Genomic DNA, 71879 nt, shown 5'->3' with positions numbered 1-71879 from the left:
AAAAATTTCTAGCGGTTAAATTGTCGAGGGCTGATTTCTTGTCCTGTGATAAAAAGCCTTCTGTTTCAACCACCAAACCTTTCATGGGAGCATTTGCAACCGTTTGGCAGCATTTTTGAGTGAATTGCCAAAAGTCAGTTTTTTGATGAAATTGTGACCGCGCCCTAATATAAATTAGTCAACTACATTTTGTATAAATTCATTCGAAATACTGTCGTATTTATCCAAGCAGTCTATGTTTGTAAGCAGTCCGTTCACAGGTTGCAAGTGTTACCATATTATCAATCCACCGATTAAAGGAGATCATCTCTTTACTCTTCCAGTTTATCAATATCAGCCTCTCAGCTACCATTAGAGTGTGTACCATCCATTTCTGTTGTCCAGTTGTTAACTTCCATATAGTAGGCATATAGTTAAAAAAAAGTTTCATGTTTTATTTTAACCTGCAAGCTGCTGAGCGTGGCTGGCACGACCCAGTCAGATGGGTGGGGTATAAATAATAAAACTATTATTATTATTTATTTATTATTGAATAGGACACCCCTTTTTTCATCAGAGAAGTGTTGGAGGGTTTGAGAATGAAATATACTCTGAGTCGAGAGTGGATTTCATGCTCTTTATTCAACTCATAGTGGTGAGGAGGAATGGATGTTCCCTCAAAGTATCTGCTTTATATACATTATGTACACAATGGGCTGCATGTGATTGGCTAATTTACTCCTGTCTTACTCCTAGTTTACACCTAGTTTACTCCTCCTTTACACCTAGCTTACTCCTAGTTTACACCTACTTTACACCTAGTTTACTCATAGTTTACACCTACTTTACTCCAAGTTTACTCCTAGTTTACACCTAGTTTACTCCTAGTTTACACCTACTTTACTCCTAGTTTACTCCTAGTTTACACCTACTTTACTCCTAGTTTACACCTACTTTACTCCTAGTTTACTCATAGTTTACACCTACTTTACTCCTAGTTTACTCATAGTTTACACCTACTTTACTCCTACTTTACACCTAGTCTACTCCTACTTTACACCTAGTTTACTCCTAGTTTACACCTACTTTACACCTACTTTACTCCTAGTTTACGCCTACTTTACTCCTAGTTTACTCCTAGTTTACAACTACTTCTCTCCTAGTTTACTCCTAGTTTACACCTACTTTACTCCTCCTTTACACCTTGTCTACTCCTACTTTACTCCTAGTTTACTCCTAGTTTACACCTACTTTAATCCTACTTTACTCCTACTTTATGTGTGCATTTATTTAAAATGCATCTCTGGGGTACTCTGGGGCATAGGAATTTGTTCATTTTTTTCTTACACCACATGGTCTGAGGGACGGTGCACAGGCGGTGGACAACCTCTCAGGGGAGCATTAGCGATTTTTTCAAAAAAATCTTTTTCTCCCGGTTAAGTTGTCGAGGGCTGATTTCCTGTCCTGTGATAAAAAGCCTTCTGTTTCGACCGCCAAACCTCTCAGAGGACCATTTGCAACCGTTTGGCACCATTTTTTAGTGAATTGCCGAAAGTCAGATTTTTGATGAAATCTTTTTCTACGGATGAAGTTGTTGAGGGCTGATTTCCTGTCCTGCGATAAAAAGGCTTCTGTTTCCCCCGCCAAACCTCTCAGAGGACCATTTGCAACCGTTTGGCACAATTTTTGAGTGAATTGCCAAAAGTCAGATTTTTGATGATATTGTGACCCCGGGGCTTAGCGATTTTTTAAAAAAAAAAATTTCTAGCGGTTAAATTGTCGAGGGCTGATTTCTTGTCCTGTGATAAAAAGCCTTCTGTTTTGACTGAAAAACCTCTCAGGCAAACATTTGCAACAGCTGGGCACCATTTTTGAGTGAATTGCCAAAAGTCAGATTTTTGATGAAATTGTGACCGCGCCCTAATATAAATTAGTCAACTACATTTTGTATAAATTCATTCGAAATACTGTCGTATTTATCCAAGCAGTCTATGTTTGTAAGCAGTCCGTTCACAGGTTGCAAGTGTTACCATATTTTCAATCCACCGATTAAAGGAGATCATCTCTTTACTCTTCCAGTTTATCAATATCAGCCTCTCAGCTACCATTAGAGTGTGTACAATCCATTTCTGTTGTCCAGTTGTTAACTTCCATATAGTAGGCATATAGTTAAAAAAAGTTTCATGTTTTATTGTATATTATTTTATCCTGCAAGCTGCTGAGCGTGGCTGGCACGACCGAGTCAGATGGGTGGGGTATAAATAATAAAACTATTATTATTATTTATTTATTATTGAATAGGACATCCCTTTTTTCATCAGAGAAGTGTTGGAGGGTTTGAGAATGAAATATACTCTGAGTCGAGAGTGGATTTCATGCTCTTTATTCAGCTCATAGTGGTGAGGAGGAATGGATGTTCCCTCAAAGTATCTGCTTTATATACATTATGTACACAATGGGCTGCATGTGATTGGCTAATTTATTCCTGCCTTACTCCTAGTTTACACCTAGTTTACTCCTAGTTTACACCTACTTTACTCCTAGTTTACTCCTAGTTTACACCTACTTTACTCCTAGTTTACTCCTACTTCATGTGTGCATTTATTTAAAATGCATCTCTGGGTTACTTGTGGGGCATAGGAATTTGTTCATTTTTTTCTTACACCACATGGTCTGAGGGACGGTGCACAGGCGGTGGACAAGCTCTCAGGGGAGCATTAGCGATTTTTTCAAAAAAATCTTTTTCTCCTGGTTAAGTTGTCGAGGGCTGATTTCCTGTCCTGTGATAAAAAGCCTTCTGTTTCGACCGCCAAACCTCTCAGAGGACCATTTGCAACCGTTTGGCACCATTTTTTAGTGAATTGCCAAAAGTCAGATTTTTGATGAAATCTTTTTCTACGGATGAAGTTGTTGAGGGCTGAATTCCTGTCCTGCGATAAAAAGGCTTCTGTTTCCCCCGCCAAACCTCTCAGAGGACCATTTGCAACCGTTTGGCACTATTTTTGAGTGAATTGCCGAAAGTCAGATTTTTGATGAAATTGTGACCCCGGGGCTTAGCGATTTTTTTAAAAAAAAATTCTAGTGGTTAACTTGTCGAGGGCTGATTTCTTGTCCTGTTATAAAAAGCCTTCTGTTTTGACTGAAAAACCTCTCAGGCAAACATTTGCAACAGCTGGGCACCATTTTTGAGTGAATTGCCAAAAGTCAGATTTTTGCTGAAATTGGGACCGTGCCCTAATATAAATTAGTCAACTGCATTTTGTATAAATTCATTCGAAATACTGTCGTATTTATCCAAGCAGTCTATGTTTGTAAGCAGTCCGTTCACAGGTTGCAAGTGTTACCATATTATCAATCCACCGATTAAAGGAGATCATCTCTTTACTCTTCCAGTTTATCAATATCAGCCTCTCAGCTACCATTAGAGTGTGTACAATCCATTTCTGTTGTCCAGTTGTTAACTTCCATATAGTAGGCATATAGTTAAAAAAAAGTTTCATGTTTTATTGTATATTATTTTATCCTGCAAGCTGGTGAGCGTGGCTGGCACGACCCAGTCAGATGGGTGGGGTATAAATAATAAAACTATTATTATTATTTATTTATTATTGAATAGGACATCCCTTTTTTCATCAGAGAAGTGTTGGAGGGTTTGAGAATGAAATATACTCTGAGTCGAGATTGGATTTCATGCTCCTTATTCAGCTCATAGTGGTGAGGAGGAATGGATGTTCCCTCAAAGTATCTGCTTTATATACATTCTGTACACAATGGGCTGCATGTGATTGGCTAATTAATTCCTGCCTTACTCCTAGTTTACACCTAGTTTACTCCTCCTTTACACCTAGCTTACTCCTACTTTACACCTACTTTACACCTAGTTTACTCCTAGTTTACACCTACTTTACTCCTAGTTTACTCCTACTTCATGTGTGCATTTATTTAAAATGCATCTCTGGGGTACTCTGGGGCATAGGAATTTGTTCATTTTTTTCTTACACCACATGGTCTGAGGGACGGTGCACAGGCGGTGGACAACCTCTCAGGGGAGCATTAGCGAATTTTTCGAAAAAAATCTTTTTCCCCCGGTTAAGTTGTCGAGGGCTGATTTCCTGTCCTGTGATAAAAAGCCTTCTGTTTCGACCACCAAACCTCTCAGAGGACCATTTGCAACCGTTTGGCACCATTTTTGAGTGAATTGCCAAAAGTCAGATTTTTGATGAAATCTTTTTCTACGGATGAAGTTGTCGAGGGCTGATTTCCTGTCCTGCGATAAAAAGGCTTCTGTTTCCCCCGCCAAACCTCTCAGAGGACCATTTGCAACCGTTTGGCACTATTTTTGAGTGAATTGCCGAAAGTCAGATTTTTGATGAAATTGTGACCCCGGGGCTTAGCGATTTGTCAAAAACAAAAAAAAATTATCCCAGTTCAGTTGTCGAGGGCTGATTTCTTTTTCTGTGATAAAAAGCCTTCTGTTTCAACCACCAAACCTTTCATGGGAGCATTTGCAACCGTTTGGCACCATTTTTGAGTGAATTGCCAAAAGTCAGATTTTTGATGAAATTGTGACCCCGGGGCTTAGCAATTTTTTTAAAAAAAAAATTCTAGTGGTTAACTTGTCGAGGGCTGATTTCTTGTCCTGTGATAAAAAGCCTTCTGTTTTGACTGAAAAACCTCTCAGGCAAACATTTGCAACAGCTGGGCACCATTTTTGAGTGAATTGCCAAAAGTCAGATTTTTGCTGAAATTGGGACCGCGCCCTAATATAAATTAGTCAACTGCATTTTGTATAAATTCATTCGAAATACTGTCGTATTTATCCAAGCAGTCTATGTTTGTAAGCAGTCCGTTCACAGGTTGCAAGTGTTACCATATTATCAATCCACCGATTAAAGGAGATCATCTCTTTACTCTTCCAGTTTATCAATATCAGCCTCTCAGCTACCATTAGAGTGTGTACAATCCATTTCTGTTGTCCAGTTGTTAACTTCCATATAGTAGGCATATAGTTAAAAAAAAGTTTCATGTTTTATTGTATATTATTTTATCCTGCAAGCTGCTGAGCGTGGCTGGCACGACCCAGTCAGATGGGTGGGGTATAAATAATAAAACTATTATTATTATTTATTTATTATTGAATAGGACATCCCTTTTTTCATCAGAGAAGTGTTGGAGGGTTTGAGAATGAAATATACTCTGAGTCGAGAGTGGATTTCATGCTCTTTATTCAGCTCATAGTGGTGAGGAGGAATGGATGTTCCCTCAAAGTATCTGCTTTATATACATTCTGTACACAATGGGCTGCATGTGATTGGCTAATTTATTCCTGCCTTACTCCTAGTTTACACCTAGTTTACTCCTCCTTTACACCTAGCTTACTCCTACTTTACACCTACTTTACACCTAGTTTACTCCTAGTTTACACCTACTTTACTCCTAGTTTACTCCTACTTCATGTGTGCATTTATTTAAAATGCATCTCTGGGGTACTCTGGGGCATAGGAATTTGTTCATTTTTTTCTTACACCACATGGTCTGAGGGACGGTGCACAGGCGGTGGACAACCTCTCAGGGGAGCATTAGCGATTTTTTCAAAAAAATCTTTTTCTCCCGGTTAAGTTGTCGAGGGCTGATTTCCTGTCCTGTGATAAAAAGCCTTCTGTTTTGACTGAAAAACCTCTCAGGCAAACATTTGCAACAGCTGGGCACCATTTTTGAGTGAATTGCCAAAAGTCAGATTTTTGCTGAAATTGTGACCGCGCCCTACTATAAATTAGTCAACTGCATTTTGTATAAATTCATTCGAAATACTGTCGTATTTATCCAAGCAGTCTATGTTTGTAAGCAGTCCGTTCACAGGTTGCAAGTGTTACCATATTATCAATCCACCGATTAAAGGAGATCATCTCTTTACTCTTCCAGTTTATCAATATCAGCCTCTCAGCTACCATCAGAGTGTGTACAATCCAATTCTGTTGTCTAGTTGTTAACTTCCATATAGTAGGCATATAGTTAAAAAAAAGTTTCATGTTTTATTGTATATTATTTTATCCTGCAAGCTGGTGAGCGTGGCTGGCACGACCCAGTCAGATGGGTGGGGTATAAATAATAAAACTATTATTATTATTTATTTATTATTGAATAGGACATCCCTTTTTTCATCAGAGAAGTGTTGGAGGGTTTGAGAATGAAATATACTCAGTCGAGAGTGGATTTCATGCTCTTTATTCAGGTCATAGTGGTGAGGAGGAATGGATGTTCCCTCAAAGTATCTGCTTTATATACATTATTTACACAATGGGCTGCATGTGATTGGCTAATTTACTCCTGCCTTACTCCTAGTTTACACCTAGTTTACTCCTCCTTTACACCTAGCTTACTCCTAGTTTACACCTACTTTACACCTAGTTTACCCATAGTTTACACCTAGTCTACTCCTTCTTTACACCTAGTTTACTCCTAGTTTACACCTACTTTACACCTTGTTTACTCCTAGTTGACTCCTAATTTACACCTACTTTACTCCTAGTTTACTCCTAGTTTACACCTACTTTACTCCTACTTTACTCCTACTTTATGTGTGCATTTATTTAAAATGCATCTCTGGGGTACTCTGGGGCATAGGAATTTGTTCATTTTTTTCTTACACCACATGGTCTGAGGGACGGTGCACAGGCGGTGGACAACCTCTCAGGGGAGCATTAGCGATTTTTTCAAAAAAACTTTTTCTCCCGGTTAAGTTGTCGAGGGCTGATAGCCTGTCCTGTGATAAAAAGCCTTCTGTTTCGACCGCCAAACCTCTCAGAGGTCCATTTGCAACCGTTTGGCACCATTTTTGAGTGAATTGCCAAAAGTCAGATTTTTAATGAAATCTTTTTCTACGGATGAAGTTGTTGAGGGCTGATTTCCTGTCCTGCGATAAAAAGGCTTCTGTTTTCCCCGCCAAACTCTCAGAGGACCATTTGCAACCGTCTGGCACCATTTTTGAGTGAATTGCCGAAAGTCAGATTTTTGATGAAATTGTGACCCCGGGGCTTAGCGATTTTTCAAAAACAAAAAAAATTTATCCCGGTTGAGTTGTCGAGGGCTGATTCCTTTTTCAGTGATAAAAAGCCTTCTGTTTCAACCGCCAAACCTTTCATGGGAGCATTTGCAACCGTTTGGCACCATTTTTGAGTGAATTGCCAAAAGTCAGATTTTTGATGATATTGTTACCCCGGGGCTTAGCGATTTTTTAAAAAAAAAAATTTCTAGCGGTTAAATTGTCGAGGGCTGATTTCTTGTCCTGTGATAAAAAGCCTTCTGTTTCAACCGCCAAACCTTTCTTGGGAGCATTTGCAACCGTTTGGCACCATTTTTGAGTGAATTGCCGAAAGTCAGATTTTTCATGAAATTGTGACCCCGGGGCTTAGCGATTTTTTTAAAAAAAAAATTCTAGCGGTTAACTTGTCGAGGGCTGATTTCTTGTCCTGTGATAAAAAGCCTTCTGTTTTGACTGAAAAACCTCTCAGGCAAACATTTGCAACAGCTGGGCACCATTTTTGAGTGAATTGCCAAAAGTCAGATTTTTGCTGAAATTGTGACCGCGCCCTAATATAAATTAGTCAACTGCATTTTGTATAAATTCATTCGAAATACTGTCGTATTTATCCAAGCAGTCTATGTTTGTAAGCAGTCCGTTCACAGGTTGCAAGTGTTACCATATTATCAATCCACCGATTAAAGGAGATCATCTCTTTACTCTTCCAGTTTATCAATATCAGCCTCTCAGCTACCATTAGAGTGTGTACAATCCATTTCTGTTGTCCAGTTGTTAACTTCCATATAGTAGGCATATAGTTAAAAAAAAGTTTCATGTTTTATTGTATATTATTTTATCCTGCAAGCTGCTGAGCGTGGCTGGCACGACCCAGTCAGATGGGTGGGGTATAAATAATAAAACTATTATTATTATTTATTTATTATTGAATAGGACACCCCTTTTTTCATCAGAGAAGTGTTGGAGGGTTTGAGAATGAAATATACTCTGAGTCGAGAGTGGATTTCATGCTCTTTATTCAGCTCATAGTGGTGAGGAGGAATGGATGTTCCCTCAAAGTATCTGCTTTATATACATTATGTACACAATGGGCTGCATGTGATTGGCTAATTTACTCCTGCCTTACTCCTAGTTTACACCTAGTTTACTCCTCCTTTACACCTAGCTTACTCCTAGTTTACACCTACTTTACACCTAGTTTACTCATAGTTTACACGTACTTTACTCCTACTTTACACCTAGTCTACTCCTACTTTACACCTAGTTTACTCCTAGTTTACTCCTAGTTTACACCTACTTCTCTCCTAGTTTACTCCTATTTTACACCTACTTTACTCCTACTTTACACCTACTTTACTCCTACTTTACTCCTACTTTATGTGTGCATTTATTCAAAATGCATCTCTGGGGTACACTGGGGCATAGGAATTTGTTCATTTTTTTCTTACACCACATGGTCTGAGGGACGGTGCACAGGCGGTGGACAACCTCTCAGGGGAGCATTAGCGATTTTTTCAAAAAAATCTTTTTCTCTCGGTTAAGTTGTCGGGGTCTGATTTCTTGTCCTGTGATAAAAAGGCTTCTGTTTCCCCCGCCAAACCTCTCAGGTGAGCATTTGCAACCGTTTGGCACAATTTTTGAGTGAATTGCCGAAAGTCAGATTTTTGATGAAATTGTGACCCCGGTGGTTAGCGATTTTTCAAAAACAAAAAAATAATAATCCCGGTTGAGTTGTCGAGGGCTGATTTCTTTTTCTGTGATAAAAAGCCTTCTGTTTCAACCGCCAAACCTTTCATGGGAGCATTTGCAACCGTTTGGCACCATTTTTGAGTGAATTGCCAAAAGTCAGATTTTTGATGAAATTGTGACCGCACCCTAATATAAATTAGTCAACTACATTTTGTATAAATTCATTCGAAATACTGTCGTATTTATCCAAGCAGTCTATGTTTGTAAGCAGTCCGTTCACAGGTTGCAAGTGATACCATATTATCAATCCACCGATTAAAGGAGATCATCTCTTTACTCAGCTCATAGTGGTGAGGAGGAATGGATGTTCCCTCAAAGTATCTGCTTTATATACATTATGTACACAATGGGCTGCATGTGATTGGCTAATTTATTCCTGCCTTACTCCTAGTTTACACCTAGTTTACTCATAGTTTACACCTACTTTACACCTAGTCTACTATTACTTTACACCTAGTTTACTCCTAGTTTACTCCTAGTTTACACCTACTTTACTCCTACTTTACTCCTAGTTTACACCTACTTTTGATGAAATTGTCACCGCGCCCTAATATAAATTAGAGTGTGTACAATCCATTTCTGTTGTCCAGTTGTTAACTGTCCATTAAACTTTAATTACTTTAATGTTAAGCAAACGTCCAGTGCGCTTCCAACGCCATAAATCTTATCTCAGCAGAGAATTTCGTGCAGCGGTTTAAGAAGGCAGGAGAGTCAGTACCTTTCAATGAAGAATCCTGGAGCAAGCACTTTGGAACTCAGGAAAAAACTTTATTTACAAAAGAAAACCCTGGCGATAAAGCACACATGCTCTTATCTCCGGCATAAAGAAAACTTTACTCTAAACCTAACTCATATCAACCCACACGCCCACAAACTGAGTGAACTGACTATTTATACAAACTAACTCACATTCTTGGATGCTTAATGACTTCCAGCTGCTCGGTGATTAGAGCGACTTGTTACCTCTTAACCCTTTAGTACCAACACCCCCTCTCGCTCGTAACACTGAGCTGTACCAACCTTAATTCAAATTTAAACCTGAACAGGAATATTTATGAGATTGCGGACTCAAAGCTTTTGTAAAACTGTCTGCGAGATTTTCTTTGCTTGGACAATACTTTAGTTCAATTAAACCTTGTTTTACACTTTGGCATACATTTTGATAACGGATATCCAAGTGTTTTGTGAGTGCCTTGAATTGACCTGATTTAGCTAGTTTAATACAAGGTTGATTGTCTTCCCACACTCTGATAGGTAGGGAACATTCTCCAAACAATTCTTGTACCAGTTGCTTATAAAATTCCAGTTCTCTACATACATCTGATAATGCATTGAACTCAGATTCAGTTGAACTTAAAGCTATAAGTGATTGCTTTCTTGATCTCCAAGCAATTAGTGCATTTCCAAATTTTATCGCCATTCCTGACACTGATTTTCTATCTGGTCCAGCATCTGCCCAACTGCTGTCGGCCCAACATTCAAGTTGTGTGCTGCCCTCTGCTGATAGTTTTAAGCGAAACCTTTTGGTAGTTTGGAGATACCTTAAAACTCTTTTTACTCCTTGCCAAGCATGCATTGATGGTTTTTCAGCTTGTCTACACAGCATGTTGACAGCATATGTTATATCGGGCCGAGTCCACTGTGCAATGTGCAGTAGACTGCCTATCGCTGACTGGTAAACCCCGGGATTACTGAACTCTGCCTGTTGCTCGGCTTGAGCATCCTTTGTGTAACTTAACTCCATTGGGGTTTTAACACCAGCACAGTTGTCCATTTTAAACCTTTCCAGCAACTGCTGGATCTTAGCTTCTTGGCTGAGCCAATAGTTCCCATTTTCATCTTGCTGAATTTTAACTCCTAGATAAACAGATACAGTGCCTAGTGATTTTATCTGAAACTTTTCTCCAAGCTTTGTGGTAAATTGTTGTGCAAGTTTATCGTCCTTTCCACTGAATAATAAATCGTCAACAAATATAAAAACTGCTTCTTGTTCACATCCAGAGCCTTTTAGATAAAGACACGCATCTGCTGCGCTCTTTCTGAACCCCATGCTCTCTAGAGCATCGTTTAAGCAGGAATTCCAATTACGGGCGGACTGTTTCAACCCATAAATGGATTTGTGTAGGCGCCAGACCTGGTTTGGCTTGTCTCCTTCAAAACCTGGTGGTGGTGTCATATAGACTTCCTCCTGTAAGTCTGCATTTAAATAAGCCACATTGACATCAAAATGAAACAGCTTATTTCCCTTCTTAGCTGAAGAGGCTAAAAGCATTCTTAATGACTCCGGTCTTGAAGTAGGGGCATAGATTTGAGAATAGTGAACACCTTTGCGCTGCGAAAAACCTTTTGCAACTAGTTGGGCTTTATATTGCAACTCCTCAGTAGTTGTGGGCTTTAAACGATATACCCATCGACAACCTACAGCTTGTTGCCCTTTCGGAAGCTCTGTACTTGTAAACACACCAAGAGACTTCATTGAAGCCATCTCCTTTTCCATTGCTTCCTGCCACTTTATGGCTTCTGAGCTTGGAAGCTGTTGTACCTCTATATAGCTATCTGGCTCACACTGTGCCATATTTACATATACACTTGTCACCTTAAACCGCTCTGGTGGTTTGCCCTTTGTGGCACGTTTTGATCTGCGCAATTGTTCCTCTTGTGCCCCCTCTGACCGTTGGCTGTCAGAATCTGTTTCAGACTTTATATCTGGGTGCGCCCCTAGGGATAAAGACCTCCGTTTAGATACCTCCCTTGGGCTTGGTGTTGCAGGCGATCTGCTTCGCTTTTGCTGTCTGCTAGGCCTACTGACTGGCGATGTTGGAACACTCCTAGATTCTGGCTTTTCTACCTTAGGAGAAGAACCTTGTGCCTGGTCAGAATCTGCATCTGAACCATGTGCACCATCCCCTTCTGGCTCACCACCCTCTGGACTTTCATTCTCAGCATAAATGCCTAAATCATCTCTCAAAATGTCAGGGTTAGCATGTAAGTGAGTCCATCCGGATTGCTCACAAAATTCAGCGCTCCTACTGATGACCACTCTTGTAGTATCCCCATCTGGGTTCACGAACCTCCAAGATTTGGCGTGTGGTTCGTACCCACAAAAGATGAGTTTCCTAGCCCTTGGACTTCCCTTTTTCCTTAACGCTTTTGGGATAAGTACATAGGCTTGAGATCCAAACACCCGAAAGTAATTAACTTTGGGCTTCTTCCCGTATAAAGCAAAATATGGTGTAGTATCAATTACTGAATTATATACTCGATTCAGAATATGAGTAGCCGTCTGCCAGGCTTCCGCCCAGTAACTTTGAGGGAGTTTAGAATCAAACAACATAGAGTTTGCCAACTCTTGCAGAACCCTGTTTTTACGTTCGGCCACGCCTCCTTCTTGGGGGGAATAAGGTGTAGACAGACGATGCTTAATTCCCTTTTTCTTAAAGAAATTCTGCAACACAGACCCGGTAAATTCTGACCCTCTGTCTGTCTGAAAAGCAAGTACTCTAGTACCGAATTCAAGTTCTACTGCATGAACCCAATTTTTAACTGTTTCTGCAGTATCTGCTTTTGTTTTGAGAGGAAAAAACCATGTGACTTTTGTTTTGTCATCCGAGAGACACAGTGCATACCTCGAACCTCCCATGCTAGCAACAGGCATTGGGCCACATAGGTCCATATGCACAATTTGGAATACTTTGTCAGATTTCCTATCTGAACTAGGATAGCTGCATCTATGAACCTTCGCCCTTTTGCATGCAGTACAATCCAAATACTTAGTACATTTGTTCATTTTGCACCCTTCTGATAATTCAGGTTGCCTTTTAACATACTGAAAATTAATATGTCCCAAACGGCGGTGCCATAAATGAACACAAGAATTATGGGTAGGCGAGTTCACACAACCAGCATGAACCTGTTCAACTTCATCTGGACTTGTCTCAAAATAATATAACCCATTTCTGCATTCCACCTGCAAAAGAGATACGTTATTCTTTGAAATAGTGCAAACCCCATTTTCAAACACAGTTTTAAACCCATCTCTATCAAGTTCTGACACAGACAAAATACACCCCTTCATTCCCTTTAGCACATAGGCATCAATTTCTGTATGCAAACAATTCAAGAACACTGTGCCTACGGTCTTTAAGGAACGTTTAGTTGAATCTGCCATTGTCACAACTTTAGGGGTTTGCAAATGTCTGCAATTCTGCAAACGGACACTAGATGGCGCCACCAGGTGGTGAGATGCACCACTGTCGATCAACCAGCGTAGATTGCTGCCTTGGCCACGCCCTTGCATCAACGCCATTGCTGAAGCCATGTGCTGTGTGCTGTGGGAGTAGCCACGACCACCTCCTCTTCTTCGACGTCCCCTGGAACTCCTTGTCTGGTAACTAGGGGTAACGGCCTTGGTGCTGTCTTGACCAGGTTCACGTATGCAGTTCCTGATTAAATGGGAAGAGGAACCACAGCGAAAACAGTGTCTAGCTGCAAAAGCATTTACTGTGTTCTCAAACTCAGCATCCCCACTCTTAGGCACAGCACAACTCTCCTTTGAAGACAAACCTCTTTCTCTTTGCCTTTTATCCTGTTCATCTGTAGACCGTCTCCCAGCTGCTGAGGTGGCTCCTTGAGGAATAAGACGTCTTCCAGCGAGTACAAACTGCGCGTGCCTGTTTAAAACTTTTTCTAGGCACGTTGCAGGACTCAAGCTGCTTTGAAGGCTTTCGTTGTCGGCAACCGCTTCTGTCTTCGCTCCAGTCCTTTCATAAATCACTCTGAACTGCACTCCTTATCTCCTTCTTGACGTACAAACAACCATAACCTGTCCATTAAACTTTAATTAGTTTAATGTTAAGCAAACGTCCAGTGCGCTTCCAACGCCATAAATCTTATCTCAGCAGAGAATTTCGTGCAGCGGTTTAAGAAGGGAGGAGAGTCAGTACCTTTCAATGAAGAATCCTGGAGCAAGCACTTTGGAACTCAGGAAAAAACTTTATTTACAAAAGAAAACCCTGGCGATAAAGCACACATGCTCTTATCTCCGGCATAAAGAAAACTTTACTCTAAATCTAACTCATATCAACCCACACGCCCACAAACTGAGTGAACTGACTATTTATACAAACTAACTCACATTATTGGATGCTTAATGACTTCCAGCTGCTCGGTGATTAGAGCGACTTGTTACCTCTTAACCCTTTAGTACCAACATTAACTTCCATATAGTAGGCATATAGTTAAAAAAAAGTTTCATGTTTTATTGTATATTATTTTATCCTGCAAGCTGGTGAGCGTGGCTGGCACGACCCAGTCAGATGGGTGGGGTATAAATAATAAAACTATTATTATTATTTATTTATTATTGAATAGGACATCCCTTTTTTCATCAGAGAAGTGTTGGAGGGTTTGAGAATGAAATATACTCTGAGTCGAGAGTGGATTTCATGCTCTTTATTCAGCTCATAGTGGTGAGGAGGCATGGATGTTCCCTCAAAGTATCTGCTTTATATACATTATGTACACAATGGGCTGCATGTGATTGGCTAATTTACTCCTGCCTTACTCCTAGTTTACACCTAGTTTACTCCTCCTTTACACCTAGCTTACTCCTAGCTTACACCTACTTTACACCTAGTTTACTCATAGTTTACTCCTGGTTTACACCTACTTTACTCCTACTTTACTCCTAGTTTACACCTACTTTACTCCTAGTTTACTCCTACTTTATGTGTGCATTTATTTAAAAAGCATCTCTGGGGTACTCTGGGGCATAGGAATTTGTTCATTTTTTTCTTACACCACATGGTCTGAGGGACGGTACACAGGCGGTGGACAACCTATCAGGGGAGCATTAGCGATTTTTTCAAAAAAAATCTTTTTCTCCCGGTTCAGTTGTCGAGGGCTGATTTCCTGTCCTGATTTTCTGTTTCGACCGCCAAACCTCTCAGAGGACCATTTGCAACCGTTTGGCACCATTTTTGAGTGAATTGCCAAAAGTCAGATTTTTGATGAAATCTTTTTCTACGGATGAAGTTGTCGAGGGCTGATTTCCTGTCCTGCGATAAAAAGGCTTCTGTTTCCCCCGCCAAACCTCTAAGGTGAGCATTTGCAACCGTTTGGCACAATTTTTGAGTGAATTGCCAAAAGTCAGATTTTTGATGAAATTGTGACCCCGGGGCTTAGCAATTTTTTTAAAAAAAAAATTCTAGCGGTTAACTTGTCGAGGGCTGATTTCTTGTCCTGTGATAAAAAGCCTTCTGTTTTGACTGAAAAACCTCTCAGGCAAACATTTGCAACAGCTGGGCACCATTTTTGAGTGAATTGCCAAAAGTCAGATTTTTGCTGAAATTGTGACCGCACCCTAATATAAATTAGTCAACTGCATTTTGTATAAATTCATTCGAAATACTGTCGTATTTATCCAAGCAGTCTATGTTTGTAAGCAGTCCGTTCACAGGTTGCAAGTGTTACCATATTTTCAATCCACCGATTAAAGGAGATCATCTCTTTACTCTTCCAGTTTATCAATATCAGCCTCTCAGCTACCATTAGAGTGTGTACAATCCATTTCTGTTGTCCAGTTGTTAACTTCCATATAGTAGGCATATAGTTAAAAAAAAGTTTCATGTTTTATTGTATATTATTTTATCCTGCAAGCTGGTGAGCGTGGCTGGCACGACCCAGTCAGATGGGTGGGGTATAAATAATAAAACTATTATTATTATTTATTTATTATTGAATAGGACATCCCTTTTTTCATCAGAGAAGTGTTGGAGGGTTTGAGAATGAAATATACTCAGTCGAGAGTGGATTTCATGCTCTTTATTCAGCTCATAGTGGTGAGGAGGAAGGGATGTTCCCTCAAAGTATCTGCTTTATATACATTATTTACACAATGGGCTGCATGTGATTGGCTAATTTACTCCTGCCTTACTCCTAGTTTACACCTAGTTTACTCCTCCTTTACACCTAGCTTACTCCTAGTTTACACCTACTTTACACCTAGTTTACCCATAGTTTACACCTAGTCTACTCCTACTTTACACCTAGTTTACTCCTAGTTTACACCTACTTTACACCTTGTTTACTCCTAGTTGACTCCTAATTTACACCTACTTTACTCCTAGTTTACTCCTAGTTTACACCTACTTTACTCCTACTTTACTCCTACTTTATGTGTGCATTTATTTAAAATGCATCTCTGGGGTACTCTGGGGCATAGGAATTTGTTCATTTTTTTCTTACACCACATGGTCTGAGGGACGGTGCACAGGCGGTGGACAACCTCTCAGGGGAGCATTAGCGATTTTTTCAAAAAAATCTTTTTCTCCCGGTTAAGTTGTCGAGGGCTGATTTCCTGTCCTGTGATAAAAAGGCTTCTGTTTCCCCCGCCAAACCTCTCAGGTGAGCATTTGCAACCGTTTGGCACTATTTTTGAGTGAATTGCCGAAAGTCAGATTTTTGATGAAATTGTGACCCTGGGGCTTAGCGATTTTTCAAAAACAAAAAAAAATTATCCCGGTTTAGTTGTCGAGGGCTGATTTCTTTTTCTGTGATAAAAAGCCTTCTGTTTCAACCGCCAAACCTTTCATGGGAGCATTTGCAACCGTTTGGCACCATTTTTGAATGAATTGCCAAAAGTCAGATTTTTGATGAAATTGTGACCGCACCCTAATATAAATTAGTCAACTACATTTTGTATAAATTCATTCGCAATACTGTCGTATTTATCCAAGCAGTCTATGTTTGCAAGCAGTCCGTTCACAGGTTGCAAGTGATACCATATTATCAATCCACCGATTAAAGGAGATCATCTCTTTACTCTTCCAGTTTATCAATATCAGCCTCTCAGCTACCATTAGAGTGTGTACAATCCATTTCTGTTGTCCAGTTGTTAACTTCCATATCGTAGGCATATAGTTAAAAAAAAGTTTCATGTTTTATTGTATATTATTTTATCCTGCAAGCTGCTGAGCGTGGCTGGCATGACCCAGTCAGATGGGTGGGGTATAAATAATAAAACTATTATTATTATTTATTTATTATTGAATAGGACATCCCTTTTTTCATCAGAGAAGTGTTGGAGGGTTTGAGAATGAAATATACTCAGTCGAGAGTGGATTTCATGCTCTTTATTCAGCTCATAGTGGTGAGGAGGAATGGATGTTCCCTCAAAGTATCTGCTTTATATACATTATGTACACAATGGGCTGCATGTGATTGGCTAATTTATTCCTGCCTTACTCCTAGTTTACACCTAGTTTACTCATAGTTTACACCTACTTTACACCTAGTCTACTATTACTTTACACCTGGTTTACATCTACTTTACACCTAGTTTACTCCTAGTTTACACCTACTTTACTCCTAGTTTACTCCTAGTTTACACCTACTTTACTCCTAGTTTACTCCTACTTTATGTGTGCATTTATTTAAAATGCATCTCTGGGGTACTCTGGGGCATAGGAATTTGTTCATTTTTTTCTTACACCACATGGTCTGAGGGACGGTGCACAGGCGGTGGACAACCTCTCAGGGGAGCATTAGCGATTTTTTCAAAAAAAATCTTTTTCTCCCGGTTAAGTTGTCGAGGGCTGATTTCCTCTCCTGTGATAAAAAGCCTTCTGTTTCGACCGCCAAACCTTTCAGGGGAGCATTTGCAAACGTTGGGCACCATTTATGAGTGAATTGCAAAAAGTCAGATTTTTTTCTGAAATTGTGACCCCGGGCTTAGGGATTTTTTAAAAAAAATCTTCTTCCGCAGGTTAAGTTGTCGAGGTCTGATTTCTTGTCCTGTGATAAAAATCTTTCTGTTTCGACCGCCAAACCTTTCAGGGGTGCATTTGCAACCGTTGGGCACCATTTTTGAGTGAATTGCCGAAAGTCAGATTTTTTCTGAAATTGTGACCCTGGGGCTTAGGGATTTCTTGAAAAAAATCTTCTTGCGCCGGTTAAGTTGTCGAGGTGTGATTTTTTGTCCTGTGATAAAAAGCCTTTTGTTTCACCGCCAAACCTTTCAGGGGAGCATTTGCAACCGTTGGGCACCATTTTTGAGTGAATTGCCAAAAGTCACATTTTTTCTGAAATTGTGACCCCAGGGCTTAGGAATTTTTTCAAAAAAATCTTCTTCCACCGGTTAGGTGTCGAGGTCTGATTTCTTGTCCCGTGATAAAAAGCCTTCTGTTTCGACCCCCAAACCTTTCAGGGGAGCATTTGCAACCGTTGGGCACCATTTTTGAGTGAATTGCCGAAAGTCACATTTTTTCTGAAATTGTGACCCCGGGTCTTAGGGATTTCTTGAAAAAAATCTTCTTCCGCCGGTTAGGTGTCGAGGTCTGGTTTCTTGTCGTGTGATAAAAAGCCTTCTGTTTCGACGGCCAAACCTTTCAGGGGAGCATTGTCAACCGTTGGGTACCATTTTTGAGTGAATTGCCGAAAGTCACATTTTTTCTGAAATTGTGATCCCGGGGCTTAGGGATTTTTTCAAAAAAATCTTTTTGCACCGGTTAAGTTGTCGAGGTCTGATTTCTTGTCCTGTGATAAAAAGCCTTCTGTTTCGACCGCCAAACCTTTCAGGGGAGCATTTGCAACCGTTGGGTACCATTTTTGAGTGAATTTCCGAAAATCACATTTTTTCTGAAATTGTGACCCCGGGGCTTAGGGATTTTTTAAAAAAGAAATGTTCCACCTGTTAAGTTGTCGAGGTCTGATTTCTTGTCCTGTGATAAAAAGCCTTCTGTTTCGACCGCAAAACCTTTCAGGGCTGCATTTCCCACCGTTGGGCACCATTTTTGAGTGAATTGCCGATAGTCACATTTTTTGTGAAATCGTGATCCCGGGGCTTAGGTATTTTTTCAAAAAACTATTTTTCTGCCGGTTAAGTTGTTCAGGTCTGATTTCTTGTGCTGTGATAAAAAGCCTTCTGTTTCACCGCCAAACCTTTCAGGGGAGCATTTGCAACCGTTGGGCACCATTTATGAGTGAATTGCCGAAAGTCACATTTTTTCTGAAATTGTGCCCCCGGGGCTTAGGGATTTTTTCAAAAAAATCTTCTTCCGCCGGTTAATTTGTCGAGGTCTGATTTCTTGTCCTGTGATAAAAAGCCTTCTGTTTCGACCGCCAAACCTTTCAGGGGAGCATTGTCAACCGTTGGGTACCATTTTTGAGTGAATTGCCGAAAGTCACATTTTTTCTGAAATTGTGATCCCAGGGCTTAGGGATTTTTTCAAAAAAATCTTTTTGCACCGGTTAAGTTGTCGAGGTCTGATTTCTTGTCCTGTGATAAAAAGCCTTCTGTTTCGACCGCCAAACCTTTCAGGGGAGCATTTGCAACCGTTGGGTACCATTTTTGAGTGAATTTCCGAAAATCACATTTTTTCTGAAATTGTGACCCCGGGGCTTAGGGATTTTTTAAAAAAGAAATGTTCCACCTGTTAAGTTTTCGAGGTCTGATTTCTTGTCCTGTGATAAAAAGCCTTCTGTTTCGACCGCAAAACCTTTCAGGGCTGCATTTCCCACCGTTGGGCACCATTTTTGAGTGAATTGCCGATAGTCACATTTTTTGTGAAATCGTGATCCCGGGGCTTAGGTATTTTTTCAAAAAACTATTTTTCTGCCGGTTAAGTTGTCAAGGTCTGATTTCTTGTCCTGTGATAAAAAGCTTTCTGTTTCAACCGCCAAACCTTTCAGGGGAGCATTTGCAACCGTTGGGTACCATTTTTGAGTGAATTGCAAAAAGTCAGATTTTTTTCTGAAATTGTGACCCCGGGGCTTAGGGATTTTTTAAAAAAAATCTTCTTCCGCAGGTTAAGTTGTCGAGGTCTGATTTCTTGTCCTGTGATAAAAATCTTTCTGTTTCGACCGCCAAACCTTTCAGGGGTGCATTTGCAACCGTTGGGCACCATTTTTCAGTGAATTGCAAAAAGTCAGATTTTTTTCTGAAATTGTGACCCCGGGTCTTAGGGATTTCTTGAAAAAAATCTTCCGCTGGTTAGGTGTCGAGGGCGGATTTCCAGTCCTGTGATAAAAAGCCTTCTGTTTCGACCACCAAACCTTTCAGGGGAGCATTTGCAACCGTTGGGCACCATTTTTGAATGAATTGCCGAAAGTCACAATTTTTCTGAAATTGTGACCCCAGGGCTTAGGAATTTTTTCAAAAAACTCTTCTTCTGCCGGTTAAGTTGTCGAGGTCTGATTTCTTGTCCTGTGATAAAAAGCCTTCTGTTTCGACCGCCAAACCTTTCAGGGGAGCATTTGCAACCGTTGGGCACCATTTTTGAGTGAATTGCCGAAAGTCACATTTTTTCTGAAATTGTGACCCCGGGCCCGGCTTAGGGATTTTTTCAAAAAACTATTTTTCTGCCGGTTAAGTTGTTCAGGTCTGATTTCTTGTGCTGTGATAAAAAGCCTCCTGTTTCACCGCCAAACCTTTCAGGGGAGCATTTGCAACCGTTGGGCACCATTTTTGAGTGAATTGCAAAAAGTCAGATTTTTTTCTGAAATTGTGATCCCGGGTCTTAGGGATTTCTTGAAAAAAATCTTCTTCCGCCGGTTAGGTGTCGAGGTCTGGTTTCTTGTCGTGTGATAAAAAGCCTTCTGTTTCGACCGCCAAACCTTTCAGGGGAGCATTTGCAACCGTTGGGCACCATTTTTGAGTGAATTGCCGAAAGTCACATTTTTTCTGAAATTGTGACCCCGGGTCTTAGGGATTTCTTGAAAAAAATCTTCTTCCGCTGGTTAGGTGTCGAGGGCGGATTTCTAGTCCTGTGATAAAAAGCCTTCTGTTTCGACCGCCAAACCTCTCAGGGGAGCTATTGCAACTTTTGGGTACCATTTTTGAGTGAATTGCTGAAAGTCAGATTTTTTCTGAAATTGTGACCCTGGGGCTTAGGGATTTCTTGAAAAAAATCTTCTTGCGCCGGTTAAGTTGTCGAGGTGTGATTTTTTGTCCTTTGATAAAAAGCCTTTTGTTTCACCGCCAAACCTTTCAGGGGAGCATTTGCAACCGTTGGGCACCATTTTTGAGTGAATTGCCGAAAGTCACATTTTTTCTGAAATTGTGACCCCAGGGCTTAGGAATTTTTTCAAAAAAATCTTCTTCCGCCGGTTAGGTGTCGAGGTCTGATTTCTTGTCCTGTGATAAAAAGCCTTCTGTTTCGACCCCCAAACCTTTCAGGGGAGCATTTGCAACCGTTGGGCACCATTTTTGAGTGAATTGCCGAAAGTCACATTTTTTCTGAAATTGTGACCCCAGGCCCGGCTTAGGGTTTTTTCAAAAAACTATTTTTCTGCCGGTTAAGTTGTTCAGGTCTGATTTCTTGTGCTGTGATAAAAAGCCTTCTGTTTCACCGCCAAACTTTTCAGGGGAGCATTTGCAACCGTTGGGCACCATTTATGAGTGAATTGCCGAAAGTCACATTTTTTCTGAAATTGTGACACCGGGGCTTAGGGATTTTTTCAAAAAAATCTTCTTCCGCCGGTTAATTTGTCAAGGTCTGATTTCTTGTCCTGTGATAAAAAGCCTTCTGTTTCGACCGCCAAACATTTCAGGGGAGCATTGTCTTTTTTTTTATAATATTTTTTATTACGTTTCTTTCCAAATTTTATACATTACAAACAAATAAGGAGTTTACAAGAAACCATTTTTTTTTTTTTTAACAAAAATCCCAACTTGGACTTCCCCACCCCTTCCGATTCTGCGTTCTTTATATTAACAATGTCAGCAATTTGTTACCTTATGTCATACCTTATTGTAACTTTTACATGTTATGTATCTATATTCAATGTATTATGTCACAATTTTTATACCTTTAAAATAAACGTAACATGTTCAATTTCATATTATCTCCTTTTCTCTTTTATCACTTAGTTTACTATTTACTTAATCATAATTGCTAAAGCGTATCATTTCCAAATCATGCACCGTCTTAAGATTCATACAGTTTGTAATACTTTTGCAAGTAGTCTTTAAACTTTTTCCAGTCCACCTCAATTGTTTCTACATCCAAATCTCGGATTCTGCCGGTCAGTTCAGCTATCTCCATGTAGTCCATCAACTGCATCTGCCATTCCTCCAGCGTGGGTAAATCTTGTGTCTTCCAGTTCTTTGCGATAAGTATTCTTGCTGCTGTACTAGCATACATAAACAAAGTTCTGTCCTTCTTTAACACTTTCTGGTCTACCATGCCCAACAGGAAGGCCTCTGGTTTCTTGGGAAAGGTATACCTAAATACCTTTTTCAACTCATTGTAAATCATTTCCCAGAAAGCCTTAACCTTTGGGCATGTCCACCAGAGGTGAAAGAAAGTCCCCTCTGCTTCCTTACACTTCCAACATTTATTGTCAGACAGGTGATGTATCTTAGCTAACTTGACTGGGGTCATGTACCACCGGTATATCATTTTCATAATGTTTTCCTTCAAGGCCGTACTGGCCGTGAATTTCATTCCGGTGTTCCATAACCTTTCCCAGTCTTCAAACATAATGTTGTGTCCAACATCCTGTGCCCATTTAATCATAGCAGATTTAACTGTCTCATCCTGTAAATTCCACATAAGCAGCAAGTTATACATTCTAGATAACAGCTTTGTCTTTGGTTCTAACAATTCTGTCTCTAGTTTCGACTTTTCCACCTGGAAACCAACTTTTTTGTCCATTTTGAAAACCTCTTGAATTTGAGCATAATGTAGCCAATCTCGCACCTTATTTTTTAGTTTGTCCTGGCTCTGCAACTTCCAATTGTCTCCAATTTTTTCAGTCAATTCCCAATATTTCGGCCAATAGGCCTCCATATTGGGTCTTTTTCGGGCCTTGGCCTCCACTGGTGATAGCCACCTCGGAGTTTTACTCTCTAGTAAGTCTTTATATTTCATCCAGACTGCAAAAATTGCTTTTCTGACAATGTGGCTTTTAAACAATTTATGTGCTTTAACCTTGTCGTACCATAGGTATGCGTGCCATCCAAAAGCATTATTAAAACCTTCCAGATCTAGGACATCGGTGTTTTCCAACAAAAACCAATCTTTCAGCCAGCAGAAGGCTGCAGCTTCATAATACAACCTCAAGTCCGGCAGGGCAAACCCCCCTCTTTCTTTCGAATCTGTTAATATTTTAAACTTTATTCGGGGCTTTTTGCCCTGCCAGATAAATCTAGATATATCCTTCTGCCATTTTCCAAAGCAATCCACTCTGTCCACGATCTGTAAGGTTTGAAACAAAAATAACATTTTCGGCAACACATTCATTTTTATAGCTGCAATTCTTCCCAACAAGGAAAGTTTCAATCTTGACCAAATTTCTAAATCCTTTTTAACTTCCAACCAACATTTCTCATAATTATCCTTAAATAAATTCAAATTCTTGGAGGACAAATAGATCCCAAGGTATTTCACTTTTTTAACCACATTCAGTTCTGTTTCTCTCTGAAACCCCTCTGTTTCTGTAATTGTTAAATTTTTGGTCAGAACCTTAGTTTTTTGTTTATTCAACCTAAATCCCGCCACCCGACCAAATTCAGATATAAGTTCGAGAACTCTTTTTGTACTGGATTCTGGCTCCTGCAGTGTCAAAACTAGGTCATCTGCAAAAGCTTTCAGTTTATATTGTTTCACTCCGACCTCTATCCCTTGTACCAACCGGTCCTCTCTGATCATATTCAATAGCACCTCCAGGACTGAAATAAATAACAGAGGGGATAGAGGGCACCCTTGTCGTGTCCCTTTTTCAATTTTAAATTCCTCCGTCACCACATTGTTCACTATTAATTTAGCTTTTTGTTCTGAATAGATTGCATGTAATCCATTCTCAAACCCCCGTCCCACTCCCATCCCTTCCAAGTTCTTCTTCATAAACATCCAAGATATGTTGTCAAATGCTTTCTCCGCATCAATAAAGATTAACACCGCCCTTGTGTTCCTGTTAGTCTGCAAAAGTTCTAAAATGTCAATGATGTTTCTAGTGTTCTCATATAAATGTCTACCAGGGAGAAAGCCAGCTTGGTCTTTATGAATTACTTCATTTAAGACTTTTTTAAGTCTATTTGCCAAAATGTCTGCAAATATTTTGTAATCCACATTTAGGAGTGAGATGGGACGGTAGTTTTTAAGCTGAGTCTTTTCAGATTCTGACTTAGGTATCAATGTGATGAAGGCTTCTTTCCACGTTTCTGGTGCCCTCTTCCCATCCATAATCTGGTTACATACCTCCAACAAAGGTTGTATCAAATAGTCCTTCAGAACCTTGTAATATTTGGAGGTAAGTCCATCCGGGCCTGGAGATTTGCCTAGTTGCATATTCTGAATGGCACCTTCAATTTCCTGTGAGGTTATTGTAGAGTTCAAGATTGATCTTTTATCTTGAGTTATTTTTGATAGTCCATTTATCTTTAAAAATTGATCTATCTCTGATTCTTTCTGGGGCCCCTGTGCATACAGTTCTTTGAAGTATCTGTGGAAGCACCTCCTAATTTCTTCTGGTTTCTGTACGATCCTTCCATCAATCTCTAGATTTGTTATCGTGTTTAGCTTTTGTCTTTTTTTCAGCTGCCAAGCTAGCAGCTTTCCACATTTATTTGCTGATTCAAAAGATCTTTGCTTCATCTGTTTTATTTTCCATTCAATCTCCTGATTAATCAATTTTGAGTATTCTGCTTGGTGGAATTTAATTTCTCTCAGCACCTCCTTGGACTTTGGTTTGGTTCTCAGTTTTTTTTCTCCTTGGTGTATTTTCTCCAATATTTTGTCCTTCTTTCCGTTCCAGAGTTTTTTCTTGATTGAATTCTGTTGTATCAGAAACCCTCTCATAAGAGCTTTGCTTGCGTCCCAGATCGTTCTTTTTTCAACTGTAGTATTCAGATTTATCTCAAAATAGTCCTTTAATGTTTTTTGGGCCTTTTTCACAATCTCTTGATCTCTTAGTAGTGTGTCATTCATTCTCCATCTGAAGGAACCGGGTTGAGTTAATCTAAGTTCTATTTTCAAGGCGTTGTGGTCGGAGCATGTTTTTGGGCAGATTTCCACCTTTTTAGTCTTGGGTGCCAGCCCCCTGGAGGTCCAGATTTGGTCGATCCTTGACCAAGACAGGTGGGCCTCAGAGAAAAAAGTTCCTTCTTTACCTAGGGGGTTCTTTGTCCTCCATATGTCGATCAAATCCAGATTGTCAGTCAGTTCGAAAAAAGTTTTGGGCAGTCTGCCGTCTGATGTTAAGTTTTGGTTGTAAGACTTATCCATATGTGTAGACACCACTCCATTCATATCTCCCATCATTATGATGTTAGCATAATCCAGATAGTCCAGCAACGTCTCATGCAGCTTCTTGAAAAATTCTGATTTCCCGTCATTTGGGGCATAAATTCCTAATATCAATATTTTTTCTCCTTGGGTTTGAATTTCAATTGCCAAAATTCTTCCTTGTTCATCCTTAAATAGAAATTTGGGTATCAGGCTCTCCTTAGCGTAGATCACCACTCCTCTTTTCTTTACTTTGTCAGACGAAATAAATTCTTGGCCTAATCTTTTATTTACCAAAACCTTCCTGTGGAGCCTGGTCACATGAGTTTCTTGTAGGCAAATAATGTCCAATTGTTCTTTCTTCAATATGTGAAATAACCTCCTTCTTTTCTCCGGGGAATTTCCGCCATTTATATTCCAACTGAGTAGCCGCAGAGACATCCTGAACTATTCTGCTACACCTAGAGCGGTGTATCTTCTTTCTCCTCTGGTTCCGAAGGTGCAGGTATTGCTCCACCTGGGTTGGGTATAGGCCAATTAGCTGCTGCTTCTTTTTGGAGGTCTTCTCCGTGATCGTGCTGGAACTTTTGTAAGTCCTCTGGTGATCTTATTTTAACCTTCTTCTGTTTGTAAGTGAATGATAGCCCTTGTGGGAACTCCCACCTGTAAGGAATTGTGTTGAGTCTCAGCAACTTAGCCAAATCTGAGTAGGTGGCTCTCAAGTCCAATAACTGTTTAGGAATATCTCGGTAAATTTCCACCCTTTTCTCTTGTATCACAATTGAGTTTTTGAAGTGTAGGCCTAGTATTTTGTCTCTCTCCTCCCTTGATCTCAAAGCTATTAAGCAGTCTCTGGATCTATCTTTTCTTACTAATCTTCCCAACCGAAAAGCCGATACAATTTTGAAGTCAATTTCTTCTTTTAAGTCCCAGAACTTTGTAAACTCTGTTGTCAAAAGTCCTTTCAAATCTTCTTGTTCAATTTCTGGGACTGCCCTTAGTCTGAGGTTGGTCTCGCGATTTTTCAATTCCACCAACGAGAGATAGGTTTGTTGGTCCCCTATCTGTTTATGAAGAGGCTTGACTTCCGCTTTAACTTCCTCGACTTCTTTTTTAGCTGATGTTGCAATTTGAACGGCTTCCCCTGCCAGTTTACGATTCTCTTCTGTTGCTCCTTGCAATTTTTCAATTGCTTGGGTATGTTGGGAAACCTGATCTGTCAATTTCTGGATCGAGGATGTTGCTTGGTCAATTTTTGTTGATTGGTTATCAATTTTTTGATTTATTGCTGACAATTGTTCCAAAACTTGTTTCAATACTGCCTCAGCTCCTCCTGCTGCCATATCTTCCTCTTCAGATTTTTCAGGCTTTTCGGTTTCTACTTTTTGTGTCGCAAGCACAGCTGGAACTGATAATCTACGTCCCTGAGTTAAAGTTGTTTGCAAAAGCTGTGCTTGCTTTTTTGCTTTCTCTTTCTCCTTAGCTTCCTTAGCTTTGGCTGCTCTTGTCTTTCCTGTGCCACTCATCAGTCAACGTTCAAGGTCAAGTGTTGTAATCCCATGGGAAAGGCAAGTCCAGAATTAAAAACAGTCTATTGAGAGAAGGTAAACAGAGAAACTTTCCCAGGCCTCTATATTCCCAATGTCCTCTAGGGGGAGTGCCACCAAAGTTTTAGTAAGAAGAAGGTAACTTTCCGCAATTAAAGTCTCTTTGTTCCAACTTTAAAAACAATTTTAAAAGCAAATTAGTTCCAGCACGCTAAAAGAAAGGTCCTGCAGAGCCCTTTTAAACATATAACAAAGTTCCAGCAAGGTGCCTGCAATTGTATCCACTTCAGCTAGGTGAGCTCAAAATTACACTATCCAGTTACAAAAGTATCTGGAAGCTTGCAACAGTTCCGCAGTTTAAACAACTTTACCCGGCCACCCGGGAATTTGGGGTTAGAGTCTTCCCTTGCCCTTGGGGTGTCCGCTCCAGGTCAATTTTATGCTGTATTTATTCTTTAAAAGTAAAATTCAAATGTGCACGAAAGTCCCGATTTAAAGCTTCAAAGCTTCCCTGTTCACAGCGCTTTCCGCTCTTTAGACCGTCTGCTTTGATCTTGAAAGCAGTGTCGGAAGACGGACTTCCTCTTTCTCGTCTCCCGTTTTTAGCCAAATTTTCCGATTTGATTTGTAGAATCTTAGGTCCTTACTCACGGGTTTGATGTTTCAGCCCGATGTTTCTTGGAAGAAAGGTCAGCGCTCATCCGTGACAGCCGCGCGGCTTCGCCTCCGCAGAAAGAGCGATGAACCCACAGCACCGCTCCCCCTCCTTCACTCCGGAGCCCCTTACGGGGTTCCTTTTGTGATTTCGGGGTCGCTCCAGGTGCCCGCCGGGTCCCACGGCCACGGACTCACTCTGCCCGTGATTTATCTTGATGGGTTGCCGCTGCGCCGTCGCGAGCAACCCTTTTCTGCGGTGCCCCTCTTCAGAGCTCGAAGAGGTCCGCCATCACGGTTTTGCGCCGCCTCCGGAAGTCTCAGGGGAGCATTGTCAACCGTTGGGTACCATTTTTGAGTGAATTGCCGAAAGTCACATTTTTTCTGAAATTGTGATCCCGGGGCTTAGGGATTTTTTCAAAAAAATCTTTTTGCACCGGTTAAGTTGTCGAGGTCTGATTTCTTGTCCTGTGATAAAAAGCCTTCTGTTTCGACCGCCAAACCTTTCAGGGGAGCATTTGCAACCGTTGGGCACCATTTTTGAGTGAATTGCCGATAGTCACATTTTTTCTGAAATTGTGACCCCGGGGCTTAGAGATTTTTTCAAAACAATCTTCTTCCGCCAGTTAAGTTGTCAAGGTCTGATTTCTAGTCCTGTGATAAAAAGCCTTCTGTTTCGACCGCAAAACCTTTCAGGGGTGCATTTGCCACCGTTGGGCACCATTTTTGAGTGAATTGCCGATAGTCACATTTTTCTGAAATTGTTACCCCGGGGCTTAGGGATTTTTTCAAAAAAAAATATTTTTTTCCGCCGATTAAGTTGTCAAGGTCTGATTTCTTGTCCTGTAATAAAAAGCCTTCTGTTTCGACCGCCAAACCTTTTAGGGGAGCATTTGCAACCGTTGGGCACCATTTTTGAGTGAATTGCCGAAAGTCACATTTTTTCTGAAATTGTGACCCCGGGGCTTAGGGATTTTTTCAAAAAAAAATATATTTTTCCGCCGATTAAGTTGTCGAGGTCTGATTTCTTGTCCTGTGATAAAAAGCCTTCTGTTTCAACCGCCAAACCTTTCAGGGGAGCATTTGCAACCGTTGGGTACCATTTTTGAGTGAATTGCCGAAAATCACATTTTTTCTGAAATTGTGACCCCGGGGCTTAGGGATTTTTTAAAAAAGAAATGTTCCACCTGTTAAGTTGTCGAGGTCTGATTTCTTGTCCTGTGATAAAAAGCCTTCTGTTTCGACCGCAAAACCTTTCAGGGCTGCATTTCCCACCGTTGGGCACCATTTTTGAGTGAATTGCCGATAGTCACATTTTTTGTGAAATCGTGATCCCGGGGCTTAGGTATTTTTTCAAAAAACTATTTTTCTGCCGGTTAAGTTGTCAAGGTCTGATTTCTTGTCCTGTGATAAAAAGCTTTCTGTTTCAACCGCCAAACCTTTCAGGGGAGCATTTGCAACCGTTGGGTACCATTTTTGAGTGAATTGCAAAAAGTCAGATTTTTTTCTGAAATTGTGACCCCGGGGCTTAGGGATTTTTTTAAAAAAAATCTTCTTCCGCAGGTTAAGTTGTCGAGGTCTGATTTCTTGTCCTGTGATAAAAATCTTTCTGTTTCGACCGCCAAACCTTTCAGGGGTGCATTTGCAACCGTTGGGCACCATTTTTGAGTGAATTGCAAAAAGTCAGATTTTTTTCTGAAATTGTGACCCCGGGTCTTAGGGATTTCTTGAAAAAAATCTTCCGCTGGTTAGGTGTCGAGGGCGGATTTCCAGTCCTGTGATAAAAAGCCTTCTGTTTCGACCGCCAAACCTTTCAGGGGAGCATTTGCAACCGTTGGGCACCATTTTTGAGTGAATTGCCGAAAGTCACATTTTTTCTGAAATTGTGACCCCGGGCCCGGCTTAGGGATTTTTTCAAAAAACTATTTTTCTGCCGGTTAAGTTGTTCAGGTCTGATTTCTTGTGCTGTGATAAAAAGCCTTCTGTTTCACCGCCAAACCTTTCAGGGGAGCATTTGCAACCGTTGGGCACCATTTATGAGTGAATTGCCGAAAGTCACATTTTTTCTGAAATTGTGCCCCCGGGGCTTAGGGATTTTTTCAAAAAAATCTTCTTCCGCCGGTTAATTTGTCGAGGTCTGATTTCTTGTCCTGTGATAAAAAGCCTTCTGTTTCGACCGCCAAACCTTTCAGGGGAGCATTGTCAACCGTTGGGTACCATTTTTGAGTGAATTGCCGAAAGTCACATTTTTTCTGAAATTGTGATCCCGGGGCTTAGGGATTTTTTCAAAAAAATCTTTTTGCACCGGTTAAGTTGTCGAGGTCTGATTTCTTGTCCTGTGATAAAAAGCCTTCTGTTTCGACCGCCAAACCTTTCAGGGGAGCATTTGCAACCGTTGGGTACCATTTTTGAGTGAATTGCCGAAAATCACATTTTTTCTGAAATTGTGACCCCGGGGCTTAGGGATTTTTTAAAAAAGAAATGTTCCACCTGTTAAGTTGTCGAGGTCTGATTTCTTGTCCTGTGATAAAAAGCCTTCTGTTTCGACCGCCAAACCTTTCAGGGGAGCATTTGCAACCGTTGGGCACCATTTTTGAGTGAATTGCAAAAAGTCAGATTTTTTTCTGAAATTGTGACCCCGGGTCTTAGGGATTTCTTGAAAAAAATCTTCCGCTGGTTAGGTGTCGAGGGCGGATTTCCAGTCCTGTGATAAAAAGCCTTCTGTTTCGACCGCCAAACCTTTCAGGGGAGCATTTGCAACCGTTGGGCACCATTTTTGAGTGAATTGCCGAAAGTCACATTTTTTCTGAAATTGTGACCCCGGGCCCGGCTTAGGGATTTTTTCAAAAAACTATTTTTCTGCCGGTTAAGTTGTTCAGGTCTGATTTCTTGTGCTGTGATAAAAAGCCTTCTGTTTCACCGCCAAACATTTCAGGGGAGCATTTGCAACCGTTGGGCACCATTTATGAGTGAATTGCCGAAAGTCACATTTTTTCTGAAATTGTGCCCCCGGGGCTTAGGGATTTTTTCAAAAAAATCTTCTTCCGCCGGTTAATTTGTCGAGGTCTGATTTCTTGTCCTGTGATAAAAAGCCTTCTGTTTCGACCGCCAAACCTTTCAGGGGAGCATTGTCAACCGTTGGGTACCATTTTTGAGTGAATTGCCGAAAGTCACATTTTTTCTGAAATTGTGATCCCGGGGCTTAGGGATTTTTTCAAAAAAATCTTTTTGCACCGGTTAAGTTGTCGAGGTCTGATTTCTTGTCCTGTGATAAAAAGCCTTCTGTTTCGACCGCCAAACCTTTCAGGGGAGCATTTGCAACCGTTGGGCACCATTTTTGAGTGAATTGCAAAAAGTCAGATTTTTTTCTGAAATTGTGACCCCGGGTCTTAGGGATTTCTTGAAAAAAATCTTCCGCTGGTTAGGTGTCGAGGGCGGATTTCCAGTCCTGTGATAAAAAGCCTTCTGTTTCGACCGCCAAACCTTTCAGGGGAGCATTTGCAACCGTTGGGCACCATTTTTGAGTGAATTGCCGAAAGTCACATTTTTTCTGAAATTGTGACCCCGGGCCCGGCTTAGGGATTTTTTCAAAAAACTATTTTTCTGCCGGTTAAGTTGTTCAGGTCTGATTTCTTGTGCTGTGATAAAAAGCCTTCTGTTTCACCGCCAAACATTTCAGGGGAGCATTTGCAACCGTTGGGCACCATTTATGAGTGAATTGCCGATAGTCACATTTTTTGTGAAATCGTGATCCCGGGGATTAGGGATTTTTTCAAAAAACTATTTTTCTGCCGGTTAAGTTGTCAAGGTCTGATTTCTTGTCCTGTGATAAAAAGCTTTCTGTTTCAACCGCCAAACCTTTCAGGGGAGCATTTGCAACCGTTGGGTACCATTTTTGAGTGAATTGCAGAAAGTCACATTTTTCTGAAATTGTTACCCCGGGGCTTAGGGATTTTTTCAAAAAAAAATATATTTTTCCGCCGATTAAGTTGTCAAGGTCTGATTTCTTGTCCTGTAATAAAAAGCCTTCTGTTTCGACCGCCAAACCTTTTAGGGGAGCATTTGCAACCGTTGGGCACCATTTTTGAGTGAATTGCCGAAAGTCACATTTTTTCTGAAATTGTGACCCCGGGGCTTAGGGATTTTTTCAAAAAACTATTTTTCTGCCGGTTAAGTTGTTGAGGTCTGACTTCGATGATTATGTCAAGAAAAAAACCTTTCAGGGGTGCATTTGCCACCGTTGGGCACCATTTTTGAGTGAATTGCCGATAGTCACATTTTTTGTGAAATCGTGATCCCGGGGCTTAGGGATTTTTTCAAAAAACTATTTTTCTGCTGGTTAAGTTGTCAAGGTCTGATTTCTTGTCTTGTGATAAAAAGCTTTCTGTTTCAACCGCCACACCTTTCAGGAGAGCATTTGCAACCGTTGGGTACCATTTTTGAGTGAATTGCCGAAAGTCACATTTTTTCTGAAATTGTGATCCCGGGGCTTAGGGATTTTTTCAAAGAAATCTTTTTGCACCGGTTAAGTTGTCGGGGTCTGATTTCTTGTCCTGTGATAAAAAGCCTTCTGTTTCGACCGCCAAACCTTTCAGGGGAGCATTTGCAACCGTTGGGCACCATTTTTGAGTGAATTGCCGAAAGTCACATTTTTTCTGAAATTGTGACCCCGGGGCTTAGAGATTTTTTCAAAACAATCTTCTTCCGCCAGTTAAGTTGTCAAGGTCTGATTTCTAGTCCTGTGATAAAAAGCCTTCTGTTTCGACCGCAAAACCTTTCAGGGGTGCATTTGCCACCGTTGGGCACCATTTTTGAGTGAATTGCCGATAGTCACATTTTTTGTGAAATCGTGATCCCGGGGCTTAGGGATTTTTTCAAAAAACTATTTTTCTGCCGGTTAAGTTGTCAAGGTCTGATTTCTTGTCCTGTGATAAAAAGCTTTCTGTTTCAACCGCCAAACCTTTCAGGGGAGCATTTGCAACCGTTGGGCACCATTTTTGAGTGAATTGCCGAAAGTCACATTTTTTCTGAAATTGTGACCCCGGGGCTTAGGGATTTTTTCAAAAAACTATTTTTCTGCCGGTTAAGTTGTTGAGGTCTGAGTTCGATGATTATGTCAAGATGGCGACGAAGGCAGTAGCCTAGTTAACTTTGTCCGCTTTTAGATTAAGTTTTAAGTAGTTTTAAGTAGTTTTTTTCTTTAACCCCCTCTGGGCTTTTTATTGTTTTATTGTTTTAGATTAAGCTTCAAGCAGTTTTAAGTAGTTTTTTAAACCCCTCTGGGCTTTTATTGCTTTATTGTTTTACCACCTGATTCGAGCTTCAGCCTTGTTGCCTTGCCGCACCCCCCGCTGTGCATTTGGTGCTGTGGAGCTGAGTAATCCCCTGAAACGAGTGAGTGGGGAAGGGAGGAGGTCTGGCCTGACTCCCCTGCCGTGAAGGGATCCCCCGTCACTGGAAAGGAAAAAAAAACTCAAGGTGGGTGATCGGAAACACCGAAAAAAAGGGTTGAAGCAAGTCCCCTTCGAGTCCCGCCTGTGTGAGTAAGACCATCTTCAGCAAAGCAGGCTGATAAAGAGGCTCGGCTTGGAAAATAATTACCATCCTTCACCTCATATCAATTAACCCCCAGCTTCTAACAGCTTTTATCAGCAAAAGGACACTGGGAGCTGACGGAAGAGCTCTCAAACCTTCCTCCCTTCCTCCCTTTTCCAGCTCCACCAAAGAAACATGGTCCTCACCAGAAAGATATGTAAGGAGTTGGGTATCTTGCCAGATACGCCACTTAGCCCTCCGGGACCCAGAAAGAGACAAAGTAAAATTATAAATTATTTCCCTAAGAAGGAGGAATGCATGAGCGAACAAATTGAACTAATTATTGACGAAGTCACTCCTCCCCCCCTTACTTATCTTGAACGGTCACATTACTTCAAAGAGCTTCAACAAAACTCTGGAAATACAAATTCCCCAAGAAGCTTGGCGCAAGAGCTAGTTCTAGCGGAGAAACTTGAGGAAAATATTTCTGTCACCTATAATCAGCGGCCCCTGGCAGAACTAACAACATGCCACCAAGACCAGGTGCCCACTTCTAAATACACTCAAACTGAACCGAGTGATGGCCATCTTCAGGCCCACCTCCAAGATATAAATACAGACCTTTCCAACATAAAAAATTACTTGACAATAACAAATGGGTTATTGCTGACCCTTGTGGAAAATTTTATTCCCCGACCAAAAGAGACAACAACAACTGATGCACCCCAAGTGCATAAACCAGATGAACTTGTGCATAACCCAGATGAACCTGTGAAGATGAGACAAGCAGTAGCAACTAAGAAATTGCAAAAAAATAGACCAAAAGCCAGGGAAAAGAAAACTAAGAACATTAAAACAACAAGGAAAATAAAGATAAGCCGACATAAACAATGGCAGAAATTATTTAATCTACTCCCATCGGACTCAAATAAATCTGCTGCACGAGATAAAAAAGAGAAAGGCAGGAAGGGGAAAAAGAAGTCATCGCCACAGCTAATGGCTAAGGTGGCATCTCCGAACCATAGTTCAGAACTAAATGGGAGGATGGAAGCAACGCCCCAGAGCTCTGGTAACAGTTCACTCAGTGAGCTAGAATCTGGGGGAGAAGTGGTGCCTAACAATGAAGGCAGCAAACCGCTTAGCAAACCGGGAAATGGGGACAATGCAATGCCCAATCGCGATGACAACATTATACAAGATGGGCAAGCCTTTACTCAGGCAAGATGTTGGAACTTGATTTTAAATCCCCAAAAATTGGTATTTACAAACTTCCCAAAATCAAAGGGCTTCCTTTCAGGGAAAGATCGAAGAATGAGCTCCTTGAACATTCTGAATGATATATTGCCAGGAGCAGTAAAGCCATATGACATTACTTCTGTAGAGTATTTGCATCACGATGGTTGTTCAATGAGAGCAATGATCACATTTAGAGATCAGAACCTGGCCAAGTTTATCTACAGATCAAGATATATATTCTTAAAGGCCCAGATAAAAATTCTCAGATTTTTTTAAAACAAGGCTCCACCGAATCCCCTCCTGGAAACTAAGCATGCAAACCCTAGTAAGGAGAAAAAACCTCCCAGAATCTGGCCTGGTCTCCAGAAACAAGAGCCTCAAAAACTAAAAAGGAAAGATGCTCACCTGCAAGACCTGCAATTTCAAGAGAATGAAGATGAGGACCTTTTCTCCGTGGAAGAAAACACCTTAATTAGGCAATTTTGCCATTTTCCATCTCCAATACAAACTGAAATATTAGAAAGACTAGATTTGCTAAGAGTTAAGCTGGCTGGGAGAGATATAAATAAGGAAATTAATGTGGACGCCCACAATAAGGACCAGACTTCCTATAATTCGGACCCTATACAAGAACAAAACCCAGCGGCCTGTCGGCCACGTTACTTTCAGACAATGGCTGAGATTAACCTACCTCCAATCATGGAAGCCCAGCACACTGAAGAGAACACCTCACCACCTCCAACAAGGAGAACCATCCCTAAGGTGAACTCACCAGGCTCTTGGGACAAGCTGAGGTACCTAGACGAGGCAGAATTAGGCCATAATCAGGTACCGGAAGAATACTTACGGAAAGAGATAACACACTTCAAAGGCCCGGTGACCACTAATGTCAGTATTCAACACTTAACAGCCGAAACTATAGAACACTTGGCTAGTCTGCCATGTATGGAGAGCAATGGGCCGGCCTATAAAAGAGTAATCCCTAAAAGCACCTTGGGAAACAATTGACAAAGATCAGACCAGAGGCAAACACCAGCCGGCTCCCTATCTCCGTGGAAATTCGACATCATTAGGTATAAACAGACTCAATCTTCACTCACAAATCAAGCAAAAGCAGCTCTTTCCTTGAAAGACGCATCCAATCCATCCCAGAGCCTTAAAATTGTCTCCTGGAATGTTAACGGCTGGGCGACAAAGCAAATGGATCCTGAGGCAATAAACTTCATCTCTTCTTTTGACATTGTGTGCCTTCAAGAGACCTGGTCCCAACAAAGTATCGCTCTCCCTAATTATTGCTCCTTTAGCTCCTGTGCTCGTAAACTAACCAACAGGGGTCGCCCCCAAGTTGGCCTTGCCTGTCTTATTTCAACCAACTTATCCCTCACTATTTGCGAGGAAATTAAATCCTCCCCTTACTTTCTCACTATAAAGATCCATCTTTCAAAGACCAAAAGCCCATGGTTGATAACTACAGTATATCTGCCCCCAGTAATCAATGATTTCGACCGCAATGAAAGGTGGTCTGAACTTTCGTCTTGGCTCCATGATCTTCAAACAACTAACCCAGGACTTCCCCAAATCCTCTTAGGCGACTTTAATGCAAGAATAGGTCCCAACGACGATGATATATTATCTCTCGCAGCACTCTTGGACAATCCCCTGCAGCCCCCCTGGGGAAACAGATGCTCTCTTGATCCTATAACAAATGCGTCGGGGAGGCTGATGGCCCAATTGGCCATGGAAAACGATCTGTGCATCGCGAATGGTAACATCACTCCCGTGTCCTCGCAGCAGTTAACGTGCATCACTTCCCGGGGAACCAGTGTTGTCGACTACATTTTATTGACGCCGGAGCTATTCTCAATTTCTACAAAAATGGAAGTGGCTGAATATTTTGGTGGTGACCACCTTCCATTGACTCTATTGTTAAACCTAATAGAGCCATTTTCAGCCCCCTCAAACTATAGTTCCACGGCACAAAGCCACCCTGTATACAAAACAAAGAAATGGACAAGCCTCAGTTCCTCCCTTGCCCTGGACATACAAAAATCATTGGATATGTCTGTAGTTCCTTCTGACCCAATTCTGCCCGCTGACCAATATCGGAAATTAATTGATGCTTTCTCAACAACTTACACAACCACCACCTCGCCTACCCACCAACGCCTCTTCTCTGAATCACCTTGGTTTGACAAGGAGTGTAAAGCCCTAAGAAGGCGAATTAGGAAAATGGTCAGAATCATCAAATTTTCCAACGACCCCCAAACCCGTGCAAAGCTCATAGATATTAAAAGGACATACAGAAACATGATTCATTGTAAGAAACAGCAGCACATCCTTGAGGCTTGGTCCACTCTTCGTTCAGCTGTAGAGAGGCATGACTCCCGCTCCTTCTGGCGCTTAGTTAGACCTTTGGCACCACTCAATTCAGCTACCCAGATTTCCGCTGATGAATGGATTGCCTACTATTCAACCAGTTTCACTTCTCCAAATCATCTTACGGATCTCCTTCACCCCCTGTCGGACTTCTGTTCCTGTTCTCTTAGTCCCACTTCTTCAATAAACTTTACCCCAACTCACATCTTCAACATCATAATGCCCATGCGAAGGAATAAGGCCCCCGGCCCAGACATGGTCCCGTTGGACCTTTTCCTGACTGATCCTCTTTGGTGGAGCGAACAGCTGACTCCTGTATTCACCGCTATCTCCTCCGCCCTAGACATCCCCGACTCCTGGAGAGAAGCTATAATAGTTCCGATCTTCAAAGGTGGCCAGCCAAACATCCCTAGGAACTATCGCCCCATCCAGTTTATTATCTATTCCGGGGAAAATATTTGCCACTGTTTTACTGGAAGAACTTCTTTCATGGGTCCAGGAGAGGAACATTCTAACGCTAGAACAGATTGGCTTCCAAAAGTCAGCATCAACCATGGACCACTGTCTAACTCTTTATCACCTTGCCAGTAAATACTCCACACCAAGGCAAGGCCACCTATTCGCCGCTTTCATGGACCTGGAGGCCGCCTTTGATTCCATTCCTATGCAGAGATTATGGTCCAAACTTGCCCATCTGGGAATTGATCCGCACCTCCTCTGCCTAATTATTTCCCTTTATTCAAACACCACAGCTTGCGTCCGAAGTGGTCCCAACGGCTCCCTTACCACTCCATTCCCAACGGCCAAGGGCGTCCGACAAGTTTGTCTCTTGGCCCCTTTACTGTTTAATCTCTATCTTCATGATGCAATTTCCCCTTTGAAGCTAGCAACTAAGTATCCTCCTCACTTAGCAGGTCACCCCGTTGCCTCCCTTTTCTATGCAGATGATGCCGTCATCTTATCCAGAACAGCTGCGGACCTGGCAAATGCAGTTAATGCATTTATCGCCTATTGTAAGGCGGAAGCTCTTAATATTAATTATAAAAAATTGAAAGTCCTTCACTTCACTCGTTCCCGCAAACTCAACTGGAGCCGCTTAAGATCACAGGTGGCTACTTAGAAAAGGTAAAAGCCTTTAAATATCTAGGCTTAATATTCACTTATAATCTCTCCTGGACCACCCATCTACAATCTGCCTTTCTCGCCGCAACCACGACCTCCAATGCCATTGTCCGATTTTACCACCAGAAGGGTGGCAAACACCTTCCAGCAGCAATTCAAATATTCAATGCCAAAGTTGTTCCTAAATTATTATATGGCTGTGAAGTATGGACTACAGCAATATCAGGTAACTTGGATCGCCCACTTCATATGTTCCTGAGATATCTTTCCGGTGTCCCGAGATGCATCTCAGGTGCAGCCCTACGACTTGAGTTCGCCCAGCCCTCAATTGTAAAACGAGCATGGAGTCGAGCCATTTCCTATAGCTCCCATCTACTAGCATCGGATGCTCGAATTAGAGGTGGTTTTTCCAATCTGATCCTAAGAGATATTCATAATTCCCCTTGGAAAACTACAATTAACCTCAAACTCCGCTCTCTTTCCAATCTGAATTGCAAAACTGTTCTTAAATTAGAGTGTATCAGTCCGGCGGCCCTACCTTCAATTAAAAAGAAGCTACAGCAACTTGACTTCTCTAACACAGCTGCTGATGCAAGAGGGCCGTGTTCAGGCCTAGCCCTAGCTATTCCTCCCCCTGAAGGGATCCCTCTATACTGCTTCACAATTTCTTCGGAGGCTAAGCGAAGGGCCTTTACCTGTGCCCGTCTCAACTGTTTTCCTACAGCAGTTCTGTCGGGTCGTTATTCCAGAGTCCCCATTGCAAACAGAACATGCACCTGTAATGACACGGCTCTGGAGACTATGGAACATGTAATGCTCTTCTGTCCCAACTGGACAGATGAAAGATCTCGGTTTTTAACTCCTCTCATGAACAAGCTTCATCTCCCAATCCAGCCCTGGATAGTGTCCCTTTTTTTGCAGGATTCTGACTGTTGGATTACCGAGATGACAGCTAACTTCCTGCTCGGTGTGATGAAGAGGAAAGCGGCACTAACTTCTTTTTTAACACCACAGCTGCAGTCGATACGCTGCACAATCGAACGAAGTTCCAAGTAGCTTTATTGTACAAGGACAATGGAGCTAGGACAAATCTGAGGAGCTGAAGGACCCCTTTAACGATCCTCCTCCAGCCTCAGCAGTTTTTTGTCTTTTTGTTTTTGTACTATCGGTCACTCGATGTTTTAAATCCCCTGTTGCTTCTGTTATCTCTTTTTTTCTTTTTTCCCCCTTTCCCCCCCCCCCTTTAAGTATTTGCCCAGGACGATATCTACCTTTACCTCCCCACCCCCATTTTATGTTGTTATTTCTATGTATATCATGCTATGGCCACACGGCTAATGCAATAAAATCTATTGAGGGGAGCATTTGCAATCGTTTGGAACCATATTTGAGTGAATTGCCGAAAGTCAGATTTTTTCTGAAATTGTGACCCCGGGGCTTAGGGATTTTTTCAAAAATATCTATTTCCGCCGCTTAAGTTGTCGAGGGCTGATTTCTTGTCCTGTGATAAAAAGCCTTCTGTTTCTACCGCCAAACCTTTCAGGGGAGCATTTGCAATCGTTTGGAACCATTTTTGAGCAAATTGCCTGTGGAGTTTGGAACTGACAGGGTTAAAACTCCGTGGTGTCCTGTATCTGGGAGGAGCTTGACGCAGAGAAGTGTGTCACAGTGTGTGTCTGCATTCAGACTTGCTTTTGATTCTGACTGAGACACAGCTCAAGCCTCAGAGGCTGCGTGTGTGCTTTTGGAGAAAGCACGGAGAGATGTCGGAAAGTTCTGATGGTTTTATTGCTTTGTAAATAAACGCTTCTAGAGATAAGAACCGAACTGTCTCTGGACTTGATTTATCCCTCATCTCACACGGACGCAGGACCGCTGCTACTCTGCTCTCCTGCCAGGTCAGCTCCCAAGCAGAGCCACGCAGGGAAGCCTGACTGGACGCAGGATTTATTTCCCCAAAGGTTATGGAAGTTCCGCGTTTCCTGACAAGTGTGAGAAGGGAGGAAGGCTGCCAGCGGTGAGTTGCTGTAATCTCCTGCCAGGAAGGGCAGTGGGAGATGCTGGAGAGAGGAGCCAAAGGCCAAGAAGGGCGGATGCTTCAGAGGTACAGCTTGCTGGCAAACTTGTGAGTACGCTAAAGCCCCGGTGGGAGGAGAATGGCTGCTGCACAGGCACAGCAGAGCCAAGACAGCTACCCCGGTGAGAAACTGAATGGGGCCAACTGGGAGGCCTGGTCAAGAAGAGCAAGGGGGTGGTTTGTGGCCACAGGGCTCTGGAGTCCAGTCCAGAAGGAGCCAGCACCACCCATGCAAGCCACTGCTCTGCTGAGTGAGAGAGAGCAGAGAGAGCTTTGCATGTTGAAAGCAAGTGTGGACGCTTTGCTGTTGCCCCACCTGGAGGGCATTAAATCGGCTCAGGCCGCCTGGCAGGTGCTGAGGAGTCTGTGCGAAAGCTCAGCAGGAGCCAAGGGCCGGGAGGAAGCCGAGGGCCAAGGGAGCAAGCCTTGGGCCGAAGTGGGAGCCAGACCAGAGGGGGCTGGAAGCCCAGAAGGGGCTGAGGGATGCCCAGAATGCCCAGTGGGGGCTGGGACTATGTTGGGAAGCTGTTGCAATGATTCAACACGTCTGTGTGATGGACTGTGTGCTGGAGAGAGGCTGAGAGCTGTGAAAGAGGGCACAGGCTGCACCCCAAGAAGGAGTGGGGGTGCAGGCCAGGCAGGCCATTCCAAGAGCTCTGAGAAAGCCAAAGGCTCAGAAAGTTGTTTGTGCTTTGAGACGACGTCCAACAGCGCTGGAAAGCATCCGCTAGAGGCCCAGGCTGCCAAGGACACTGGCTGGTGTGGAATGTCAACAAAGCAGGTTCCCGAGGCCAGTTCCCAGGAAAGACGTGGGAAAGCAGCAGGCCAGGAGGAAAACAAAGACAAGGCGTCTTATCACCTCACAGCTGCGATGGTGTCTCTGAGAAAAGGCAAAAGCCTCAGTCGGGGGGAGGCTGTGGCCATGGCAACCGATGGGAGTGCGAGCAACGCCATGGCATCTTTGGAAAACAGCCAGAGACACTCTTTATCTCTTGTTATCGATTCGGGAGCATCTCATTGCCTCGTGAAATCTAAAGGGCTCCTGCGGAACTGCAAGACAGTTAAAACTGAACGCTATGTTACCTTAGCAGATGGGTCTCAAAGACCACTGACTGAATCTGGGTTTCTTTATTGTTCTTTTATAGATCATTGGGTGCAAGCTTATGTGGTCCCCGAGCTTGCCCACTCTCTTTTAAGTGTGCCAGCTCTCATGGCTGCTGGGTTCGATGTTCTGTTCTCTAACAATTTGTGTTCCTTCTACAGGGATGGGAAGAAGATCTACAGTGTCGAGAGAAAAGACAGGCTCTTTCTGGTGGAGATGCCCATTGAAAATGGGACTGGTGGGAAAATGGGGCTGGTGGAAAATGGGGCTAGTGGAGAGTCCATTGAAGACGCCCAAGGGCAGTGTGCTAATGTCCCACCACACCATGATTGTATACACTTATGGCACAGGAGATTTGGGCACGTAGGGTGGTCATATGTGAGGAAAGCCATTGGCAACACAATTGGATGTAGGTTCAAGGCATGTGACAGATACCTAGATTGTCAAGCCTGTAAGCAATCGAAGGTCACAACATGCACATACCCCAGGTCAGAGAGGAGAACCAGCAAACCCTTTGAACTTGTGCATGCAGATTTGTCAGGCCCCATGCCGACACCTTCTTTAGCTGAGTCTAAATGGGTTCTGGTTCTGATTGACGATTTTTCGAGACATGCTTGGGTCTTTTCGCTTAGACAGAAATCAGAGGCAGCTGCACTGATCAGGGATTGGATCACAGCGGTAGAGCTACGGTTCTCTACCAGGGTGATTTCCTTTCAATCTGATCGGGGGGGGGGAGTTCACAGGTTCTGCGCTGCAATTGTTTTTCAGGCAGAAGGGTATCAGTCATCGACTGACGGCCCCCCACTCTCCGCAACAGAATGGGGTTGCAGAGAGAAAATTTCGCACACTACAGGAATCAGCGAATGCTATGTTGGCAGACTCGGGTTTGCCACAGCGCTTTTGGGCTGAGAGTTATAAGACAGCATGTTTTCTGCAGAACAGGGTGTTCAATTCAAGTGTGGGAGACACACCATACTTTCTGCTTCATGGGAAGCAACCGAAAGTGCATTTTCTGCGCACTTTTGGGTCTGAGGCTTGGGTTCTCATTCCCAAGGCCATGTGCAGAAAGGGTGAGCCAAGGTCTAGGAAGATGATCTTTGTAGGCTATGAGCCAGGTTCAAAGGCGTGGCGTTTCGCATACCCTACTGGCAACCAGTCCAAGCTGCTTATTAGCGGCAGTGCTGAGTTTTGCGAGCAGAGTGGGTGGAAGCGTCTTCACGGGAATCCGGATGTTCTGTTAGACTCAGATGAGGAAGAGGGGGAGGACGAGGCTGAACCTGTTGCTGAGGTGCACAGTCCATAGCCACAGAGTCCAGAGCAGGGATCTCCAAGGGAGAGGCTCCGTATCTCTCCAAAAGGGAGTCCCAGGACCCCTCCACAGGTCTCTGTCAAGTCTGAGCTAAGGAGTGAACCATCCTCGCCAGCAGAACCAGCTGTTCGCCCTAAACGGCGCAGCAGGTCAGAGGGGGATGTTTCTGCCACAGAGGATAGTAGGATTGATCCAGGTGATTCAGGCACAGTTCCAGAATTCACGCTGAGGAGGTCAGCAAGATCAACCAAAGGGAAGCCACCTGAAAGGTATGAAGCCACGAGTGTCTGGGTTGGTGTGGCTAGATGTGAACCTGAATCCTTTGAGGATGTTCAGAAGTTGCCTCGGGAAGAAGCCAGCAAATGGCATGAGGCGATGCAGAAGGAGATGAACTCAATGGAGTCTCTTGGTGTGTTCTCACTCACACAGCTGCCGGCCAATAAGCAAGCTGTTAGTTGCAGATGGGTTTACCGACTTAAACCCACAGAAGCAGGAGAACCACAGTATAAAGCGAGGTTAGTGGCCCGAGGATTCACACAGAGGAAGGGTGTCCACTTCACAGAGGTCTATGCGCCGACCTCGAGAGCGGAGACTTTGAGAACGCTTTTGGCGGTAGCAGCACAGAGAGGTTGGAAGGTGAACCATTTTGATGTAGATGTCGCCTACCTGAACTCAGATCTCCAGGAGGAGTTGTACATGCTTCCTCCTCCAGGGTTTGAAGTCAGTGAGCCAGGCGTCGTGTGGCGGTTGCACAAATCCATCTATGGATTACGCCAATCTGCCAGGAATTGGAATATGTGCCTACATGAAGCCTTAGAAGAGCTAGGTTTTAAGAGATTTCTTGCAGACAGTTGTCTTTACATTAGAGATTCAGGCTTGCAACAGCAAGTGGTTCAGGTGTTTGTTGATGATATCTTGATCATGGCACAGACAGGTGAACAGGTGGAGAAGTTTGTTAAGGAGCTTGGAAAGCGGTTCAAGCTGAAGCAGCTTGGAGATGTCAAATCCTATTTAGGCGTAGAGATCACAAAAGCAAGTGATGGAAGCTTTTTGCTTCGCCAGAAAGGTAAGATTGAACAGTTGCTTGAGAAGTTCAGGATGTCTGATTGTGCAGGTGCCAGATCACCCATGGAGACTGGATACGTGAAGGAGTGTCAGCAAGTAGAACGTGTGGTGTTCGAAAATGCTGAACTCTTTCAGTCAGCTCTGGGTAGTCTGTTGTATCTGTCACAGTGGAGCAGACCAGACATAGCGTTTGCTGTCAATCTGCTCAGTAGAGAGGCTTCAAGTCCTAGTGTGCAGGCCTGGAATGGTATTAAGCGGGTGCTACGTTACCTGCAAGATACCAAAGACTTTTGCCTCAAGATGTCAGCTGAGGGCGATGTCAAGCTGACCGCCTGGGTGGATTCGGATTGGGCTAACCTTGAGGACCGCAAATCAGTGTCAGGCCTAGTGGTGAAGTTTGGGGACTCAGTGATTGGGTGGAGGTCCTGGAAGCAAAGTCTCATAGCGCTTTCATCTACTGAAGCTGAGTTCAGTGCGCTATCAGAGGTTTGCAGAGAGCTGGAGTTCTATGTGTGTTTGGTCGAGGAAATCTGTGGAGAGAATTGTCTGCCCGTTGTGGTGCATGAAGACAATCAACCATGCCTCAAATTGGCTGAGACGGGGCAATTCAAGGCGAGGACCAAACATTTGGACATACGGTTCCGGAATGTATGTCAGAGTATTCATGAGGGGCTAGTTGCTCTGAAATACTGTCCCTCAACCAAGAACCTCGCTGATGGTTTCACAAAACCATTAACCTTCCAGAAGCACGAGGAGTTCTGTGAGGGTCTGTGTATGGGGAAAGCATTGTTGGCTATTGTCTCCAGATGCAGGACAAGAGGGGGTGTGGAGTTTGGAACTGACAGGGTTAAAACTCCGTGGTGTCCTGTATCTGGGAGGAGCTTGACGCAGAGAAGTGCGTCACAGTGTGTGTCTGCATTCAGACTTGCTTTCGATTCTGACTGAGACAAAGCTCAAGCCTCAGAGGCTGTGTGTGTGCTTTTGGAGAAAGCACGGAGAGATGTCGGAAAGTTCTGATGGTTTTATTGCTTTGTAAATAAACGCTTCTAGAGATAAGAACCGAACTGTCTCTGGACTTGATTTATCCCTCATCTCACACGGACGCAGGACCGCTGCTACTCTGCTCTCCTGCCAGGTCAGCTCCCAAGCAGAGCCACGCAGGGAAGCCTGACTGGACGCAGGATTTATTTCCGCAAATTGCCAAAAGTCAGTTTTTTTCTGAAATTGTGACCCCGAGGGATTTTTTCAAAAATATCTACTTCTGCCGGTTAAGTTGTCGAGGGCTGATTTCTTCTCCTTTCATAAAAAGCCTTCTGTTTCGACCGCCAAACCTTTCAGGGGAGCATTTGCAACCGTTGGGCACCATTTTTTAGTGAATTGCTGAAAGTCAGATTTTTGATGAAATTGTGACACCGGGGCTTAGGGATTTTTTCAAAAAAATCTTCTTCCGCCGGTTAAGTTGTCGAGGTCTAATTTCTTGTCCTGTGATAAAAAGACTTCTATTTCGACCGCCAAACCTGTCAGGGGAGCATTTGCAACCGTTGGGCACCATTTTTGAGTGAATTGCCGAAAGTCAGATTTTTTCAGAAATTGTGACACCGGGGCTCAGGGATATTTTCAAAAAAATCTTCTTCCGCCGGTTAAGTTGTCGAGGTCTAATTTCTTGTCCTGTGATAAAAAGACTTCTATTTCGACCGCCAAACCTTTCAGGCTAGCATTTGCAACCGTTTGGAACCATTTTTGAGTGTATTGCTGAAAGTCAGATTTTTGATGAAATTGTGACCCCGGGGCTTTGGTATTTTTTCAAAAAAATCTTCCGCCTGTTAAGTTGTTGAGGTCTGATTTCTTGTCCTGTGATAAAAAGCCTTCTGTTTCGACCGCCAAACCTTTCAGGGGAGCGTTTGCAACCGTTGGGCACCATTTTTGAGTGACTTGCCGAAAGTCACATTTTTTCTGAAATTGTGACACCGGGGCTTAGGGATTTTTTCAAAAAATCTATTTCCGCCGCTTAAGTTGTAGAGGTCTGATTTCTTCTCCTGTGATAAACAGCCTTCTGTTTCGACCGCCAAACCTTTCAGGGGAGCATTTGCAACTGTTGGGCACCATTTGTTACTGAATTGCCGAAAGTCACATTTTTTCTGAAATTGTGACCCCGGGGCTTAGGCATTTTTTCAAAAAAATCTTCTTCCGCGGGTTAAGTTGTTGAGGTCTGATTTCTTGTCCTGTGATAAAAAGCCTTCTGTTTCGACCGCCAAACCTTTCAGGGGAGCATTTGCAACCATTGGGCACTATTTTTGAGTGAATTGCCGAAAGTCAGATTTTTTCTGAAATTCTGACCCCGTGGCTTAGGGATTTTTTCAAAAATATCCATTTCCGCGGGTTAAGTTGTTGAGGGCTGATTTCTTGTCCTGTGATAAAAAGCCTTCTGTTTCGACTGCCAAACCTTTCAGGGGAGCATTTGCAACCGTTTCGAACCATTTTTGAGTGAATTGCCGAAAGTCAGATTTTTTCTGAAATTGTGACTGTTATGTACTGAAGTTCCCACCCTGGGCCAGCAGGGGGATACTCTAGATAGTTTTCACTCAGGTCCACGTCAGTTTTTTTAGGCGGGAAACCCTGGGTTGTTGTTGCTACAATGTTGATAGCTGGCTGCCTATAAAAGCAGGCCGGCTGAGCTGTTTGCTGTTCAGTTTTCTGTTCCAGCTTACAAAATAAAGAGCTGCTTTGGAGAAATCGCTGTATCGTCTGCCATGTCTACCCACTATTCAACACTGGTGACGAGGATGGGATGGATGGACATCAGAGCACAGCCAGATGTGGCCATCCTCTGAACTGAACTGAATCACAGAGCGAAATCACTGTGCGAAATCACTGGACAGAACCAATTCAGAGCTGACCGTTCTGGCGAGAGCACTGTGTTCCATCCATCACCCTTCTCTCCGGCATCGGAATCATGGCTTCACTTGTGCCTCTACTACTGTTTGCGCCAGCCTCTGAATCATGGGACTCCTACCTCGCTCGGTTTGACTGCTACCTCCAAGCCAACGAGCTGACAGCAGTATCAAAGGATCGGAAGCGGGGCCTATTCCTCAGCCTCTGTGGGCCTGAGGTGTTTGAGACGGCCCGAGCATTGGTTGCGCCTGAAGCAGTCCAGGCAACACCATGGGACACGATCCAAGAGAAGCTCCGCAACCACTACGCACCAAAGCCGTCCAAGATTGCTGTCCGCCATGCGTTTTACCACCGGAACCAGGCAGAGGGGGAGTCAATCAGCAACTACATCACCGCCCTCAAACAGGCTTCAATGCACTGTGAGTTCCGTGACTTAGACGATGCCCTGATGGATCGAATCGTCTGCGGGGTCCGGGACATCCATCTGCAACGGCGTCTCCTCGCCAAGCCAGACCTCACGCTACAGAAAGCCATTGAGGAGGCTGTGGCCTCAGAAGCTGCTGAACGCTCCGCCCAGGAGATCCGCAAGTCCAGCACCCCATGTCTTGCTAGGAAGCCAGTTCCAGTGCATCATGAAGAGGCCAGGAGTGATGAGGCATCCTCCAGTGAAGACGATGACGTGCACCAGACAAAGCGGGAGCGCAGGAAGTTCCAACAGAAGTCCAAGGGCCAACCGGAATGTGCCGGCTGCGGAGGCAACCATTCCCATGCCAAGTGTCGATTCAGAGACGCCATCTGTAGGAAGTGTTCCAGAAGGGGCCACATCGCTAAGGTCTGCCGATCGGCTCCGTCTGACACCCCCCCTTCACCGACTCGCAAGTCCAAGTCTTCACTTCAGTCTGCCAAGGAAAGCTGTTTTGCTCTCACCAACTGCCGCTGCCCGTCTGGAACCACGATTGGCCAAACCGACTCGCCTACGCGACGCAAGCTGAACGTCACAGTGCTCATTGAGGGAGCTCCATGTGACATGGAGATTGACACCGGGTCTGCCCTGTCCATCGTGTCTTGGAGCACCATCAAAAGACTGGTACCCAGAGTGTCCAAAAGGCAACTCGACTCTCACCGCGTACACCTGAGAGACTACCAGGGAAACGACATTCCCGTGGTAGGCGTTGGCCGGTTCCGGATTGCCTTCAAGGATTTTTCGGGCCTGCTCCGACTGGTGGTGGTCGAAGGTCAGCAGCCAAGCCTCCTAGGGCTAGACTGGTTTGATGCCCTCAGCCTGGAAGTCACCGGCATCAACTGCATCTCTAACGCAGAGACTGAGGGTCTGGTCAAAGACTTTGCCGAGGTTTTTGATGGCACTTTGGGGCAATATACAGGTACGCCCATCTCCTTTAGCCTTGTTCCACAAGTCAAGCCACGCCGGGTTCCCTTTGCTCTCAAGTCTAAGGTGGATGAACAACTGGACAAGCTGATCGCCCAAGGAGTTTTGGAGCCGGTTGACCACGCCAAGTGGGAAACCCCCATCGTCACGCCTGTCAAGCCAGATGGGTCAGTGAGAATCTGCGCTGACTACAAGTGCACGATCAACAAGGCACTTCAGCAGCACGCTTATCCGGTTCCTGTTGTCCAACACCTGCTGCATTCCCTGGGTGAGGGTAAGGTCTTCGCTAAGCTGGACCTTGCCCAAGGCTATCAACAACTGCCCGTCGATGATGCCACTGCTGAAGCCCAGACGATCGTCACCCACCGAGGGGCATTCCGTTGCCGCCGGTTGCAGTTCGGGGTGAGTGTGGCTCCTGGCATCTTCCAAAGCCTTATGGAGCGTCTCCTGCAAGGGCTTCCGGGCGTGGTACCATATTTTGATGACGTCTTGGTGTCCGCAGACTCACACCAGCAGCTGTTCGAGCGCCTCCGTGCCGTGCTGACCAGGTTCCAAGAGGCCGGGCTCAAAGTAAAGAGGGAGAAGTGCCAGATCGCCGTTCCACAGGTAGAGTTCCTGGGCTATCTTATCGATGCCTCCGGCCTTCACCCGACCACATCCAAGATCCGTGCTATCCAGCAGGCCCCCATCCCAAAGAACAAGACGGAGTTGCAGGCGTTCCTGGGGCTGCTGAACTTTTATAACATGTTCCTGCCCCACAAAGCCACGGTGGCTGAGCCTCTTCACCGACTCCTCAGCACAAAGACGCCTTGGTCCTGGGGTCATCGGGAGACGGCGGCCTTCAACACGGTCAAGGCTCTCCTTTCATCAGACAGTGTGCTGGTACAGTACAGTGAAGCCAGGCTGCTGGTCCTTGCCTGTGACGCCTCACCTTTTGGCATCGGCATTGTCCTTAGTCACCGTTTTCCAGACGGAAGAGAAGCATCGCTCGCCTACTTTTCCAGGACACTATCTCCAACGGAACGGAATTACAGCCAGCTTGACAAGGAGGCACTGGCACTTGTGGCTGGAGTGAAGAGGTTCCATGAATACCTCTATGGCAGGACTTTTGACCTCATCACTGACCACAAGCCGCTCCTGGGCCTCCTCGCCGGTGATCGTCCAACTCCACCGGCCCTCTCACCGCGCATGCTGTGATGGACTGTTTTCCTGGCTGCCTACCACTACCGGCTCATCCATCGCCCGGGGAAATCAATGGGCCATGCCGACTCCCTCAGCCGTTGCCCTCTTCCAGCGTTTGTGGAAGACCCGGCTCCAGCTTCATCGCTCCTCCTGATTGAGGATCTTCCGGCAGCGCCTGTATCGGCTGCCACTGTGGCCTCCGCATCTGCCCAGGATCGCACCATCAGCCGTGTGCTCAACTGGGTGTGGAGGGGGTGGCCACAAGGGCCTTTTGCATTGGAGTTCCAGCCCTTTGCAACCAGACAACATGAACTCTCGGCTCATCGCGGCTGTCTGCTGTGGGGAGACCGTGTCGTGATTCCCCAAAGACTCCGTCAACGCGTCCTGGAGGCTCTGCACGTTGGCCACCCGGGAATTGTCAAAATGAAGGCGTTGGCTCGGTGTTACGTCTGGTGGCCTAACATGGACGATGCCATCACTGCCTGGGTGTCCGCCTGTCAAGCATGCCAAGAATCGAGGCCTGCACCACCGGCAGCTAAGGGACACACCTGGGAGACGCCACCAAAGACACCCTGGTCGAGAGTGCACATCGATCTGGCTGGCCCCTTTCACGGCCGGACCTTTATGGTAGTGGTGGACGCCTATTCCAAATGGATGGAGGTGGCCCTGATGCCCTCCACCACTACCAAGGCCGTCATCCGGGTGCTGCGAGGCCTGTTTGCGACGCATGGGTGTCCTGATGTCCTTGTCTCCGACAACGGACCGCAGTTCACGTCAGGCACTTTTGAGCGGTATCTTTTGGGACTGGGCATCCGCCATGCCCTAACGGCACCCTTTCATCCATCCAGCAACAGGCAAGCGGAGAGAATGGTGCGCTCGGCAAAAGAGGCACTGGCGCACCTGGACCGGGGAGACTGGCACGAGCGGGTCACCGAATACTTGTTCGTGCAACACATCACCCCTCATGCAGCCACGGGGCGGAGTCCTGCTGAACTGCTTATGGGCCGCCGCCTCAGGTCACCGCTTGACCGGCTGCACCCGGACTTTGCCGTGGCCGAACCCCCAGGCTGTGCCAACGCGCCACGGTCATTTGTTCCAGGAAACCAGGTCTTTGCCCAGAACTATGTGGGGGACATTCCTTGGGTGCCAGCCACAGTAGTGGGAGTCACTGGACCTCGCTCGTACCAGGTGGCACTCGAAGACGGACGCTTGTGGCGCCGGCACATAGACCAGCTTAGGTGCAGGGTTGGGGACTTGGACACTACCGTGGTGCCCCCAACTGCGCTTGTGGCTCCAGAAGAGACACTTACAGATGGCGAGGCTCCACCTACACCTCCCTCGCAAACTGCCAGCATGGAGCCGAACCAAGCCGCTTCAGAGGGTCTGCCAGACTTACCACAGACTCAGACCACTCCACTTGCGGAGGCTCCACCCACAGCAGCGGATCCAGGGGATCTGGTTTCAACGCCACCTAGGGTCGCACCACAGCCTCAGCAAGAATTGTGTGGCCCCCCGGACTTGGCTACCAGTCCCCGGAGGTCTGGCAGAGTTTCCAAGCGCCCAACTTATTTAAAGGACTATGTTGTTGGACATGTATCACTGTTGGTCTAAGTATGGGAAATGTAACCGATATGCTTTTGTGCCTAATTGAACCATTACGTGTAGTGCTGTATATAAGGAAACCATTACGATTGTAACTAACACCTTATCTCGGTGGGGAGGGGTGTTATATACTGAAGTTCTCACCCTGGGCCAGCAGGGGGATACTGTAGATAGTTTTCACTCAGGTCCATGTCAGTTATTTTAGGCGGGAAACCCTGGGTTGTTGTTGCTACAATGTTGACAGCTGGCTGCCTATAAAAGCAGGCCGGCTGAGCTGTTTGCTGTTCAGTTTTCTGTTCCAGCTTACAAAATAAAGAGCTGCTTTGGAGAAATCGCTGTGTCGTCTGCCATGTCTACCCACTATTCAACAGTGACCCTGCGGCTTAGGGATTTTTTCAAAAATATCTATTTCCGCCACTTAAGTTGTCGAAGGCTGATTTCTTGTCCTGTGATAAAAAGCCTTCTGTTCCGACCTCCAAACCTTTCAGGGGAGCATTTGCAACCGTTGGGCACCATATTTGAGTGAATTGCCGAAAGTCAGATTTTTTCTGAAATTGTGACCCCGGGGCTTAGGGATTTTTTCAAAAATATCTATTTCCGCCGCTTAAGTTGTCGAGGGCTGATTTCTTGTCCTGTGATAAAAAGGCTTCTGTTTCGACCGCCAAACCTTTCAGGGAAGCATTTGCAACCGTTGGGCACCATTTTTGAGTGAATTGCTGAAAGTCAGTTTTTTTCTGAAATTGTGACCCCGGGGCTTAGGGATTTTTTCAAAAAAATCTTCTTCCGCAAGTTAAGTTGTCGAGGTATGATTTCTTCTCCTGTGATAAAAAGCCTTCTGTATCGAACGCCAAACCTTTCAGGGGAGCATTTGCAACCGTTGAGCACCATTTTTGAGTGAATTGCCGAAAGTCACATTTTTTCTGAAATTGTGACCCCGGGGCTTAGGGATTTTTTCAAAAAAATCTTCTTCCGCAAGTTAAGTTGTCGAGGTATGATTTCTTCTCCTGTGATAAGAAGCCTTCTGTTTTGACCGCCAAACCTTTCAGGGGAGCATTTGCAACCGTTGAGCACCATTTTTGAGTGAATTGCCGAAAGTCACATTTTTTCACTTCTTCAAATTGGGCCTCACTGGGCACTGGGGAGATGGCAGGCTGCGAGGCCCCCTAGATTTAGAGGCCCAAGTTGCCCTGCCCTCGCATGAAGTATTGGGTTTGCAATTTTGGGAGAGGGGAGCTTTGCTGGGGAGTGGGCAGGCTGGCCAGGCCCCCTAGATTTAGAGGCCCTAGGATTCAGCCTACTTAGCCTATACATAAATCTGGCACTGGCTATATCCTATACCATCATCAAACCTTTATTGCATTAGCATACAGCCATAGCAGGATAAGACAAAAAAATGCTAGAGAGAAGCAACCTAACAAAATTCAAATGATATTACTGGCATTGTGACATTTAAATTACCCTAAAACAATAATGTAAAGATGTGATGGTGGGCGGGATCAAGAGGAGGAGCTTAGTTCTTATTAGCTCATAAATAGGGCAGTAGAAAAAGAAGTGTATGAAGTCCTCTACTTCATTCATTGTGCATGGACATAGACGCTGAGTAATGGGGGTCTTAAAGTAAATCCCCTGCAAGAAGGCCGTGGGTATAGAATGGAAACGGGCCATGGTAAACGCTCTTCTCAAATTGGGCTCCGTCAGGTCTATCAAGTAGTTGGCAAGTGATCTTACCACTTTCACTTTAGGGAGCCACTTGGAGAGGCGAGCTGTGGTGGACTGTGCCCGGTCCATGGCCTCGTCTCTTGTAAGAATCCAGGCCCGGTATATCCTATACAGGAGCAGGGCCATCTTAACCGTTGGCACTAGGGGTGCATGGCACCAGGGCGCCGGGCTCCCAGGGACACGAGGCCGAGAGTCCGGGGCTGAGCATTGGAGTTTGGGCAAGAGCCGCCGACAGTCGAGTGGAGCAGAGCCCATCGAAGTACCACCGGCTCTGCTGCTGCAGGCGGCTCTTCCCCGGACTCCCACACTCGCTTCTGAACTCGCGCCAAGCCGCAGCAGCAGAAGAGCCCACGGCGCTTCAACAGGCTCGGCTCCGCCCAGCTGTTGGCTCTTGCCCCAGCTGCATGGCAGCTAACTGTTTTGGCGCTATGCCCAGAGCGCCATGTAATGTTGTGGTGGGATCTGTCGTGCACCGACAGCACCAAAGGCAGCAACAAAACCCGATGAATAGGAGTACACGGATCCTGTCTGGAGATGTTGCCTCCGATGCTGCTTGCATTCCCCATCGTTCTGCACTGGCAGACCATGTTGGACGGTGCTGGGAGCATGCGCTGACAGCAGAAACGCCAGCAAAGGAACCCGCAGCTTGGCGCACGGATCAGGATGCGTCGCACAGTGCCCACAACGTTACATTGCACTCCGGGTGCTGCAGCCGAAACAGTTAACCTCCATGCGGGGGGGGGGGCAGCAGGCGGACAGCTTGGTGACAGTGCATGCTGCCCGACATTTTGTCCCCTCCAGCACAAAACCCGCACCCCCCTTTGTACGCCCCTGTGTCCACAACCGTTCTAAAGGTACACAATTATTTCCTTTAAAAAGCCAACAGCTTTGGGGTCCCCCACCCCTAAAAAAAGGTCGACAACTCTGGGCAACCATATGCTTAAGATGACCCTGTGAATGAGCTCCGTAGAAGGCAGTTCTCTCCTCCTGTTCTGCTTAGAGTGTCTCTGTTGTGTACTGAAGTTCTCACCCTGGGTCAGCAGGGGAATACTGTAGATAGTTATGCAAATGAAGGATCGAAAGTGACGTTCAGTGATTGGCTAGTTACAGAAAATGGTTACTGTTGCATTCTAGTGGAGCTCTATATAAGCAGGCTGACTGAGCTCCTCAGTTCAGTTCTGTTCCAGCTTACAAATAAATAGCTGCTTTGGAAGAATCGCTGTGCCGTCTGATATGTTCGCCCACAACTTAACAGCCTCCTTCTTTCCTCTTTACAGACTGTAGTTTCAAGGATGGGACTGGGGCAATGACAAGAAGATTGTCACCTCCACTTGGGTTGACTGTGTGCTATAAGACTGGTCTCCTCATACTGCAGGGTCTTCCATTTTACAGAGTATACATTCAAGAAGGGAAGGGGAGGGAAAGTGCCCTGCTGCAGGAATTCCTTTCCTCTTCTTAGATGGCATTTTTGAGGGACGGGCAAGTCAGTGCCATCCTGTTTCATCACCTGATATGAAATGGGAAACTAATTCTAGTTTCACTCCCATCCTCCTCCTCCTGCCTGGTGAATTCTACAAGGGCAACACTGAGACTACGCTGGCAGGCAGGGCCACTCCACAGGGCTTGTTGGCAGGCAGGCAGGTGGGGGCTGGCTGACAGCAGACTACGGTTGGTGAGGCAATGCCCCATTTGCCACCAACTGACTGGCCACCCCTGCTTCGGAGACTCAACTGACGTGGGGAGGAAGACCTGTGAACCCCAATCCTCCCCCCCCCCGCATTTTATTAAATTTGCTTAGTAACATAACATTATTATATATATACTATTAAACAAAGAATACAGAACAAAATTCATTCATACTACAGTGCCTAACTACATAACATTAATATATATGGTTTCTGAGAAAAAGGCTTACATAACAAAATCAATTCAAAATACCATCCGGTTTACTCCTCCCCCCCCCTTTCCCCTCCCTCCCCACTCCACCCTCTCCCCCCGGTCAGGCCTTCCTTCTTCATATCTTTATCCATGTAGACAGTCTGTACATTCGAGCTTGTATGTTAGGGTTGGCTTCCTCTCTTTCTATCCAGTCCCTGTAAAAAGCCCATTTATTTGTGATTCTTTGGCATTTGTTTTCCCATCTATCCTCTGCCACTATCTGTGCGAATATTTCTGATGGTACGTATTCAAAAACATGATCATTCCATTTTTCCATATTCCATTTGGCCTTTTCTTTCCATCCCAAAGCAATAACTGCCATTCCAGCTAGAATCATAATCTTGTACAACTCTTGCTTATTACTCTTTACTTTGTTATTTCCCAGTATTCCCGAAAATAACAAATCCCTATTAACTTCTATGTTTATTTGAAATAGTCCAGAAATTACCTTTATAATCTTTTGCCAATATTCCTTAACCAGATTACATTCCCACCACATGTGTGAATATAGTCCTTTCTCCTGACCACAATGCCAGCATTTGGGACTAAACCCTTTCACTATATACGCCATTTGTGCCGGAGTTCTATACCATGTGTGTGAACCCCAATCCTATATAGGCATTTTGACCCAAAATTAAATTCTAGTGCAGGCATAGGCCACCTCGGCCCGCCAGATGTTTTGGGACTACAACTCCCATGATCCCTAGCTAACAGGACTAGTGGTCAGGGATGATGGGAATTGTAGTTCCAAAACATCTGGAGGGCCGAGGTTGCCTTTGCCTGTTCTAGTGCCTGCAGTGGGGCTTCATCCTAGTGAGCATTAACCAGCTAGTGCCTTTTCTTTTTTGAAAACTGATGTTATTTGCGACACAGTCCTCGCCTTCAGTTCCAGCAGGGGCGGGGAGCCTTTTTTAAGCTGGGGTCTGGATCTGTACCTTCTGAGAGCCAGGGTGCACCACACAGGAGCAAACTGCTTCTCCCATCTGCACTATAGCTTGCAACACAGAATGAATAAAGAGAGCGTTTTTCACTTTATGCTGGCGTTACGTTTTGAAAGTAATAGCTGGAATAAATGAGCAAATAAATTTTCCATGCGAGCGCACGTTTAAAAACTTTGCAAATGAATTTTCATTAGGGAGAGTTTGTATCCCAAACATATTTAAGTCTAACCACTTGCCTTTTCCCCAGTTACACCTGCTAGATAATTCTGCTCCAACCATTTGCATGATCAGTGTAGGGAGTTAGCCAACACGGCTTGTGGACCTGGAATGTTTCTGTGGGTCCTCTCCATCTTTTGCCACAAACAGACATCTCAGTTCCTCTTCCAGCATCAGCACCGCCCTTTACCCACAGAGAGGGGAGAGCGACTGGTACCCTACCAAGCCTCCAGAGGGGGATAACTGCTGCTTCCAGGCACTGGGAATCAAAGGAGCTTTTGAACAAGGTATCATCTCTGGCCAATTCCCATAATCTCTGTTTACCAGTCCCCAAGTCTGGGAAGGGTTCCATGTCTGGACTGGGCAGCCAGTGTTTTTTTACCTCCTCAACTTCACTCAAGGGGAAATCCAACCTCAAGCAAGACAACAGCAAGGAAGAGCAAGTTTGGGGGCAAGGGAACTCGTGGAACAGCTGTGCAACCTGCAGGTAGGTGCTGTAAAGGAGACAAAAACCAGGAGAAAAGTTGTGCTGAATTTTTACTGGAAAGGGGGGGAAGTGGGAAGTTTCAGGGAGGGGAGAGATCCAGGAGACCTAGGAAGCTGGGAGCTATCAGAAAAGAATGGTTGTGTGTGTTTGTGTATTTAATATGCCTTTTCATATACAGGAAAAACAAGGCAGCAGAAATTGATCTAAACAGCATAAAACAGCAATCAAACAACTTTGAAACTGGCTAAGGAAACAGACTGAGATTTGGTCAAATTGATGGACCAGATTCTGAATATAAAAAGCTTTAAAAAATATTATTCAGATGAGCCATAAACTAACCAAGGAACCGAAATTTACCACCAGAATGCTAACCTTATTCAGCTGATCCCCTCTGCACAATCCCCCAAACTGTTAAACCCATTGAGAAAATTAAATTTCATCTCTTGAGTGAAAAGCTGGATAATTCAAGCCAAGCAAACTGATTGGAGATAAGAATTATCAAAGATGGACAGAGAAAAGAAATTGATTACAATTAAGTTTTTCATTTACACGAATTTGTTCTGTGCTATCCACAATGTATAATTATTTTACTGAATCGTAGATTTAAATATAAAAGGTGCAGTAGGAGAAAATGAAAGGGCTAGTGACCTAGAAACTGTTTTTTAAAAACATTGAGATTGCTAGGTGTTTTTGTTTTAAAAATTGCACGGTTAACTTGAAACGTAAAAACTTGTATTGTTAGAAACAGAAAATTGAATAGCTCAGAAGCAAAGCTAAGAAAGGAATGAAATTATTCACAAATGCAAACCATTTGTTCCCTCAAATGTTCATATTTTTGTCTAAAACATCTTGCGATCCATTTTGGATCCCCCCCCCCAGTTTGCATCAATAAAACAGCTGATATCTAAACCAATTTGTGTGAGATAAATGTTTGCTAGACTTTTCTAGTTTGCTAGACTCGTTTCAAACTGGAAGGCTTAGTAGGAAACCAATAAATTTTATGCTGATACTTATTATTGCAGAGGAGGAAGTTAAATCATCACATTTCTAGATCATCGCCACAGCCCCATCTTGCCCTATGGGTTCATCAAAAAAATCCTAAGCTCCACAGCAAATTCATGAAGCAATCTTTCAGAATAATTTTTTCTCCTATTAACTCACCATTAAATGCTCTGTTGTCCAGTTGCATCATTTTCACTATAGCTGCTCTGGAAAAAAAGTGGTGTTCTATTTTCCCTCTTTTTATTTATTTGCACAGAGGTGCTCTTATGTGTGTGTTTTATTACAAATATAGCAGAGGGGGAAAGGGATAAGGAAGAGGAAAAAACAAACACCACCAATTCCTATTGGCATTAAGAATAATTCATCATCCAAAAAGATAAGAATAACCCATCAAAAAGGCTGCTGATTTTTCACCAGGTCTTTTTTTAAAAAAAATACCCCAGATACAGATATAGATTAGATACAGATACACACCATTGATTTATTAACTGCCTTCTCAAGGCGATTTACACATAAGGTAATTTAAAACCATTAGTAACACTTGAGACAACAAAAGCTCCTAAAGGAAGACTAAAACTGCCACCAGTTTTTAGGGTTTTAGCCTTGTTTTAAATTTATTTGTTGTCTTCTTGCTTTAAACTGTTTTTAATTACTTTATGTCCCGTTTATCCAGCTGGGAAAACCTGACGTGCCGTGAAAATGTGGAGAAATGAACTTATGAATGGGAAAACGAGAAAGGGAGAAAAACTGAGATTGATATTGACTCAGCTGTGATTCCTGCATTGCAGGGGTTGGACCAGATGATCCTTCGGTTGCTTTCCAACTCTACAATTCTATGAGTCTGCATATCTTTCCGCTTGTGAAGGGGACAAAATTAACCAGTTTCTCCTTTCCTTTCCTCAGCTTCTGTCCCTGTAGCACCAGCAAGACAGTGAGGCGAATCCTGGTTGCCTGCCTGGTCTCCGTGGCCACCCTGATGGGGAGCATCTCTCTGGATTTAAGCAAAACTCTGGAATCGTGGAGGAACGCCAAGGCGGCCCTCGCCAGCATCCCCTCCTGCCAGACCGTCTGGGTCCTCCATCTCGCCAGCCTCTTCAGAGAGGAGATTCGTAGCCAGGAAGATGGCGAGGGCAAAGCACTGAACACGTTCTTCCTGGATCGCGCGTTGGGGAAATTTGCAGTTTCCTGCGAGGGATCCGGAGGGAAGGAGCATGTGGTGCAGGTGCCATGCAAGGAAGACTTTGGGTGCCAAACTTTCGCCAGTGAGATCAGGGAGAAGCTGAACGGCACCCAAGCGGCAGTGATGGGTCTCGCGTGGTCCAGGATTGTTTCCGAAATCCTCGAGGTGTTTGGGAGTCCTGAGGAAGACCTTGAAGCGATAAAGTCAAACCCAGATTGGGTTGACGTGGCGTCCCTCAAAGCCATCCTCAGAACCAAAGGAGGCTTCCTGAAGCCCCAAGAGATGCCTCCATCATCTTCTGTGGACGCCCAAGGCCTGTGGTACCAAATGTCTGCCGTTCTGACCTACGCCGTCATCGCATCTGAAAGCGTTCGAGGGTGTTGGGCGGAGAACCCAAACCTCTCCATCTCTTCCACCCAATATGGGGGCATCCCAGTTTTCTCCCCACCATCCTCGCCATTGCCACCGGACGAGCATTTGGTGAAGGACTTGGATTCCTTGCAGGCCTGCTTGTGGGAGAAGAGCCGGCAGAGGCTCAGCAAGAAATCCAGAGATATCCTCTCCCTGGTGAGCCTCAAGATCTGCCTGCTGGCGGTCGCCAGCCTCATCTACCCCATCGTCCTGGTGTCGTTCAAGGAGATGACAGATTGGATCCGGAATTACGCCAGGAGTCTCAAGGAACGGACGGAGGATTTGAAGCGTGAGCGGAGCTTGGCCGAGGATCTCCTGCACCAGATGTTGCCCAAATCCGTCGCCAAGCAGCTAAGGAAACGCAAGCATGTGGAGGCGGAAAATTACGACCAGGTAAAAATGCCGTCACACGTGACTTGCACACCTTGCACACCGCTAGCCTGGTCTCTTCGATTCAGGGATGTCGCTCAAGGGCAGTCAGTGCAGAGAATAAATAAATAATAAAATTTGTATCCCACCTTTCCTCCCAAAGGGTCCCAGTGCAGCAAACCACCTCCATCGAAAACATCCTACAAAACAGTGAGAAACCAGCCACATTTTCTCTGCCAGTGAGCTCAGGGTTGCTAGAAACAGCATCTTTCAGCCTTCAAATGTTCGCCACCGTGTTACATTTTAAAAATTATTATTATTAACCTTTAAATCCCACTTTTTTCTCCAAGGAACTCAAGGCGTTGTACCCAGTGATCTCCCTCCTCAGTCAATCCTCAAAACAACCCTGTGAGGTAGGTTAGGCCAAGAGGCAATGACTGGCCCCGAGGCCCTACAATGAGCTCCAAGTGGGGGGATTCGAACGCTTGTCTCTCCAAGGTCCTAGCGATGTAGCATGAAAGGATGGCAAGCGTGGCGGGAAGATTCAAGGACAATCAAAGAAACATTTCAACATTTCAGTGTAGTGTAGTACCAAAATATTTTTTAATGGATAGATACCTTTTCAAAATGAGAGCAAGCACATCAAGTGATACTGAGGACAACCCTAGTTGTGTTTTCTGATGTATTTCTGAGCATGAGCAGATTTTTATTCTGAAAGCATGGCCCAGAGGAGAGTGGTGGTATATGTCGACAGGGTAGGAAATTTTGCAAATAAATCGAATAAATGAAAACAGATAACACGCCAAGAGGCTTGAGGCTTTCAGCTTCCCAACAGACCCCTTTCCCCAAATGCCAAATGAACAGTTTTTCGTTCAGATAATAATAATAATATAATAATAAAAATTATTGTTTATACCCTGCCCATCTGGCTGGGGTTCCCCAGCCACCCTGAGCAGCTTCCAATAAAATATTAAAATACAATAGTCTGTTAAACATTAAAAGCTTCCCTAAACAGGGCTGCCTTCAGATGTCTTCTAAAAGTCTGCTAGTTGTTTTTCACTTTGACATCTGGTGGGAGGGCGTTCCACAGGGCGGGTGCCATTACCGAGAAGGCCCTCTGCCTGGTTCCCTGTAGCCTTGCTTCTCGCAGGGAGGGAACCGCCAGAAAGCCCTTGGCGCTGGACCTCAGTGTCCGGGCTGGATGATAGAGGTGGAGACACTTCTACAGGTATACTGGGCCGAGGCCATTTAGGGCTTTAAAGGTCAGCACCAACACTGAATTGTGCTCGGAAACGTACTGGGAGCCAATGTAGTTCTTTCAGGACTGGTGTTATGTGGTCTCGGCGGCCGCTCCCAGTCACCAGTCTAGCTGCTGCATTCTGGATTTGTTGTAGTTTCCGGGTCACCTTCAAAGGTAGCCCCTCATAGAACACATTGCAATAGTCTGAGCAAGAGATAACTAGAGCATGCACCACTCTAGCGAGACAGTCCAAAATTCTCAATAACAAAATATTTTATCGGCTGTTGTCTTTATGCCTTAGGGATAAGAATCGAAAGGAGAGTCCTGGGGTCCAGTGCTGTTGCAGGGTGTTGGACTAGTTGAACTCTGCAATTCTATGAAGAGCTACTGCTCCTCATAGTTCCCTCGCACCTCTTGGGTGGTCACATGTCGGCAACCATTTTGAAATGCCTTCTGCTCCCCAAAGGTTTGCCAGGAAATGGTACCTCGCAGGGAAATAAATGACCTCATTTTCACCGTCTCCTCTCTCATCTCTGGGTGCTCAGGGATCGTCATGCAGGGGGACCCTCTTGACCGCACCCCACCCTGACAAAGAATTACATTTGCATTTCAACGAGAGGTGTAATTTCCTAAACAATCCCGTAATTGAGCAATTACAAACAGCCGGATCAGAACCCTCGGCATCAAAGACGAAGCCTTGGAGGAGAGAATTGCAGAAAGACATCTGGAGATAATTGCGGCAGCTATAGGGAATTCAGAGGGGGGAAACGAAGAATTAAGCGAGGATCCGGGCAGCCTTTAGGACAGAATATCAAAGAGGGCTTTAAGCATCACTTCATAATCACGGGAAAGACATCTTTCCTCAAACCCTCCTGTGGAGCCGTTTTCCCAAACCTGGAGTAGTGTAGTGGTTAGAGTGCTGGACTCGGACCTGGGAGACCTGGGTTCGAATCTCCACTAGGCTGTGAAGCTCACTGGGCCAGTCATTGCCTCTCAGCCTGACCTACCTCACAAGGTTGTTGTGAGGGTTAAATGAGTGAGCCACCTGGCGCTCCCGTGGAGAAAAAGGTGGGACAAAAATGTAATAAACACATAAGCACATGGCTATCTATCATGTAGATGTGATAGCTGCTTAAACACTTGTCCTGTGATGGTTTGGCCCGGAAGAAGAGCAGCCTGCTAAGAGCCACCACAACGTCTGGAGCAGCCATTTTTATTTCCCACAATGCTCATGATGGTGGCCATGCTTCGATGGATTGTGGGGAAATTTAAAGAGCAGTCCCGCTAGCGAAGGTCTGGGAGCAGCCATTTTGATTTCCCAAGATGCTAAAATGGGAAATTGAAACAGCAGCTCCAGGGGGAACTTCCAACATTTCTCCGATGAAAATAGGGACGTCTTATTCTATTATTATTATTATTATTATTATTATTATTATTATTATTATTATTTAGTTATACCAGGCATAGGCAAACTCGGCCCTCCAGATGTTTTGAGACTACAGTTTCCATCATCGCTGACCATGGGTCATGTTAGCTAGAGATCATGGGAGCTGTAGTCCTAAAAAATCTGGGGGGCTGAGTTTGCCTATGCCTGACTTATACAGTACCCTGCTCATCTGACTGGGTTGCCCCAGCCACTCTTGGGTGACTTGCAACATATATAAAAATGCAATAAAACATTAAACAATTAAACAACTGGCTTCAGGTGGCAGGGGGGTCATATAATTCCATACCCTCCAATATTTCTCTGATGAAAATAAGGACATCTGATCATACCCTTCAACTTTTCTCCGATGAAAATAGAGATGTCCTAAGGAAAAGTGGGACATTCCGGGATCAAATCAGAACCTGGGACGGCTTCTGTAAATCCGGGACTGTCCCTGGAAAATAGGGACACTTGTGTGGGAATGTTCAGGGTGGCAGGAGAGGATATATCGTTTATTAATATCCTTCCTAACTTGCACTAGCAAGTTTCTTTATGTAGCAGAGTTACATTCCCCTTTGTGACATGCATAGCAGATAGCTGGCTGCAGGCTTGTGTAAGCCTCTCACTATTATACAATTCAGTCTGTCTTCAGATTGAATTGTATATTCCTGGTAAATTCCCTTTAATCCCTCTTAAAAGAATAAAGACACAACAATCTTATTCAGAGTCAATAAAAGAAGTTTACTCACATCAGTTCACAGTTGTATTCCTGAAGGCAGACTTAGTTACAAATATGTACATGTGGATCTACCCCATATGGGGGGATAATCCCAGTGCTTCTGCTAGCTGAGAGCTAGCAGAGCAGTCCTAGCTAAGAAGCTGGTCAAACGACGAAGGAAGTCAAAAAGAGGGAAGGGGTGCTGCGTGACTCGTCCTTTTATTACCTGGACAGGTAAGGTCACGCCCACCTCCAGTCACATGCAAGGGAGGATGCTCCAGCCCAGGAGGTACAGGAAGTTTTGACTGGCTGGACCAACATCCCCTTGCATGTCCACTCTAGGAAAACAAGGAATGTTGTATTTGACTGCTCCCAGTGGATTGCATTCCACAACTTGGTGAGTCTGCACTATTACCACTGCCTCCCCTCTACTTCCAAGAAGGCCTGGGGGACCCCTACAGTAGGAAAATGCTCACCTTATGGAGCCCCCCCTAACCTGGAGCCAGCTCTACCTGTAACCCAGGAGGCAGCCCCCTTTGTTGGAGAGGTTTAAAAACTTTTTAATTACATTTTTATTAAGTACAAATTAGAAAACACACATATTTACAACAAAAGAAAATACAAAAGAAAAAGAAAATACATATAACCAAGGAAAAAAATTAGAGAATACTTTGTCTCTTTTCATATTTACAGTTATTTATACCTCTATAAAATGCTATTCACAATAAAGGAGTGAAATGAAAGATAAGATATCAGAAAAAAGAACAAAGAAAAAATAAAGAAGTAAAAGAAAAGGATCATAGGTGAAAATTTTTAAAAGTAGATAAGTATTCCATCTATATTTATATTCAATTTTATAATTTCATCTTGTCCGTATCTACCTTAAAAAGTGTTTTTTTTAAAAAAAAAAAAAGACTTCCACCGTTTGCCTCACGCATTTTTAATCCGTTTGTCAGATCCTCTGTTCTTCATATTTTCCCTTTGGATTTCCTTAACGTCTCACTTTGTATTTTTTATATTACGCACAAGATTATTCTAAACACAACCAGATTTTTAGTCGAGCCCTGGTTTTGTAAAGAATCATTTAAGAACTCCCATTGCTTCATAGCCATAGTTTTGGATTTTCTCCTTATGATGATGAGGTATGATAATACAGCCCAATCCATCTCCCCACAACAGGTGACCATCTTCTTCTCGGATGTCGTGGGCTTCACCAGCATTGCTGCCTCCTGCACCCCGTTACAGGTGGTTGAGATGCTCAACAACCTCTACGTCTGCTTCGATACCCGGATCGAATCCTACGACGTTTACAAGGTCAGTGGCTTCCGGCTTTGTTAAAGCAGCGCCGTGGTCAGGGAAGACTTATGAGGCAGGAAAAGAGGAGGGCAACCCAAAAACGATGGAGTGGCCAGAGCGCTTTCCCTCCAGGGGCCTACCTGGCAGGGCCGTTGTGAATAATAATAACAACCAACATAAGGTTTTCTGGAGATCAACTTGATGGATCAAGTTGATGGATTATGCTGAAATGGCTGAAATGACCGGAAGAATCAGAAATCAAGAAGTTCAAAATTTTAATAAGGAATGGGGGAAATTTATGATTTATCTTAAAAACCATTGTAAACAGCAAAAACAGTTAGTAGAATTGGAATAACACTTGTAGTTTAATGGTGAATTTTGGACATAATCCAAAAGGTTTGGATTATAGAAAAAGATGCAGGAGGAAATGATTAACAATAGGACCCACAAAGGGGAAGAGGGAAGTCCAGGAGGTTCTTTGGAATCTTGTATTTATGTTGTATGTTGGATATGTGATTGACAACCATATGTATATATATATATATATAAAGATTTGCTGGAGATGCACCTCTTTTGACACTTGGGATGCCTATTTTTGAGATTATAAGTCATTTCAAACTGCTTTTAATATTGTGTCTTAATTACCCTTAGGGTAAAAGGCAGGTAAAAATAAATTTATAGTAGTAGTAAAGGTAAAGGTAAAGGGGCCCATTAGGTCCAGTCGCGGACGACTCTGGGGTTGCGGTGCTCATCTCACTTTATTGGCCAAGGGAGCCAGTGTACAGCTTCTGGGTCATGTGGCCAGCATGACTAAGCTGCTTCTGGCGAACCAGAGCAGCACACGGAAACGCCGTTTACCTTCCCACCTATTTATCTACTTGCACTTTGACGTGCTTTCAAACTGCTAGGTTGGCAGGAGCAGGGACCGAGCAACGAGAGCTCACCCCGTCGTGGGGATTTGAACCGCCGACCTTCTGATCAGCAATCCCTAGGCTTTGTGGTTTAACCCACAGCGCCATCTGCGCCCCGTAGTAGTAGTAGTAGTAGTAGTAGCAGTTGTAGTAGTAATTTGCCTGGTGACCAAGCCACCAAAAGCATGTTTTATATTTTCGCTCAGATCTTGATTAAATGACCCTCAAGGTCTCTTCCAATTCCACAATTTTTGGGTCCCTCTTCCCCACCAGGTGGAGACCATCGGGGACGCCTACATGGTCGTGAGCGGCTTGCCAGAGAGGAACGGCACAAAGCATGCCGATGAGATCGCCAAGATGGCTCTGGACTTGGTGGCCGCCGTCCGGCAAGTCGTGATACCCCACATGCCCAGCGGCAAACTGCAGCTACGGGCCGGGATTCACACAGGTGAGACAGGTTGGCAGAGATGGAGAAGAGGCAGCCACATGGGTATTCACCTTTCTGTCAATTTTAATCATTTTTTAAAGGCATTTAACTGATTTTTAAAAACTCAATAGTTTCATTTTTATTCTTTTTGTAAACTGATTTGTGTCGGGTTGTTGTTGTCGTTCTACAATCAAGCAGTGCACATTATTTAACTAAATCAGTGACTGCAATGATAAAGGGAATGGAGCGACTCTGCCTATAGGGAAAGTTTGCATCATTTGGGACTTTCCCGTTGAGAGAAAAAGCAAGTAATAGGTGACGCGTAGAAGTTTAGCACAGCAGGGAACAATTTTTTTCTCCCTCTGGAATCTGAGGACATCCAATGAAGCTGAATGCTGGGACATTCACGACAGAAATCTCCTGAATTTCAGTCCTCGCAGCACAAAGTTAAGCTATGGAACTCCCTGCCACAAGAGGCAGGGATGGCCATCAATGGGGGTGGCTTTAAGAGAGGATTAGACAAATTCGTGGAGGAGGAGAGTGCTATTGATGGCTACTTGCCACAATGGCTATGCTCTGCCTCCACAGAAGAGGAGGAGGAGGAGGAGTTTGGATTTGATATCCCGCTTTATCACTTCCCTAAGGAGTCTCAAAGCGGCTAACATTCTCCTTTCCCTTCCTCCCCCACAACAAACACTCTGTGAGATGAGTGGGGCTGAGAGACTTCAGAGAAGTGTGACTAGCCCAAGGTCACCCAGCAGCTGCATGTGGAGGAGTGGGGAAGCGAACCCAGTTCACCAGATTACGAGTCCACCGCTCTTAACCACTACACTACACTGGCAAGGAGAGAGCTCTTGTGCTCTGGTTTTCCATATACAGTGGTACCTTGGTCCTCAAACGCCTTGGTACTCAAACAACTTGGAAGCCAAACACTGCAAACCCGTAAGTGTTCCGGTTTGCGAACTTTTTTCGGAAGCCAAACATGCTCCGTTTTGAGTGTTACGCTTCCAATTTGAGTGCCACACTTCCGTTTTGAGTGTTACACTGAGGTCTGCTTTTGCCAATTTTTTTTCGTTTTTGTTTTTGCGGTTTTTTCACCCGTTTTGTTTTTGTGACTGTGTGGAACCCAGTTCCACTACTGTATTGGTTGATTCTGCAGTACATTGTTTATTGCTTTTATTTTATGGAGCAATGGTCTTGTTAGATAGTAAATTTCATGGTACAGTGATACCTCGGGTTACAGATGCTTCAGGTTACATACGCTTCAGGTTACAGACTCCACTAACCCAGAGTTAGTACCTCGGGTTAAGAACTTTACCTCAGGATGAGAACAGAAATTGTGCAGGAGCAGCAGGAGGCCCCATTAGCTAAAGTGGTACCTCAGGTTAAGAACAATTTCAGGTTAAGAACGGACCTCCAGAACGAATTAAGTTCTTAACCCGAGGTACCACTGTAAATGCCTGTTTTGGGGGTTGTTTTTAAAAGTCTGGGATGGATTAATCCATTTTGCGTTGCTTTCTATGGGAAAGAGCGTCTTGGTTTTGGAACGGACTTCCGGAACGGATTAAGTTTGAGAACCAAGGTACCACTGTCGTTGGCTACTGTAAGAAAAGGATGCTGGAGTGGATCTGGCCTGATCCAGCGGGTGGTTCTTATGTTATTGAACAAAAAATCATCTCTGTCTGCCCTGACATTTACCCTTCTCTTCCTCTCCCTGTTTCTCCCACCTAGGTCCGTGTGTGGCTGGCGTCGTCGGACACAAAATGCCTCGATATTGCCTCTTTGGTGACACGGTGAACACGGCCTCTCGTATGGAGTCCACCAGTTTGCGTGAGTGGCTGTGCCCCCCACAACCTCCCTCCACGTCCCTCTGCCCCACGAGATCCCAGAGAGCTTGCCATTGCAGCCAGTTTGCATTATTCTGTTCAGGGTTTTTTGTTTTTTTATTTCATTTTTCAGATTAAAATCTTACAGTCACATATCAAACATACAACATAGAAACAAGATGCCAAAGAACCTCCTGGACTTCCCTCCCCCCCACTTTGTGGGTCCTATTTTTAATCATTTCCTCCTGAATCTATTATAATAATCCAAGTCTTTTACCATTGTATCCAAATTCACCATTAAACTACAAGCGATATTTCAATCCTACTAACGATTTTAACTGTTTACAATGGTTTTTAAGATAAATTATCAATTTCCCCCGTTCCTTTTTGAGACTTTATCTTCTTTCCAACTGTGATTCCAAATTGTTTTACAGTGGTACCTCGGGTTAAGAACTTAATTTGTTCTGGAGGTCTGTTCTTAACCTGAAACTGTTCTTAATCTGAAGCATGACTTTAGCTAATGGGGCTGCTGTGCCGCCGCTGCATGATTTCTGTTCTAATCCTGAAGCAAAGTTCTTAACCCAAGGTACTATTTCTGGATTAGTGGAGTCTGTAACCTGAAGCGTTTGTAACCCGAGGTTACTACTGTACTTGGGTTGTAGCCCTTGCTACTCCTCCTACTCAGAGTAGACCCACTGATGTTAACATGCATGACTAACCAAGCCTTATTAATTTTACTGGGCCCATAGAGTAGAACGCTCAGACTGTTTACACACCATGCATTTAAAGCACATGACTTCTCTCAAAGAAATTCTAGGAATTGTAGTTTGTTAAGGATGTCAGGAGGTTATAAATTTCCCCCATTCCTTATTAAAAAACTGGTCTTCCTGATTTCTGATTCATCCAGTCATTTTAGCAATTTCGGCATAATCCATCAACTTGATCTGCCATTCTTCTCTGGTCGGGACTTTATCTTCTTTCCATCTCTGGGCCAATAACATCGCCGCAGCCATGGTCGCATACATAAATAGTCCAGCATATACAAAAACGTAATTAAACATTAAAAACTTCCCTATACAGGGCTGCCTTCAGATGTCTTTTAAAGGTTGTATAGTTATTTCTTGACATCATATATATGTGGGTGTGGGTGTATAATTTTTTATTAAGTTTTCTTTTTTACAATTTTGAATTTCATGTTAAATGGCTGTTTTAAAGGTTGTTTTTAAAAGTCTGGAATGGATGAATCCATTTTGCATTACTTTCTATGGAAAAGCGCACCTTGGTTTTGGAACAATTTGGTTTTGGAACGGACTTCAGGAACGGATTAAGTTTGAGAACCAAGGTACCACTGTAGTAAATCAATCAATCAATCAATAAACAAACAAACAAGCAAACCAGGAGGATTATGGGTTGTGGGGGTTTGACCTACAGTTTCCTCTTTTGACCAGTAGGTGGCGCAAGGACAGCTCCTCATTTAACTATGTGTCTTCTGATAACTCATTTCCCAGCTCAGAAGATCCACATCAGTTCAGCCACATACCTTGCGCTGCTGAAGGACGATGCCTATGACATTGAGCTAAGAGGGGAGATTGAAGTGAAGGTGACTGCTACTATTATCTCCACTCATTTAGCACAGCCTGGGGCATTTGCAGGAGAAAGGAGAAAGGAAGGCGAGTTCTCTGCCCCAAGGAGATTACAGTGGGGTTGTGCCCAACTCAGTTTTAATCAGAGGAGATCCCTTGAGATTAATGGGTCTGCTCTGAGCAGGACTAACTATACGTTGTATCCAACTAAGTTGTATTAATTTGAAATTAGTGGGACCTAAATTAGTCTTGAGGACTAGCAACTTTATTTTGTATTTTTAAAAAATGAAGTGAGATTTCTAGGGCGCACCAGTTTGAGCCAGATATCACACTCTGGGTTGTTTCTGACTAAGTTCAACACAGAGCAAACCTGTTGAAATTAATAGAGTCACTCACATCCACTAACTTCAGTAGGTCTACAACCAGCACTGGCTGCAATCCATTCTGGATTTATATATGAAGAAAAAGAGGATGGAAATACTTCCTGTTATCATTATTTTTAAAAATTTGATTACATTTACCAAATACACCAAATACCTAATAAGTGACTTTATGTTTTGGAAAGTTGTTTTTCCATTCGCTGTGCGTTTGCACACCTCTTGAGATATCCTGGCCAAATGTTGCACAAAACCAAGAAGCATGTTTGCATCTATGTTTGGAAACAGTTGGGTGCCATTTTGAATCAAGATGGCAGACGGACCCTCAAAACTGCACAGGTTTTGACCAAATTTAGGTTTATGGTTCCTCAGATCAAGGAGCTGGTTTTTGCCTGTGTCTGGATGCAACCGGGTGCCATTTTGAATCAAGATGGCAGACGGACCCTTTCAAAACTGCACAGGTTTTGACCAAATTTAGGTTTATGGTTCCTCAGATCAAGGAGCTGGTTTTTGCCTGTGTCTGGATGCAACTGGGTGCCATTTTGAATCAAGATGGCGGACCGAACCATTTGAAGTTGTGCTGATTTTGAACCGTGGATTTCACAGTAGTGCTGATTTCTTTGGCTTCTGAGAATTCCCAAATACCCCCACCCAGACACACACACGGTTACAGCACCTTGGCTAGGCTGAGGGTTTAAAAATCTCCCCTTTTCTCTCTCATCCTGGGCAGGGAAAAGGGAAAATGAAGACTTACTGGCTGCTTGGGAATAAGAATTACAGCATCCAGAACGATAGCCTCGTGTGCCATTGGAATCCGGCGTTATCGCAGAAGAAGAAGATGGAACTCAGCCTCGCCTCCATCCAGAAAGTATGGGGTTGACCGCTCTGAAATAGTGGGCTGACATCATTTCATCCATTGATTTAGGCCTGATTTAATCCCCATAAAGCATGCGGGTGGCGCTGTGGGTTAAACCACAGAGCCTAGGGCTTGCCAATCAGAAGGTCGGAGGTTCGAATCCCCGCGACGGGGTGAGCTCCCGTTGCTCGGTCCCTGCTCCTGCCACCCTTGTAGTTCGAAAGCTCATCAAAGTGCAAGTGGATAAATAGGTACCTCTCTGGTGGGAAGGTAAACGGCGTTTCCGTGCGCTGCTCTGATTCGCCGGAAGTGGCTTAGTCATTCTGGCCACATGACCTGGAAGCTGTACGTCAGCTCCCTCGGCCAGTAAAGCGAGATGAGCTCCACAACCCCAGGTATCGCTTTAGCTAATGGAGCCTCCCACTGCCGCCGCACCGCCACTGCACAATTTCTGTTCTCATCCTGAAGCAAAGTTCTTAACCCGAGGAACTCTGGCAGCACGGCAGCAGCGGGAGGCCCCATTAGCTAAAGTGGTGCTTTGGGTTAAGAACAGTTTCAGCTTAAGTACGGACCTCCGGAACGAATTAAGTACTTAACCCGAGGTACCACTGTATGTCTTTCAGGACCGGTGTTATGTGGTCTCGGCGGCCACTCCCAGTCACCAGTCTAGCTGTGTTGCTCTACCTTTCGCTTTTGAGCTGTTTTCCTCTCTCAACAGTCAAGCACATGTACAGCCGAGACCCTGGCGGACGAGAGAATCACGGCAGCACCCCATGATCAGAGGGGCTCCCTTGGCCCCCACGGGACGAAGCCGCTTGACGTGACCATCGGCAACGGAAGCCAAGGGCACACCTGTCCTGCTTTGCAAGAGAGCCCAGGGGCAAGTCGCCTCCACCTTTCTGGACCCCCGAATTCAAGAGAGGAGGAGAGAGGCCCAGACTTGCTGAACCACCCGCGGCACCGCCCAGACTGCGAGAGGATGCCGCTGCAAAAAACAGATCTGCTACCAGGGTTTGTGGGTGCTGTGTGAAGGGGTGGATGCCCTGGGAAAATCAGCTTTCCCATTGCACCCAGTTGGAGCTCTTGTCTGGTTTTATTATTATTATAAATTTTTATTTATTTTGGGGGTTTGGGGATGGAGTTTGAGTGGAAGGGTGCACTGGGAAAACAGACTTTCCCATGGTGCCCGAGAAGGCCCTCTCCCCGGGATTTTGTGAAAGGGAGGGTGCACTGTGAAATATACTCGGAGTTGAGAGTGGATTTCATGCTCTTTAGTCAGCTCATAGTGGTGAGGTGGAATGGAAGTTCCCCCAGAATGTCTGCTTTATATACATTATTTACACAAGGGACCCCACGTGATTGGCTAATTCCAGGATTCACTTGTAGGCCAATCAGGTTGCGGATTCACTTCCACCTGGAGCTGGATTGAGTGGCTCCTGTGGACCAATCAGACTGCTGCATTCTGGATCCTATTCTAGGACCAATCAGACTGCTGCATTCTGGATACTATTGTTCTAGAACCAATCAGACTGCTGCATTTTGGATCCTATTCTAGGACCAATCAGACTGATGCATTCTGGATCCTATTGTTCTAGGACCAATCAGACTGCTGCATTTTGGATCCTATTCAACTCAGTACATAACACACTGGGAAACCAGATTTTCCTATGCCACCCAAAATCTCGAGACGCTTTTCTCAAACTGCTATGCTTTAGTGTCCAGCATTCATTTTCGCTTCCAGTTAGTTCTAGGCAGATTCCTAAGTCACTGTTGATGTGAATATTTATGGACAGTATATAAGAACATAGACCAGGCCCATTTAGACCAGGCCCATTTAGACCAGTGCCATGTAATGCAGGAATCTTTCACCCAACATGAGACTCGAACCCAAAACCGCAAGATAAAGTCTTATGCTCTACCGACCAAGCTACCCCAGGCTATGATTAGACCCAAACAGTTAGGATCAAGCAGTGCCATGCGTCTAATTAATCTGTGTCCCGATTCAGCCATTTCTGTCTAAAAAACAATAAATTTGTCAGTCTTCATTGTGCCGCAAGACTCTGCGTTGTCTTTTTTTCCTGCAAGAGAGTTAAATCAGTTACAGTGAGCAAAGGCTGAGCTTACATACAATGACCACTAGGTGGCAACCAAGGCCTATCCACAAGGGATATTCTAGCAAATACAGATTTGATGTCCCCAGAAGAGTGTCTTGCACCTTCGTTGTACGGCTTTCATCATGTTTTGAAGATATATGATGACATTCAAAGTGTGCTCCTTTACCCTGACCTTTGACACCTGATACCCCATCTTGGCCTTCTGATTACAAATTGTGAGAGATATTTTTGTTGTTGTTGTTTAGTCGTTTAGTCGTGTCCGACTCTTCGTGACCCCCTGGACCAGAGCACGCCAGGCACTCCTGTCTTCCACTGCCTCCCGCAGTTTGGTCAAACTCATGCTGGTAGCTTCGAGAACACTGTCCAACCATCTCGTCCTCTGTGGTCCCCTTCTCCTTGTGCCCTCCATCTTTCCCAACATCAGGGTCTTTTCCAGGGAGTCTTCTCTTCTCATGTGGTGGCCAAAGTATTGGAGCCTCAGCTTCAGGATCTGTCCTTCCAGTGAGCACTCAGGGCTGATTTCCTTCAGAATGGAGAGGTTTGATCTTCTTGCAGTCCACGGGACTCTCAAGAGTCTCCTCCAGCACCATAATTCAAAAGCATTAATTCTTCGGCGATCAGCCTTCTTTATGGTCCAGCTCTCACTTCCATACATCACTACTGGGAAAACCATAGCTTTTACTATACGGACCTTTGTTGGCAAGGTGATGTCTCTGCTTTTTAAGATGCTTATACATATATATACATACACACACACACACAC

General features: G+C 44.2%; 1 protein-coding gene across 1 annotated transcript; it reads left to right on the top strand.

Moving 5' to 3' along the window:
• The first annotated feature begins 54475 nt into the window (after positions 1-54475).
• LOC128419877 (speract receptor-like) lies at positions 54476-70069 on the top strand. Its single transcript, XM_053401090.1, has 8 exons — positions 54476-55380; positions 57286-58366; positions 62906-63040; positions 64207-64381; positions 66092-66190; positions 67695-67786; positions 68877-69014; positions 69721-70069. The coding sequence occupies exons 1-8, from the start codon at positions 55244-55246 to the stop codon at positions 70030-70032; spliced, it is 2169 nt and encodes a 722-aa protein (XP_053257065.1). The 5' UTR covers positions 54476-55243; the 3' UTR covers positions 70033-70069.
• Positions 70070-71879: the final 1810 nt, after the last annotated feature.

The sequence above is a fragment of the Podarcis raffonei genome, chromosome 8 (genome assembly GCF_027172205.1).
Source record: "Podarcis raffonei isolate rPodRaf1 chromosome 8, rPodRaf1.pri, whole genome shotgun sequence".
NCBI lineage: Eukaryota > Metazoa > Chordata > Lepidosauria > Squamata > Lacertidae > Podarcis > Podarcis raffonei.
The sequence above is the reverse complement of the archived record's forward strand: the minus strand, read 5'-3'. Positions and strand labels throughout refer to the sequence as shown.

Bases quoted from the DNA above. Each gene is read 5' to 3' on its own strand.
- LOC128419877 (XM_053401090.1), top strand. From the start codon at position 55,244: ATGTCTGGACTGGGCAGCCAGTGTTTTTTTACCTCCTCAACTTCACTC. The intron at 66,191-67,694 runs GTGAGTGGCTGT...CTCATTTCCCAG, and splicing joins TATGGAGTCCACCAGTTTGC to CTCAGAAGATCCACATCAGT. The intron at 69,015-69,720 runs GTATGGGGTTGA...CTCTCTCAACAG, and splicing joins GCCTCGCCTCCATCCAGAAA to TCAAGCACATGTACAGCCGA.